At 32.9% G+C, this 60,948-nt stretch overlaps 4 protein-coding genes across 8 annotated transcripts; 2 read left to right on the plus strand and 2 right to left on the minus strand.

Moving 5' to 3' along the window:
- Window positions 1-8,387: 8,387 nt before the first annotated feature.
- LOC128234098 (hemicentin-1-like) lies at window positions 8,388-15,338 on the plus strand. 2 transcript variants are annotated; one of them, XM_052948098.1, is made up of 8 exons: window positions 8,388-8,524; window positions 9,899-10,240; window positions 11,524-11,865; window positions 12,060-12,353; window positions 12,453-12,752; window positions 12,888-13,169; window positions 13,311-13,604; window positions 15,203-15,338. In XM_052948098.1, the coding sequence occupies exons 1-8, from the start codon at window positions 8,476-8,478 to the stop codon at window positions 15,262-15,264; spliced, it is 1,965 nt and encodes a 654-aa protein (XP_052804058.1). In that variant the 5' UTR covers window positions 8,388-8,475; the 3' UTR covers window positions 15,265-15,338. The 2 variants fall into 2 exon arrangements, with proteins under 2 accessions (XP_052804058.1, XP_052804059.1); XM_052948099.1 differs by lacking the exon at window positions 9,899-10,240 and having other exon boundaries at window positions 8,408-8,524.
- LOC128234102 (uncharacterized) lies at window positions 15,304-20,293 on the plus strand. Of its 3 annotated transcripts, none has more exons than XM_052948109.1 (7): window positions 15,304-15,481; window positions 15,764-16,039; window positions 16,593-16,907; window positions 17,251-17,391; window positions 18,896-18,938; window positions 19,157-19,212; window positions 20,060-20,293. In XM_052948109.1, the coding sequence occupies exons 2-7, from the start codon at window positions 15,814-15,816 to the stop codon at window positions 20,170-20,172; spliced, it is 894 nt and encodes a 297-aa protein (XP_052804069.1). In that variant the 5' UTR covers window positions 15,304-15,481; window positions 15,764-15,813; the 3' UTR covers window positions 20,173-20,293. The 3 variants fall into 3 exon arrangements, with proteins under 3 accessions (XP_052804069.1, XP_052804067.1, XP_052804068.1); XM_052948107.1 differs by having other exon boundaries at window positions 15,344-15,488; XM_052948108.1 differs by lacking the exon at window positions 17,251-17,391 and having other exon boundaries at window positions 15,344-15,488.
- A 13,054-nt stretch (window positions 20,294-33,347) lies between these two features.
- On the minus strand, window positions 33,348-43,058 carry LOC128234103 (uncharacterized). 2 transcript variants are annotated; one of them, XM_052948112.1, is made up of 9 exons: window positions 43,013-43,058; window positions 39,794-40,092; window positions 38,575-38,859; window positions 37,984-38,261; window positions 37,400-37,714; window positions 36,017-36,172; window positions 34,940-34,985; window positions 34,767-34,822; window positions 33,348-33,763 (listed from the first exon to the last, which is right to left on the minus strand). In XM_052948112.1, exons 5-9 carry the CDS (start codon window positions 37,704-37,706, stop codon window positions 33,657-33,659), a joined length of 672 nt encoding a protein of 223 aa, XP_052804072.1. In that variant the 5' UTR covers window positions 37,707-37,714; window positions 37,984-38,261; window positions 38,575-38,859; window positions 39,794-40,092; window positions 43,013-43,058; the 3' UTR covers window positions 33,348-33,656. The 2 variants fall into 2 exon arrangements, with proteins under 2 accessions (XP_052804072.1, XP_052804071.1); XM_052948111.1 differs by having other exon boundaries at window positions 42,764-43,031.
- A 78-nt stretch (window positions 43,059-43,136) lies between these two features.
- Window positions 43,137-59,368, minus strand: LOC128235886 (uncharacterized). Its single transcript, XM_052950672.1, has 4 exons — window positions 59,278-59,368; window positions 49,288-49,620; window positions 43,814-44,098; window positions 43,137-43,273 (listed from the first exon to the last, which is right to left on the minus strand). Exons 1-4 carry the CDS (start codon window positions 59,333-59,335, stop codon window positions 43,137-43,139), a joined length of 813 nt encoding a protein of 270 aa, XP_052806632.1. The 5' UTR covers window positions 59,336-59,368.
- Window positions 59,369-60,948: the final 1,580 nt, after the last annotated feature.

Below are 60,948 nucleotides of genomic sequence, written 5' to 3' on the forward strand. Positions count from 1 at the left end.
AATATCTTACACTTCATATGACATTAAAGCAGGAGTTCATTCCAATTAACCAACTGTGATTACCCCAATGTGATTGCAGCCATACTGACTGGCCCTGTTCTAGACGGTTAACAGCGGAGTTAGCTGATATGTTATAATATTGACGTCGCGTCAGTTTGAGATAGGTCTCAGTTCTGTACTATGGAGGATCACGTGATCAAAATGGACCAGCCAACATTATTATTGTAAAATAAAACTATAAAATATGTTTAATAAAAAACCTTTATAAACAAACAATTGTATAAACTGAAAAAGGAAACATCAATATACCAAAAAACACACAACCTTTGTCTTATACCGTTATTTCAAACCTTTGGACACAGTAAATGGGTTTTTAATAATTTGTCCTCGTAGGCTACGGGTTTTTTATATCTGGGTTTACGAACCTAAGGACCCGATCCATCAAAGCTCAGGAAAAACGTTTCGTAGGATGCTTTTCTTATAGAAAATATTCTGAATTATAATAAATGGGTAAACTTTAAACAAACAAACTTGTGGGGAAATGGGTCGGTGGAATAACCGGAACACAGAAAAACCGGAAAACGCAATACTGTTCATAAGTCTATACAATATAGTATGCGAAGGTGGTTTATGGGGCTGGGGTTTACACTGTATTGTGTTGGAGGGTGTACAACATTTAAACATTCTTACTCAGTGGAAGGTGCTTATATTGTCAGAACAGTGGCCGGGCAGAGGTTTGTGTTGTAACCTGTGGGTAGGGATTGACCTAATCATGGGAGAAACAATGCTTTTGTACCATGCTGTAATTCCCGTGTATGTTATGCTACTAACAATTTTGTTATTTAGATGTATTTCCCTCTTGAAAGAATTAACCGGTTTACAGTGATATGTTAACTTGCGGAACCGTGCGCGTATGGATTGCCCGTACAGCAACAGTTAAACAAACTGCATCAAACTTCCACGGTCAACATAAAAGTTGGTTAAACATAAACAAATTGGCCATATAGTACCCACGTTAAGTGTACAAGCCGTCGTAAAGAAATGAATGCAAGAACTAATTAAAAATAGTTTAAATAAGTCCAAGAATGGTACATTATGACTAAAACACAGTTGAATCTCTTCCTTGTTGTTATTAAGACACACAGCGGAAAATCTACCAGCCCGATGACGTTTAACATAGAATTGAATTGGCATGGCCTAATGTAGATATGCTAGTATATTATATGGAAACTAACTATGGGATGTAAACATTCAGCGAAAACTAATTAGCATTAAAATTACGTTCAATAACACTTTGACCGACGTGCGGAAATCAGATAGATGCAGAAGAGTCTAAAAATATATATACAATAAGATGTGTCAAATTCAGATCTTTTCTGATGAAATATATTTGTAGATAAGGTACTACAGATAACAGACAATAGAATAACAATGTTTTATAGAAAGGGAAATTTAATTCGACCAGCATGTCATGCAAAATGACTGGGGCGGTAGTCACGTTGTACCAAACGGAACATTCGATTGAGGCTGTGGGGATCTCTTGTTTGATTTCCATCGGGGACCAATTGCCCCTGGTGACATCTTTTCCGGGCTATGGAGTACGCAAAACGCGCAATGGAGAGTCAGTTTAATTGGATGTCGGGTTTCGTTCGGCGGATCATATTTCCAGCGGCCGCCGCGTCTCTCGGAAGCGGCCGATGAGGCTATTGCTAACCCAGTTTCAAAGGTAAGTTCTGATTTTTAATCAAAACGATGTGATAAATTACGTTATCATTTCTGTTGAGACATTGTGGCCTGCGGGTTGAATATCATGTTTTGCATTGATATTATAAGTATTTTCTTTTGGGATCTTCTTGCATAGTTTTCATGGAATGTCATTCATTGTGGAATATGCGAACTAAAACTGACAGTCGTGTGTCAAAGAAAGAGGTTCGCTAGATTTTTATCTTCAGCATTATCTTGTTATGTTATTTTTATTATTGTAATTCTAGACTAGACTTGATCCCTTACCCTTACACTGACCATGATTCTTTAAATCAAACACATTCGATTTTCTTTTTTACGTTCTTTGTGTTGTCTTCTTTTAAAGCAATATATCAAAGGAGAGGACGTCAATTATGTTCCATTTTTTTCGCAGGAACGTTCTTACGTTTGAAGTGACATTAGTCAAAAACTTCTACCTCTTTGAGCTGGAAGTGCGCCTATCCGGGGACCGTCTCACGATGCACGGGAAACACGAGCAGCGAGATAACGACCGGTCAGCGAAACGAGAAATTCGGGAATTTCTGAAATCCACAGATGTATTAATTACTATAAATACTTTATATTTCTTTTGTCATGGTTAGCCATGGACGGTTGTTGGTTTTGTCATTTTGTTTTATCTGGACAATTATTCGTAATCAATTTAAGATGATATTCGTATGGAATGCTGACTTTGATACAAGTGATATTACGCAAGTGCGAAACAAGGTTTTAATAATTGTGAAGTGATGCCAATGTATCGTCCTGCACGCATGTTTTGCATGTTACCTATGCTTTGTCTACTCATCCTTTTTGCAAAAATTTCATAAATTCTTCATTTTTGGCAGTTTCTCAAACATATTTAATTCGCCTTCTTACGGTAAATTCAAGGCACCATTAGGCTCCTTTATTGACGTCGGGTCCCAGTTTGGGATAGGTCTCAATGTTGTACCATGGAGGTTCACGTGAGCAGAAAAAACTATGTTTAATGGAAAAAACAACTTTATAAACAAACATCGGATAAACTGATAAAAGATTAAGGAACATGAAGATACTAAAAAAAACACCTTTATCTCGTACCGTTATAACACACCGTCGGGCACATGTAATGGGCATTTAATACCTCGTCCTAAAACTCGTAGGCTACGGGTTTTTTAAACCTTGGTTTACGAACCCTAAGACCCGATTCATCAAAGCTCAGGAAAAATGTTTCTAAGTATGTTTGTCTTACTTGAAATAACTGATTTTTAATAAATGGATAAACGTGTCGAGTCAATGACAATTCCTTACATATAACACTATCAATAATATCATGTAGGAACTGTACGTAACCAAACAATTACATAGGCTCACAAGATAAACCGTCAGCCAATCAAATCGCAGGAATTTCATTTAAGATACTTCCGCTTTGAGTTTACCCACAAGAAAAACTTTGTGCAAGGGGCCGGTTGAACTATCGCAAAACAGAATAATTGGAAAACTCTTAAATGTTTAAAAATATATACAAAAGTGTATGTGAAAGGGGATGGTGCGGCTGGGGTTCATACCATATTGCGTTGGATGGTTAGTTACATTCTTACACAGTAGTAGGTGCTGGTATTGTCAGAACAGTGGCCGGGTAGAGGTTTTGGGGCTACATTTGGGCAGGGATTGACCTAATCATGGAAGAAACCATGCTTTTGAACGCTACTGTTTCTGATAATATCAACAAACTCTAGTATTATTTACGTTATATGATAAATACAATACACCTTCAAAGAACCACCTTCCAACGATTTTTCCTATTAAGCTAGATAAGTTTAAACTTATTTAATTTCACAACGATTGTTAAACAAGCTATTGTAACTCATATAAATTACTCTCAGTGCTCAAATCCATCATACGTTTATGTAATTGAATGCATGAAAATAGTAAGAAATACTTGTTCCGATATTATTACCAATGTTTTCTTGTATACCCGACTTTAAATAAAAATGATTGCATCTTGGATATTTGTGGAAAATTGAAGGTAAAAGATTAAAATATCAACAACACATATAGTTTAATCTTTAATTATAAATATACATTACGGTCCAGTGGCAGGTCGTTAGTCCCCCCCCCCTTCAAATTGTCGAAGTGAAGTTTTTATATCAATAAAGTCTGGGACAACTCCCGGAATTTAATATATTGTGGTCATATTCAGGATCAATGTCGTGGTAACCTTAAAATCATCTCAGCTGAAAATCGGTTTCCGATCAATACCTGATAGACACTTAGTCCTAGAGACCTCAAACCTGGTAGAGATCCCTCAAACATGACCAGTACCTTAACTATATAAATCCATTATGTACAATAGCTGAAAAAAATATGCTTTTTACATGTACATAAAACTTGGTTTGCTGATTTAATGCATATGCATCGTTTTAGTCATGTTGTAACATTCGCGAAGTCTTTGACGCTTTGCATCAAAATTAGTCTTGTTCTCTACTTTGTTTTGTGTGGATGCGAACGGACAGTTGCGAGTCATCGATATAAAAAAAGCTTGCTGACTGTCTGCACGAATGTAAAAATGTCTGAACAACCTGTTGGAAAGAAAACTGAGGTTATGACGACGCCTGGAAAACTGGAAGCCTGCGAGGAAAAGTCGTAGAAGTGATTGGATAGTGATGTTCTTTGTTGTGTGACAAAATTTAAAATACTATAAATGATACTATGCTGTCATTTATGTGGTTCGATGTGTATGACAGTCTGTTTCCAAATACATTTTTTCATTAAAAAAGTATAGTGTTTATATAAGCCGAACATCAGATTTAACGCAATGCATGTGTATAATATTCATTGAGTTTTTTTATCACATTTGCAATCTATAATTGTTGACGTTTACCCAAAGCGCCGCTGTCGATAAAATGTCTGTTTTTCATATAGACTTATAGAGCCATTGGATGATGTTTAAATGTAATGATCTGTAAAATATTTCCCAATATTTGGAAAATCAAAACTATGTGAAAATATTTAATATAAAAATAATTTCATATGTCATTATAAACCAAAATGGCAAACGAAAAAAAGACATTGAAGAAAGCACGTGTCGAACCTGCATGTGTCTTATTGGTCTGCAGGCGGGAACAGTGTTACCTATTCCACGCTGCCAGATAATTGGCTATGGTTTAAAAAGTTTTATAGACTTATTTTATGGTTGCAAAATATGACACAACCCGCACTTGTTGGCATAACTGCTGGCGTTCCTGTACTTCTTTTAACGTGTGACCAGTATAAAAGACGAAAAAAGAAACTTGTTCAAAATAGATGTACAATCGGTTGAAATACATAGATCTGTCTAGCGAGAGCCCGTTTATTTTGTAAAATTGACTTAATCTTTGATTACTATTTTTAGAGCTCGCTGTTTATAAAGCCGGAAAAAGGTCAGATTAACCCTAAAGATGTGTTCTCATCTACAGTAATACCCTTGATTCAGTTATACCCATGACCGATTATAGAACACAGACACGTGTAAATCATTTTTTCGCACAGAGCTGGACCAACGATCTCATGAATGGTCCTAATTAATTATTTAGCTGATAGCGTTATATAATATGTTCACTTATACCTAGCTATTTTATCAACCTTGCATTCATAACTTAACTTGTGTGAGTTTCATCATCCTAAACATTCAGCCAACCTCAAGGAAGTAATATAAGTGTAAGTCACGCGAGCATAGCTTTCCCTGTAAAAGTAGTATCATCCTTTAACAGCTATGCGTGCATGACTAGCCCATCAACCTTAGCCCAGTTTGTTCGACTTACTCTACAAGGTCTTCAATAAACCTTAGCCATGTATGTTTGACAAGCAGAGCACTTGTTTTCTCGACCTTACTTGTGCGTGCCCAACTAGCCCAATGACAGTTACAAACCTGGCCACCTGTCGATGAATTTTATAATTTTCCAGCCGACAGCAAGTCAATCTTAAGAAATGGTGTACATGATTATTACACCATTTTAGATTTATCAAAAAGAAATCCGGCTTTTATTTTGTACACAGTTCTAACCAAATCCTGGATATTGAGCATATCAAGTGTCTGAACATTGCGCCTATCAAGTGTCTGAACATTGCGCCTATCTAGTGTCGGAACATTGCGCCTATCAAGTGTTGGAACATTGCGCCTATCAAGTGTCGGAACATTGCGCCTATCAAGTGTCGGAGCATTGCGCATATCAAGTGTCTGAACATTGCGCCTATCAAGTGTCTGAACATTGCGCCTATCAAGTTTCTGAACATTGCGCATATCAAGTGTCGGAGCATTGCGCATATCAAGTGTCGGAACATTGCGCCTATCAAGTATCTGAACATTGCGCATATCAAGTGTCGGAACATTGCGCCTATCAAGTGTCTGAACATTGCGCCTATCAAGTGTCGGAGCATTGCGCATATCAAGTGTCGGAACATTGCGCATATCAAGTGTCGGAACATTGCGCCTATCAAGTTTCTGAACATTGCGCTTATCAAGTGTCGGAGCATTGCGCATATCAAGTGTCGGAACATTGCGCCTATCAAGTGTCTGAACATTGCGCCTATCAAGTGTCTGAACATTGCGCCTATCAAGTGTCTGAACATTGCGCCTATCAAGTGTCGGAGCATTGCGCATATCAAGTGTCGGAGCATTTGTCTGTCAAGTGTCTAAAAATTGTGTCCATCAAGTGTCTGAAGATTGCGCCTATCAACTGTCTTAACAGTGCGCCTAACAAGTGTCTGAACATTGCGCCTATCAAGTGTCAGAACATTGTGACTTACAAATGTCTGAACATTGCGCCTATCAAGTGTCTGAACATTGCGACAATCAAGTGTCTGGACATTGCTCCTTTAAAGTGTCTGAACATTGCGCTTTTCAAGTGTCTGAACATTTTGCCAGTCAAGTGTCTGAACATTGTGAATTCTGAGTGTCTGAATATTGCGACTATCAAGTGTCTGAATATTGCGCCTATCAAGTGTCTGAACATTGTGACTAACAAGTGTCTGAACATTGCGCCTATTAAGTGTCTGAACATTGTGCCTATGAAGTGTCTGAACATTGTGCCTACCAAGTGTCTGAACATTATGACTTTCAATTGTCTGAACATTGCGTCTATCAAGTGTCGGAACATTGCACTTATGAAGTGTCTGAAAATTGTGGCTAACAAGTGTGTGAACATTGCGACTAACAAGTGTCTGAACATTGTGACTAACTAGTGTCTGAACATAATGACTAACAAGTGTCTGAACATTGCGCCTTTGAAGTGTCTGAACATTGCGCCAATCAAGTGTCTGAACATTGTATGTAACAAGTGTCTGAACATTGTGACTAACAAGTGTCTGAATATTGCGCCTATCAAGTGTCTGTACATTGCGCCTATCAAGTGTCCGAACATTGCGACTATCAAGTGTCTGAACATTGCGCCTAACAAGTGTCTAAACATTGCGCCTATCAAGTATCTGTACATTGCGCCTATCAAGTGTCCGAACATTGCGACTATCAAGTGTCTGAACATTGCGCCTAACAAGTGTCTGAACATTTTGACTTAAAAGTGTGTGAACAGTGTGACTAACAAGTGTTTGAACATTGCGCCTATCAAGTGTCTGAACATTGCGCCTATCAAGTGTCTGAACATTGCGCCTATCAAGTGTCTGAACATTGCGCCTATCAAGTGTCTGAACATTGTGACTAACAAGTGTCTGAACATTGTGACTAACAAGTGTCTGAACATTGTGACTAACAAGTGTCTGAACATTGTGACTAACAAGTGTCTGAACATTGTGACTAACAAGTGTCTGAACATTGTGACTATCAAGTGTCTGAACATTGTGACTAACAGGGTCTGAACATTGTGACTATCAAGTGTCTGAACATTGTGCCTATCAAGTGTCTGAACATTGAACCTCACAAGAGTTTGAACATTGTGCCTTGGCAGTGTCTGAACATTGTGCCTTGGCCTTGTGTCTGAACAATTAACTAGGCAGTGTCTAAACATTGGGTCTCGCAAGTATCTGACAAAAGAGACAACTTATCATGCAACAATAATTCCAGATTAATATAGACAACTTATGATGCAGCAATTGAGCCAGAATGAAATTTGTAAGTTATTATTGTCCAAAATATTCCGGAAAACCTTGCGCGTTTTGGTAAATGAAAATACACTATATTTAAAGTCCATATTATCAACCCCCCCCCCTCCCCCAAGATTTTACTACCTCCCTTTTGAAGGAACGGGTTTCAAGTCCTATATCACATATTATTGTATTCAGTTTTTATACAGAAGTTGAGTCGGCCAGCGATGTTTTTTTCCAAAATCATTAGGTTTTGCATTAGTATATCTGGGCTAACGCCTAACCCTGTGTGATTATAATCTGTTTAATACCGCAATAGGGGTGATGTAAGATCAGCCCATGATGAAGTTAATCGACGCGAACTCACAAACATAACCTCACCATGCCAACTATTTAAATGAAGGATTTATCTACAAGGAAGCAATATCTCAATATACAATGCATGTATTTGTGGCTTTCCTTCAATTAGAATTTATCTACCTTGTTAAAGTATATTGAGCGTGTATAATACTACTTTCAACAACGTAAGGCCAACCGAAGCTAATGAATACATGAGGAAGTAAAGTTTGTTTTGTTTGTAACATTCAAGTGACATATACAACTAAATGAACTGTTATGCTCGTGTAATTTTAAAGGTGTTATAAAGATGGATATGAGTATTAAATTATAGAGCCTAATATGACGACCATTGCATTTTGGTGCCTAATAGCAGTTTTAAAGACACTTGGTAAGTTTTCCAATTGTTAGGTAAATTATTAACACATGGGGATGACGCAATGTTCAAACACTTGTTAGTCAAAATGTTCAGACACTTGTTAGGTGCAATAGATGATATTATCTAAACAAACATTAATTATTATATACTTAAACAAACGTATACAAATATCCTACATGAGCGTTAAAAAAGAAGCAAATTGCTTCCAATTTTATCGTGTTACCGGAAGTCTGTCTCGGTTTCTTGTTTTGACGACAAGTTGCAATTTAGAAAACACAGCTGAAAATTGTTTGTATACTCAAGATATGTAAATACAAGTATTTTAAGCACAGAATGGCAAATAAAATAATACATAAACGAATCATGAATACAGTTTATGTAACGAAGTGTATACATGATCAAATGTATAAGATGTATTCTTTATTTCCATAAGATGTTAATCGATTATCATACATTGAATAGCGCAGATAACTCTTCTTCACGCTTGACCAAATGTTCCATAAAAGTGATCAGGTAATAGTAGTAGAAGAAGAAGTAGTAGTAGTAGTAGTAGTAGTAGTAGTAGTGGTAGTGGTAGTGGTAGTGGTAGCGGCAGCGGCAGCGGCAGCAGCATTATTATTATTATTATTATTATTATTACTATGACAGTAAACATTCGATATAAGATACATTCAAACATTGAAATGCTCGGATAGAATATTATCATACGTAAGCTCGGTAATAATTCAATGTTAATTGTATTTGTTATATAATACACAAAAGGTCTTCATTGAAATGACTCGAGATATCACAGAAGTAATGAGACTGATAAGACTTCTTGAATTAAACTATTGCATGTAAGAGGCACGTCCGGGTCTCAAACTCACGAAGTAAAACAATAAATTTGTGTTGTTAAACACAAGTTGATCTAAAAGTGACATAAATGTCGCAAAATACACCGGTCTCACTGTCTGACAAATATTGCTGTGTCCGCGTACATGCCAAACCAGAAAAAAACGTTTTTCGAGTAAAAATATTTCAAGGCCAATATGGGAAAGATTTACATGCAATGACTTCATAATAATTAGAAATACTTATTCAGGCAAAACAACATTTAAACAACATTGTGTTACCTGGGGATTGAAACTACTATCGGTAAAGTTTATACTACTATTGTATTGGCATTAGTTGCAATTCTAATATTGTCATTTGATACCTGCATGAATGTAACCTATACACATTACTAATACTACTACTACTACTACTACTACTACTACTACTACTACTACTACTACTTATAATAATAATAATAATAATAATAATAATAATAATAATAATAATAATAATAATAATAATAATAATAATTTATTTTTCTAGCGCATGCGATAAGGACATTTTATTTTTCAGAATGCACCAATGTCACATTGACCATAGAACCGCAAGTTACTTTCGAAAATAACTCGGTGTTGTATAAATGCACAGCAGGATATGATGCTCCGGTGCTTGAACTCAGCAGCGGGCAATCACCAACAAGTTTGAGTAGGATCTTATATTCAATATATACCGTACCCAACTGTACAGTTAAATTTGCCATCAACAGTACAGTTTTTATCGATAGCTGCAGTTGCGATAAGAACAATCTTGTGTGTATAACTGAATCAATAACAAGAGAGCAAAGTGGATTTTGGAAGTGTCAAGACTTTTTTGCATCAGACAGGTTCAGTAATCTAGTTGAACTGAGAGTATCAGGTTGGTTGAATATTAGCATATAACTATGTTGCTATCTCATTTTACATAAAACATGCCATTCCGATGATTTTATTTTCCTATGAAGACATTATATGTTTTGATAACCTAAAACAATATTCTAACAATAACTTTGTTGATCTAAAGATTGGTAGAAATACAAATCGAAAGGATATGATTGTGTCAATTAAGCCGGCCTGTTAAAAAAAGAGTTATTAAGTTCAACGGTTTTCAAAATGTGTTTTAATAGTAGAATGAGAAAATAAAATCCGAGAGCTGCAGACTCGACTGCAGTCGAGTGTCGTCGTCCACGTTGTCGTCGTCTACGGCGTCACACATAGTTTCACATCGAACAAATTCTATTACACAAATTTTCAGCCCAGGTTACTGAACAGCCAGATCGCACTTTTTTATTGCAGCGTTTAAGCCCTTTCATTTGTCCAAAAACTTTTTTCTGTTTAATTTCTTATCAAACTGTACTAAACTTGATGATGAAACCATACATGAACACAATGTTTAAGCAAAAGTCAAGCGACCTCAAGATTGCACAGTTAGTTTTACAGTTATGACACTTGAATGATCAAATTCGAAAAATTACACATGCTATGTTGCTTAACTTAAGCATGTGTTGTGAAGGACTATTGATAATAGTTTTATGTAACCTTCGCTGGGGGATATAAAAAAAGAGAGTTGTTGACTGCTACAAAATGATGTAACATAAAACAAAACAAAATAAAGTTAAAATTGAAAGAAGTATAGTTTAGTGTTCTTAAAACCCAAAACATGACTAAAACCTCTTCACCCAGGAGAACAGCATGTATTATCTTATCGCCGAAACTTGGTGGGTAAAAATGGTCTTGAGTCTTGAATTGCCACAGGGAGACCAAAAACTCTCCGTATGCTTTGTTTCGGAAACAAACCTAGACAAAAGGTTTAAGAGCATAATATTTCAACCAAAATCGATAAACAACCAGAGGGCATTGTTCATTTAAAGGTTAAGGCCCTTGAATGAATGGTCATGCTTTGACTGGATTCACCTTGATAGTGAATGCATACTTAGACCTTTCCTATGTCATTTACCCGTAATCCTTGATTTTGTTTAAACTTTTTTTTATAAAATTTGACCACATCTCTGAGGGATATTAGTCAGAAAACAGCATGATTAAAAGAGTGCATGTTTCATTCCAGATAAAGACAGTTTATATAACCACAATACTGATAGTTGTTCTATCAATCGACACTAAAGTTTTAATGTATTTGTTTTCATTTTCTTTTCCGTTTTTAAGTGCCCATAACAGAAGCAATTATAGCGTCAGATGAACTGAATGTTATAACAATAAACGATACGGAGCAGCTAACCTTGACATGTGAAGCCCCAGATGGGTTACCGGCTGCTAATATCAGTTGGTTCTTGGACAATAGATTCTCAAATGTGTCAAACGATGATGAAAATATAACTGCCCTTTCTGTAGTCGAGAATTACCCGGCAAACGATGGATTATCAACTGCAGTTAGTAATGTTACATTAAATGCCAGCGCGGGACATAATGGAATGGCGATCTATTGTACTGCAAGTAACATTGCTGGAATAATGGTTGTAAGCAGAAGGATTCACCTTAATGTGAGATGTATGTTTACAGTAATTATTTGTGTCGTTTTTGGCCAACTTTGTGACGCTGTATATTTTTCAAGACATGACGCATCTTCCTCACATGGACTTTGACAATTAGACTTGAAACAGGTTTATGAACTTTTGAAAATGATACTGGTCTTTTAATTGTTTATAATATAAAACATAACACTGATTATGTACATATTTCAGACAAATCACAAACAACAATTTTGGTAAATAATCAAACAAATGATATCAGCTTTTACCTGATGCGAAATTCGAACATAAATCAATCTTTAAAATGCCAAGTTTACGGTGGAAATCCTCTTGCAACTCTGAAATGGTCTTGCTACGATGGTATTCAAAGCGACGAGAATTCACAGTCCAGTGCTATAAGTACCGTCACTTGGATTGCTACTGATTTGACCGAATCAACATGCAACTGCTCTGCATCAAATATTTTTGGATGGACGGATCGGCGTGTTGTGTACATACATGTGTACTGTAAGCAGTTATTTGCATATAGAGAATTGATATACTTTCGAATAAAGAAGCACACAAAAATGAAAATGACTTTTTTTGCATTCCTTTATTCTGTTTTAGATGAACCAACTCCGCCAGTGTGTACACTTGGCAATACCACTTTGCACCAAGACGTTATAAACATTATTTTAAACACAAGTTTAAGCATTACTTGTAACAGTGAAGGGAACCCGTCTCCTGACAATTTTACTTGGATGTGGCCAACAAGCAACATATCTGAAGGAAAAACCCTTTCAATCAGTAATGTTCAAATATCACATGATGGGTTATACACACTTAGTGTTCAGAATCTCATGGAACCTAGCATTGGGCAAGTCGTCAACGGACGTTCAAATGCAACGTTTGACATAAACATTCAATGTAAGCAATTTTATTATACATTTGTTCATTATTTCAAATAATCTAAACCCTCATTTCAATTGGAATTACATATCTGGCGGTAAAATAAACAAAATACAGTTAACGTAATCGTTATTGAAATGAATTCGTTTGTAGATGGTCCGCGAAACCCTAACTTCGTTTTTGGACACAATGGAAAGAACATTCCATCAGGGGTCGTGTCTGTAATTAAAGGCAAAGAAATCAGTATTGTCGCCTTTGCTGATGCTAATCCGACGTCGTCGTACAAGTGGTCGAACAATCAAGTTGGAGAGACAATATCACAAGTGTTCAATTATGACGTAAGCATTTCTTGCAACATTTCAAATGAGCTGAATCCGATTGGTGCTTCTACAATTCAACAAAGTATTACGGAAATACTTCAGTTTGAAGTACTGTGTAAGTAAATATATCATGTATGTGGTGTTTTCATCTTTGATATGACTATATAGAAAAAACTATTAGTTTAGAATTAAGTTAAGTGTTCGATTTGAAAATTCGTTTTTTTTATGTGTACGTTTTTCAATTTCTTTGCTACAGATCCCCCAGAAGTTCCTATTCTTCAGTTTAAAACTTGTAACAGGATCATCGGAATTCAAGATTCGATTTTAAAAGTACTTGTCGATCAACCCTTAAATGTGACATGTTTTGTAAAAGCAAAGCCGGAACCCTCCTTTAAATGGAACAACGCACTTTCCAGTGAATTGGTATTTGCAAACACGTCAAAAATTTACTCAGCGACATACGTTTGCAATGCCCATAATACCATGAATACATCATATGGGGAAATTCTTGAGGGTCAAAAAGAGATATCATTTTACCTCGATGTATTATGTAAGTATAAATTTATTATGAACTTTTTATAGGACCAACACACACACTCTTTCATAATTAAAATGGTGCAGTTTAACCACAAAGTCAGCCTTGGTTAAGCATGCGCAATTTGTCTATACTTTGATGTTTAATGTTCGTTATAAGAGAAAGTGAACTATTTGGAGAGAAGGAAGAGCAAATGTTAAAAAAGCAAATACTTAATTGCACTGGGCATGTTTTATGTGGATCATAGTACTCTTATATAAGAAGAAAATGTTTTTTATCAGAATTTTGTTCAATAACTTAATATACATGTGCATTTTAATAAACGCTGAAACTGAACAATAACTTTGAGATTACCTACAATGCAATGTTTTGCGGTTTTGTGCTGTTTGTTGCATGAGTGTAAGTAATTCTGTTGCAATTTTGCAGCCAGAGAGTGCTTCTTTTTCACCATTTTATAAAATGTATTCCTCAGTAAAAGGACACAAGACATTGCTGTTGGATAATCTGGAAAAGCCTGCCTATATTTATATTGTCCTAATATATTAAATATTCCTTCGTAATTATTTTTACTCCTAATTAAATCAAAACATTCTTGCGATTGAACGTCTAGCATACTAGCTCGACGCACACATCAAGCACCGACAATGTAACCGTTTAAATGACGTTTGTCGGTAGTGGTTGGCGTTCTTATTGACAAAGAAGTTGGCAGGTGTTGTCAGTTTTTGTGTGTGTGTTTTAGCATTACATGTCAATATAACGTCATTCATCTGATTTCGTTAGTCTACCTTGTACTGCATAATGAATTTAAAAACAAAGAAGTTTCGATGTATACAAAAGTAAAAGAAAAAAAATACAAACGTCATTTCCTGTTGCATGCTTAACAGTGTTATAATTGGAAACGATAATGCACTACGAAATGGTACTTATTCCAAAAAGAAAGCGCAAACTGGACACATTTAGTTGACATTTTATTTCTAACTACCAGTAACACATATGGAAAAGGCGTTGGTTGTGGCCAAAACAAATTCAAGTAAGGATAATCCCCGTAGTAAAAAATCAAGTAATTTTAAATAAAGATATAATCTGCCATATCTTCCGACGCTTTCCTGAGGCGTTTACGGATAAAGAGATTAGGGTGCAAATACGAATTCTGGCAATAGTTGTAATCTGCATGAATTTCACAAAATCATTGAAAACACCTAACTTCAATTAGTTTGTATGCAAACCTCAATCACGGATGTTCGTCAGCAATAGATATATGCGTCGGCAAATGTGTATAGTGTACATTCGAATGAAAAACAACAACATAATTTATGAAAATAAATGTTTGGTATACTCCAACCACTTTTTTATTGTTAACAGTAGCATTCGTAAATTAACTAAAATCTATATTGCTAGTGCCAACCTTCTTTTACTTCATGTTCCCAATCAACAAATAGTTTAGAAACATCGGACTTGCACATTATATTATTACGTTTTTTCTGAGTTGAGTTAAAACGATTTTATTCGTAGCTATTTATGTCTGAAAAGCTCAATATATTGTACAAGTCATACAAAATAAGTGCATTAGCCAACGTTATAGAGATAATGACATATTGTGAATGTTCTTTCAGATCCACCAAAAATAACAAATGTTGAAATTGAGTTCGTCGCTTGTCGAAGGTACAACATTTAGTATATATTGCAAAGTGTCGCTAGGAAATCCAAGAGAAACGTTCGTTACATGGAAAAGTACAACCAAAGCTACAGGAGAAATGGTCGGAGAGCTGATCGACATTCTCAACATTTCTCGAAAGGACGAAGGCAATTTTACATGTTTTGCTAGCAACAAAATGACCCCAACTGGCTATGCAGAAAAAGTTGGAGTCGACACACACAACTTTTATGTCGAAGTTCAGTGTAATACTTTCATTATGTTATTTCCATACTTGTCTTATGTATTAACATCTATATTTCAGATTTCGACATTAATAAACGACATTCGCGGAACCTTTTATAAGTCCATTAGTTAAAATAAGCGCTTACCTTTAAAATAACAGATAACCTCTGCATTTGAAAAATGTAAAGGAATATACTTTATTATTATAAAAATAATTTCCCTTTTAAATAGCAATGAGTGTTGCAATTTACAATGATCACTGTGAACCAGCTATATTATTTGTTTAACATTTTAGATAAAGCAACAAGACAGAGATTCGTTGCTTCAAATGCCACTTTGAATCATATGCAAGAATTACAGTTTATATGCGATGTAGATAGCGACCCGCCAGGTAATATTAGTATATTGTCTTCAAATGGCACAACATTGCAATCTACGGCAGGAAATAAACAACTGCGATATAGCAAGACCAGTTCATGCTTGGAAGACAAAGGCAGTTTTACATGTGTAACTGCGAACACGCATAATAGTGGATCACCCGAGAGCAGAACTATCACAGTTGATGTCAGATGTAAGTGTCTTTATCAATTCACTCTCACAGATTGAACGTTTAAACAACTTCTTTTATTTTTTGTCTTTTGAACGAGCAAATGTTTGCGTAAATATCTGCAAACCAGTGATAAAAGACTGCTAACAAAAGATCAGATCCCATTTGTTTTATATTTCCGTCCAAAAAATGATGTTTTTTGCATTTTTCTTAAACCGTTAGGTTTAAGCTATAAAACATTAGCAGATATTTACGCAAAAAAATCTAATTATAAGACAAAAAATAAAAAAAAAGTTGTCAAAACAGTAACTCTGTGAGAGTGCAGCTTTAATATATAAAATCAACAGTTGTCAACGTCAACGGAAATGCCTACTGGAAAGTTTATGTGGTAATTTTGGAGATGCATTTTGAGTGGATGGCCTCCTTGTAACCTTTGCTGAAGTTAATATAACTGAAATATTGTATTTTTGTCAGGTTTTCTGTAAGATAAAAGAAACAGCAAATATAATAAATGACATTCACTAGTTAAAGAACGTGAGGATAGAGATTTGTTTACATGCATTCATCATGTCTATAGGTTCACCCATGTATCGTCTTAACGAATTCCCAATCACGAGTGTCAGGAGTTCTCAAGGTGAAAAGGCAGTTATGAACTTTAGCTTCTATTCTAACCCATTACCAACAAGTATTGTGTGGCGAAACCTTTCAAGCAATTTGAAAAATGCCATACATGCCAATGACAATGACAGAGTAACGATAATTACATCAGAAGACAACATGACTTCAGTTGTCATAGTCAACCCAGTAGAACCCGGAGATTTTTGCAACTACTCCGTCACAGCAGACAATGAGGTTGGATCTAAAATGGAGATATTTCGCATTCTTAAAGATGGTAAGTTATACGCTGATGTACTAGTACTGGCGTTGAAAATTGCTGGACCGGTATTACACCTATGTTTACAAATCGGGGAAGCCGGATAAGCATTTCCATAAATAAATAACACATAACAGTGATAAGAAACACTTTTGGGCAGAAATGCAATTGTGCAGTGAATGTATAAAACGATTTGTTTTAGTAGATCATGCATTAAGGTAGACCATTGTCGTGAGATATAAAACGCGTCTAGGCAAATGGCTGAACAGTACATCCTCTACCATATAGTTAAGAATATATTCTTACATCGTTATGATTTGCGAACATCTTACATTAACAAGTTGAATTTTAACATTTGTAGATGAGTCTCTTGCAACAAAGAGTGCATCAACGAGCTCATTTGCAACAATTATAGGTTCTGTTGGCGCTTCTGTGGTGTTAATATCTATCCTTTTAGTGACATTCTTCTACAGGAAACGAAAGTCTACTAATAAAAACAATGGTACGTTCTAAATTATAATATTTATTGTACTTAAATTAAATCATTTCCATTTAAGATATGTTTGTTTTACCTCTAAAAAAAGGGTGACCCTCCCCCTTTTATGATATAATTTATTCAAAGGGAATCAATGAGTACATGTACAGTGGACAATCGGATGTTTTATGGACTCACCTACGGCGGCAGGGGTCGTCAGTGGGCCTTGCATGCGCACCTACTCAATAAGCTTAAAACCGATAATCACCAAACTTGAACAATATGTCTATTGGTAGAATATCTCTGCCAAGTTTGAAAACGTTGCAAGTCACCCCTTCACTTTATATATATACATTGCCCTTCAATGAAAGAAACTGCTTGCCATATGCGATGCAATTAGATATTATTTTGACAAATTACCACCAAATGTGGATAATATGTGTATGCGCAGATCATCTCGTTCCAGTTTAAACATAAGAAGAAATGTGTCGCCTAAGTCACTTCACAGTTAAGGCCATTGAATCTGTTTCAATTTCAATTTCAAAAATATTTTAAATGTCTGTGCTGTAACACGAAGAGATTTAGACCGATCACCATTGATTTTTAAATAATATATGTATGGATAGAATATCTCGGCCAGAATTGATATGCAGCCATGATGCTCCTGACACTTTAGACCTAAAGCTTTAATAACAAAATTTGATATGTTGTCTGCGCTGTTGAAAACAAACGTTTGCCTAATACTAACCAAACATGGGCATTTTATGTACCCTAGTCACTTATGGAATGCCCTTGAATTGCTTAGAAAACCTCAACATATGTTGTCTGCACTTTAATTCAATAAGCTTTTGACCGATCATCCTCAAACTTGGTCAATATGTTTAAAGGTAGAATCTAAAGTTAGATAATCGACCCATGGCGAACTAGTTACCTCAGAGGTATGCACGTGAATTGCTTAATTTTACAAGATTGATGATGTCCGCGCTGTAAATCGGAAAGCTTTTTCAGATCGTCGCCATACTTGTTCAATTGATGTACAGGAGCCGTAGTCACTTCAGAGTTAGGGCCATTTAATTGCTTAAATACACACACTTAACGAATCCATATCATTTCGATAGTCGTAGATTATGGCAGTTTTTACATTTATCATACAATAGGTAGATGTTTAACGATGAAGCCAAATCGATGTCGACATCCGCTTCGTTCACTGTAAATAAAACATACTAAATACGAAATATAATTTTGCCACAATTACATCATATGTTTTCGGTTTCAAGGTGGTTTATAAAATGTAGAAAGTCTGTTCTTTATTATAACTTTCGTAAATATGTAACGCACAGCATGGCATTGTTAATTAAAACGACAAACAATTGTATTTCAATCGTTGTCGCAAATTTATTACAGTATAAGCAAGCGTTATTTATAGACCATCATAATGCGTTTTTAAATAGCAATAATTTTCTTAAAAAAGGTAAACCAAAAAAGTTGTATATAATTTTTATTTAATTTTTTTTTTGGCAAATTGTTTCAGATCTTGACATCAAGAACGACGATTCCGAGTATGAGGAAATAAGGTTTGATTACAATACTTTAAATACAATAGAATATCTTTAATATCCTAAAAAATCGAATGAGGATTATCCCTCGTATTCATTTTAATAAATCTGTTTGCACTAAGTCCATAGGGCTAATCTGTAAAAAATATCACAATAACATGATTGTATGAATATGTGATTACATGTCTTGACTTATCTAAGTAACGTCGATGATTTTGTTTTTGGGTTTATTTCAGGTATAAAGAGTTAACGACCCTGGGATACACGGGCGTCATGGAATATTCCGAACTCGGTAGGTACAGTGTTTACAATTGAATTGTTTAACTTTTATTTCACCAGCTTAAGGAAGGAGCCCATAATTTCAACAGCGTTCAAGCGTTCGCAGCGCACATATTGATGTTAAAACAGTTTGTATCAACTAACCAACCATGGTATTCTGCGATCGCACATTGTCAACACTTGGTCTTATTTGCTTCTTTGACCGAAATAAAATATGAAGATAAAACTGGATGCCTATTGACCCAAACGAATTTTATTATCTTTCAAACATAATTGTTTATTATTACGACTGTGCAGAGAAAATGAACGAAAGTTCATTACAGAAAAAAGTTATAAGTGCTTTCGCATTTTTTCCCTTATTTCAATCCCATTGGACGCTAAATTTTCACCAGTTATCAACAATCTAAATAACTATACCTTTAATTTAACGATGCATTTGAGTTAAGATTTTTGAACCTCTTCATAATTAAATTTCTTTATTCGCATTTTCAGCGTTTAGTATGTGCATGATTTTGTAAGCATTATAGCTGGAACAAGCATGGTATTTTTTTATTTTTTAGCATAGTCTTTAACATTCCTGGCATTGTAAATATTATAAGATATTGACAATTATTTGAGGATATAATTGACCATGTTTAGGAAAACTCTGTGAGTTTTAAAAAAATGGGGATTCTTTATGTTTAACATTCTTGGAAATGCCAGTTATGGCAATCCCAAATATTGATTTATCTACAAAGCAAACATGGCCATCAAACTTATTGTTACTATACTCCCAGTAACAATTAGAGTAACACTTGCGATTAAAACAATATATGGACCACCTATTGTTAGTAATTTTACTATAAACGTATGTTCTACAGATTTCCAACGAAAACTTGAAGAAACCGAACAGCGAACAACACCGGCTGAATACGAGACATACGAGAACCTACAACTGTTCACATGCAGAACTAAAATCTTATCCACCTCATAAAACTTTTCGACTGAGTGTGCGATGATCTCTTACTTATTTGTTTCATTGGTGATTTGATGAAATCCTCATCATTTAGAATATCTTTGTAAAGTTTAGAAAATAAACAGATTAAAAGTTACAACCGATTTGTTCGTTCAAATGTACATATATATTTTTTATTGTTGAAACGTGAAATGCCTTCGAATAAATCCTGCCTGAACAATAGTGCGAACTCTTCTACGGTTATGGTATGGTCATAAAATGTACAAAGATAGTTGACCGACATTGCTCGCCGGTTTAAGCCATGTGGCATGCAGTCGCATAATCATTTCATCATCGTACAAAGGAGGGTGTTAACTTAAATAAAAAATAGAAACACACTAGAAAATAAATGTATATGCTGTTCAATGTTTGACAGTTCTGAAGCATGAGAACACAAATCACGGAGGCCGGATTTAAGGAATCTCGATGAATCAGCATTTATTCATAAATACATCAGAGACAAATATTTTATTCCTTGTTTATTTTAATATAACTTCTTCAAATAACATAAATTTGTAACGGAAAGTACAAAAATATCCTGCATTACGTTTTTCGCGGAAAAAATACTGTACTCCTCATTGTTAAGGATAATAATTGTAGACTATGGTAGTCCTAGATCATTCGCAATGAAATGTACGAACATACATATAGAGGATTACATACACAATTCCAAGTGTTACAGCTTAAAGTAGAACATAAACAGTTTCGCTGGAAACGGGTAGGGAGAAAAGGCATCGACCATGGACTGTGGTAAAACAGATTTACCCCCAACAAACCAATATACATTTCAAGGGTATGCTCTGTGGACTCTTATTTTACACACACACAAACTCGTCACACGTATGAAGAATTTATGTTTCCAAGAATACAGTTATCACACAGCTAAAGCCCTGACCTTCCTTACCATAATTGTCTAGTAAAACGCTGATATAAATCATTCACGAATCTTTTTCCTTCATATGTTAATTTCAATAGGTCAAGAAGCACTTGCGCTGGTAGGGCTCGAACCAACACCCTTTTGGATGGAAGGCGGATACCTGAACCGCTTTTCAGCTCTTACTCTTAGAACATTATTTATTAAAACTTATTGTATTCGGTTAAGTAATTCCTTGGTTATTGCTACACATTGCAGAAAATATTTGATATGCATTACTTCTTGTCGAAACTGTAAAGTTTTTTTGCTGTTTTATTGTTCTTTTCTCAAAAAATATATATGCAATAGTTTATCAGAAAACCTGTTATCGTAGTAGGTTTCGGATTTCGGATTTTTCTCGATTGATTTTGTTCCATGGAATGTCATCCATCATGATAATGTGAACAAAACGGGTTTTGTGTTTAAGATAAATATGCTTGTACATATGTGTTAAATATACAATGCAGTGTTTCATTTAATACAAGTACAAGTATATATATAGTTTAGACATTTTAATCCATATTAACTTTTACAACCATGTTGTAAGCCTTTGCTATCGCTAGTGCAATCCAAAATCACAGCGCTAAAGGGTGAAATGTGGCAAAATATAGTGTCACACTGAATCGATTCTAAAACTAGGAAATTATTTCTTTAGATAAAGCTCCGGCATTTACCACCATTATGCACTCAATTGAAAACCATGACCGTTGCATGTGTAAACACAACACATGGTTAGAAAGGGCAGTCGTTGTGTGCACATTTTATCATTGCCTGTAAAATATTCAAATGCGTCCAGGAATAATATCAATATAGCAAAACAGACCATATGTGATCGATGCTTCCGCAAAAGCGACAACTGGAATCGCCTGGTCAAAGAAGTTTACGTCCTTAATTTAATGCACCAGTCAATTGTAACCACGCCCCCCCTCCAGGTCCGGAGTAAACCGGGAATAGCCAGGGAAATGGCCCGTGTTTTTACCTTCCAGGTGGCCCCGCAGTGCCGGGTGAATGCGGTGGTTTTGTCTTCACGCCAAATATAGCAGGAAATTGGCCTTATCTAGGGTCCCTTTCGTGCGGGGGCATTTTGCGGGGGTTTTACCATCAGATCGTCCACGCAGGGCGGAGATTTTGCCCGGGTTTGACTGGACCGAAAGTCAAAGTCCCCGCTATTCCCCGGACTTGGGGGGGGGGGGGGGGGTACAAATGACTGGTGCATTACTGAATGCGTTTTCTTTTTCTGTTTTTTTTTGCTTGTTATAAACATGATTTTAAACACAAGTTTAAGCATTACTTGTAACAGTGAAGGGAACCCGTCTCCTGACAATTTAACTTGGATGTAGCCAACAAGCAACATATCTGCAGGTAACACCCTTTCAATCAGTAATGTACAAATATCACATGATGGGTCATACACACTAAGTGTTGAGAATCTCATGGAACCTAGCATTAGGCAAGTCGCCAACGGACGTTCAAATGCAACGTTTGACATAAACATTCAATGTAAGCAATTTTATTAAACATTTGTTCATTATTTTAAATAATCTTAACCCTCATTTTAATAGGTGTTAACCGGAATTCAGTGAGAAAGGTTCTCCGCTAATTTGCATGTAGGTACAAACAAATTAAGCCCAGATTGGTATCTATTCATATTAAAAATCAGCTAATCTATATGTCTTTTGTCCATATTAAATTATTTAGATGACATAAGGTCATAACGGTTAATCAAGTATTTGTACCTACAGATTAATAACATTACGGAGTAAATCTATTGGAATTACATATCTGGCGATGAAAAAAGAAAATACAGTTAACGTAATCGTTATTGATATTTTTTTTCAATTGTAAATGGTCCGCGAAACCCTAACTTCGTTTTTGAACTCAATGGAAAGAACATTCCATTCTTTCGTCGTAAGAATGGTCATGTCTGTAATCAATTACAAAGAAATCAGTATTGTCGCCTTTGCTGATGCTAATCCGCCGTCGTCGTACAAGTGGTCGAACAATCACGTTGGAAAGACAGTATCACAAGTGTTCCATAATGACGTAAGCATTTCTTGCAACATTTCAAATGAGCTGACTCCGACTGGTGCTCCCACAATTCAACAAAGTATTACGGAAATACTTCAGTTTGAAGTCTTGTGTAAGTAAAATTATCATGTTTGTGGTGTTTCCATCTTTGATATGACTATATATAAATAACTATTAATTTAGAATTAAGTTTAGTGTTCGATTTGTAAGTTCGTTTTTTTATGTGTACGTTTTTCATCCCCCAGAAGTTCCTATTCTTCAGCTCAAAACTTGTAACAGGATCATCGACATTCAAGATTCGATTTTAAAAGTACTTGTCGATCAACCCTTAAATGTGACATGTTTTGCAAAAGCAAAGCCGGAACCCTCCTTTAAATGGAACAACACACTTTCCGGTGAATTGGTATTTGCAAACATGTCAAAAATTAACTCAGCTTTATACGTTTGTAATGCCCATAATACTATGAATACATCATATGGGGAAATTCTTGAGGGTCAAAAAGAGACATCATTTTACCTCGATGTATTATGTAAGTATAAATGTAATATGGATGTTTTGAAGAACCAACACACACACACTCTTTTATAATTAAAATGGTGCAGTTTAACCACAAAGTCAGCCCTGGTCAAGCGTGCGCAATTTGTCTATACTTTGACGTTTAATGTTCGTTATAAGAGAAAGTGAACTATTTGGAGAGAAGGGAGAGCAAATGTTAAAAAAGAAAAAAAAAACTTAATTGCACTGGGCATGTTTTATGTGGATCATAGTACTCTTGTATAATTAGTAATTCAAGTCGTAGGTAGTAAGATACCAACCATATGTAAAAAATAATATTAAACTTGATCATCATCATTTCACTCTAGATATAAAAATACGCAAGGAAACGCTCCTTTTTTCCAAATACTCCCCTGAAAAAAATTAATGGCCCAATACTTGCGGTTTTTTTTTATATGTAGGTGATTAAGTAAGACATTTTGAAGAAAATCAATTTTAATCAGAATTTTATTCAATAACCCAATATGCATGTGCATTTTGATAAACGCTGAAACTGAACAATAACTTTGAGATTATCTACATTGCAATGTTTTGTGGTTTTGTGATGTTTGCTGCATGAGTGTAAGTAATTATTTTGCAATTTTGCTGCCAAAAAGTGCTATTAAGAAAAAATAATCCCATTTTATAAAATGTATTACTCAGTAAAAGGACACGAGACATTGCTGTTGGATAATCTGTAAAAGCCTGCCTATATTTATATTGTCCTAATATCTTTTCGTAATAAAAATGTATCAAATCATGGATTAAATATTACTTCGTAATTATTTTTGCTCTTAAATATATCAAAACATGGTTGCATATTGAACGTCTAGCATACTAGCTCAACGCACACATCCAGCACCGACGGTGTAACCGTTTAAATGACGTTTGTCGTTGGTGATTTGCGTTCTTATTGACAAAGAAGTTGGCAGGTGTTGTCAGTTGTCGTTTTTGGTGTTTTGTCATACATGTTGATATAACGTCAATTATCTACCTTGTACTGCATGATGAATTTAAAAACAAAGAAGTTTCGATGTATTCAAAAGCAAAAGAAAAAAATACAAACTTTATTTCCTGTAGCATGCTCAACAATGTTATCATTGGAAACGATAATGCACTACGAAAGGGTACTTGTTCGAAAAAGAAAGCACAAACTGGACACATTAAGTTTACATTTTATTTCTAACTACCAGTAACACATATGGAAAAGGCGTTGGTTGTGGTCAAAAGCACATTCAAGTTAGATAGTAAAATGGTTTGTGTCAATACTACTATGGAAATTACAAGGACAACCCCCGTTGTCAAAAATCAAGTCTTTTTAATTAAAGATATAATTTGCGGACTAAAAAAGCAGAAACAAACAAATTGGACATGCAAGGTGCAAAGTCACAGGCTGCCATACCTTCAGACGTCATCCGGAGGCGTTTTCGGAAAAAAATATAAATTATAATATTGTCATAATTACTGAACATAAATGCATGAAATTTTAATAGAAAAATGTTGGGTACTATATCAACCAAAATGGAAAAAGAATAAAAGAAAAACAATTAATTATAATATAATATTCAGTACGAAATAAGGGCATAAACGACGTCCAAAAACCTGCATTCAGTGCCTAAATATTCGGATTTTTTCAAAGAACAAAGTAAACATTATCAAGTCAATACAAATATTTAAATGCTACTTAAATCAACATCATGTATTAAATGTTTAACCTGTATATAAATTTCATACTTCTCTGAAGTAGTTGTATGTGTATTTTTGGCGAATCCGAACTACTAATTTGTCCGAATTTGCATACTTTTGAAAGTACGAATCTGCTTCATTTTTGCTTTATTTTCATATCAAATGCTGCACAACACAAAACAATGACATCGTCAATTTATTTACTTTATATGTAATTGGCATTGTATTTCGTGATTGACGATAAGTCATAAACATCGTAACGTAGGTCTAGTGTTTAAAGATAACCCCGTCGAACCTCAATATAAAAGCTCGCGCTGTGTGACGTCATCCCCCACGGGACTAAATATTGACATTTAGGAAAGCGAAAGTTTAGAGGTATTTATTTTGGGGTGATACTCGAACAGCTTCATTTTTGTGTTGTTTTTGTTGGTATGGAGGTCAGGTGCTTAGACTGTGATCATTCTATATTGATCACGGTCGCCGAAACGCTTTTTAAACGATTTCCGAATATTTAGGCAAATCCGGAATTAGGTAACTGCCCAGTATAGCCCCTTCAAATGATCTCACAAATGATAAAAATTTACTGAAATAGTCAGAAAGAAAATAATGTAGACAATCCAAAATGACACTAAAAGATAGCTGTATAACTTTTACAGATCTTTATTTGTAATTAAAATTCATTTTTAAAATCCAAGCTAAGATCAAGAGTGTTTTACTTGTTTAAGTTGAATCTTTTGAAAGGATTTCTAAGGCCTAAGAAAGAAATGCATTTGGTTCGGGTTACCCGACCCTACCTACGGAATAGGCGCCGACCCTACCGTTTTTATAGTCAGTTTGAAAAAAAAATGAAAAACTTAAAAAATATGGAGTTTAAAATATTAAATGCTTATACAGGAGATAACTTTAACACTATTCTCCAATGATGAAAATGACATTCTTATCAGGGGTCGACACTAACCATTTTTCCAAGGGATCCCGAAGGGACACCCAACATTTGAAATCAGGTGTCCCTTCCTGAAATTAGGAGTCCAGGGATTTCATTAAGGAAATTTTGAGCAGGCCCAAATATAATTTGAGAAGGCCAAAATATCGAGCATCGAAGGTGCAAAGATAACTTTCTCTTGAATCCTTTTCCCTGTATACTTGTAATATGCTGATATATTAACAACATATGAATAATTACTGTTTAAACCAATTGTGATCCGATTTGTATTTAACCGCAACAAACAAATTATTGAGAAAATATTTACACTTAAAACATAACTTTGCTATTGATTTACTAAATTTTAAAACCAATTATCTAAGTTTAATCCCAAAGGATTTATTTTTTTTCTAAATCGAAGGAATCATGTATTGTACAAAGTTAAAACACAATTTTATTGGGTAAACAATTAACTAGTGTTATTTCAGATCAACTTTGCAAGTTCGTTGTTTATAAAATAAATCAATTTAAATATAATTATAAAAAATAAAAAGAATTCTGGGTCAGCCTCTAGCAACGGTTTTAACATCATTTGCGAATGGATTTGATGAACTCGACGTCGTACTAGATATTGACCTCAACGAAGCCGTTTATCACTATAATTAGTAAGAATCGCTATCAAAAAGACTCCCCCGCAAAATTAAAAAAATAATCGAATTTTGTGTACATGACAAGACATCAAGGTCTGAAAAGCATTGGAAATTACAACATCTTTCTTGTGTAATATTCTAGATCGAGAGAACACGTGCTGTAAAACAGGTTCATATCACATATAATATTACTATAATCCGTGTGTTCATAACAACATACTAACGTTGACAAACAGACGTAAGGGTACATTTTTATTGCCGGATTAGCATTCCATTTTCGGAAACAAAAGTGACAAATGACATGTGTTTATTCAAGCTAGTCTCTTGTTTACTACATCGTTAATCAACCATTTTGACACAATTCTGAAACACGACCTGTGACATCATTCGCACGTGATCAATATAATATTATTATATGATATTTATTATTGGTAGATAAAAATAGGTAGTGACGTGTTTGGGGATTTTCCATAGAAAAATGAGGCAGGAACGCCTTAGAACTTTGAAGGCGTGTTTGACATCTTTCATAGTAACATCGTCTATTTTCGCGAGTTGTATGTTAATTGATGTTTATTCTACACAAAAAATGCATTTCTTGCGAAAAATAAACAACAGCTATGAAATAAAATGACCGTAATAAAACTAATGGCGCATTTGGGCATTTTTAATAATTGTTTGCATAGAACAATGCTTATTTAGAAACCCCAGCTATGTCGCCTTCACATGCGTATGGGCAGATATATCCGTCAAATTTAACATAGTTATGTCGCACTTGTCAGTTAAGGGTTATGACCCTTGCAATGAATGCGTAGAACGTTCATCGGGCCTTTTTTTCTTTCCTTGCCTCAAAAAATATTTGAAAATAATCTCCTGTCGATTTTCCGGGTTTCGTCAGGCCTTGTCGGTTGATTTTCTCCCGCCTGTCCGAAATTATCCGCAGCCTTAACATAGTTTCAACCAACACCCTAGCATTGGCAACATACTGATCTACATACTTTAAAAGGCCATCTATTCATGTGACCGAAAGTATCAAGCAGAATCACGACACATAAATCCCAGTAATGTCCGGAATAACTTTGCAATTCGCTTCCTGCCAATGCAATGCTGATATTAGAAATCAAAGTGCTGAAAGCACTGATGGACTAGGGCTTCATTTAGGGGAATGTTGATAACCATGTTCTAAGCATTAAACACATCGTTTCACATCACAAGGGGTCACTGTTTAATGGGCTAGCTTTAACTTTAGACTAAAACTGCTTGCAAGCTGCAAAGGAAATTTTAAAAGAGTGGGTAGAGGGAGGAGGGGGGGGGGGCTAAAGTGTTTAATCAGATAAAGTCATAGTTCTTTTAAAAAACTCAATGTCGTTAAATCAGACCTAAACAAATTAATTTACGTGGTTGGCGTATGTTAACCAAAGAACACATACTTCTTTAATTTGATTAAGTCATTTTATATCAAAGGTCTGTTATTTGCAGTTTCAGAGAAGATTTTCAATGATGTAATTATATCCTATATAGAAAACCTGTCACCTCTTTTTCAGGGGAGCTTTAAACCACAGGGCCATACTTTGGATAATATTTGTAAAAGACATCAATAAATGCAACAGTTGGCCATTCGTGTATTGTCCTCTGTCTCTGTCCTGATAGCTCACTATCTCAGTAGTTGCAAATGGTTGTAGGTTCATGATTCTCCTGGTCATTGGTCATACAGAAAGATGTTGAATGTAGAATCAAGAAGCTTTCATTTCAGGCACTCCGAATTGAATAGAACTGTAACATTTGGAGTGCCTAGAATTTGTAGGATTCCTAGGCAACATGTATCAGGTGTTGCAGTACATTTACTTTACTACACATACTTTTACCCGTCCTTGTAAATCTAAAAAAGCTTTCATTTCGCAAAAGTAGTTCATATATTAAACTATAATAAGGTTGCTAAATCAGAGTTTGAATAATTCTAATATCTAGATTTGCCTTTAATTGCAGCAATTTAATGTCCAACTCATGATGTCAATTGAGCTGGTTAAGCAATACTACATTTCCTTGGTGTGGGGATTGCTTTATTTACTTGAATAAACAATCAGTTCTTGCGTTGGAAAGTACAATGTATTAACAATGTTACATGCAATTTTCTTGACCTGACTCCATCCAAGCCTTAAATCTTAGATCAACATGTACTTGGGGCTATGTGTTTTATAAATGAGAACTATAAATTATGTTCAATTTAGTGCCACTAATGATATATCATTCCGAATATAAAAACACTAGTATTTTCTTTAAAACCACTAGCATTAATATGCTATGTTATGATAAAACCATTGCCAAGGTGGTAATTTGAAAACACTAGAAATTTTATTTGGTAAGGGTTTTACATAGTCTTTCTAGACAACTGGACTTGTTTTGCAGTTACTTTAAACATATTCAAAAGCTAAACTGATCAAGACTGTAGCAAAAAACTCACAATACCAAAATGGATTTTAAAGACTTAAGAGATCATTCTCATATCACCTATACCATTAGTTTTTATCTACAAACTTAAGTCAACATAAAAATGTTTTACATTAATATTGCAATGAATAAAACATGTTGCAATAACATACCAATCAAGCTTAAACATGAGATTTCAACATTTTCCAGATAAACAATAAATAATTTTACTTAATAATTTTCTCGATACTTACACAAGCTGGAAAATGGTCTCTTTTTGAATACTTTACATATTTCATGGCTTTCATCATTCAAACTAACATTTCGCTTGTTATTTCAATATTCAATGATTTTGTAAACATTCATAAATGATGGTTAAAATAAAGATTCATACTAATCATGCCTACCAAAAACACCTGACTGACCAATTAGAATTCAATTTCGGCAGGGATTATTGGTGGTTCAGTGAAATCAACCATGACCACCCACAATCTGCACTGATCAACAGTAGTAAATGCATTGTTTCCATTGTTCTTATTTTCATAAAGTTAGAAAACAACTGCAGTGAATAAAATTTATTCCTTCTCACTGAGAGAGAGTTTAGAATGAACGAAACCGACGGTTACATTTAGTGGGATATCAAATCCTACAAATGTATTCATCATTTTATGTAACCGTATTCAGTATAAATGTTAAATTTTTGTATATTTTGTGCTTCATTTAATTTCATTCTTTGAAATTTGTTTTTCTTAGTGTTTAATCCCAAACATACTTGTTCACATTCAAGTGCAAGAAAAGTCTCTAAATTATTATCTGAATAAATTGTTATATTAATGTTAGGTCACATAAAAGATAAACAATGTATTGTGCTTTTTAAAAATAACAGTTTTTCATCTGTTTAAAATTATTTCAAATGCTGTGCATTGAAATTTGATTATGAGTTTAAACTATGACAGGAATAATTCAAGGGAATGTTTTTTTGTGATTTCTAGCATTTAAATGGTCTGAATCGCATGAAAATTTATATATTACGTAAGGTACCGGGTATTCTCAAATTGGTCACACTTTCTGAACTTTGTACTGTCTTCCTTTTGCTTGTCTCAAATTTAATACGACATTAGCTTCACTTGTTGTTTTTTTACTGTACACGCAAGCTTATGCATCAGTCAATTGTAACCATGCACCCCCCGGTCCAGGGAATAGCGGGGACTTTTACTTTCGGTTAAGCCAACCCAAGCTAAAATCCCCGCCCTGCAGGGATGATCTGATGGCAAAGTCCCCACCAAATCCCCCCAGCACCCAAGGGACATTAGGTTAAGCCACATCCGCACTGTATTTTCCACGAAGACCCGATACTGCGGGGCCACCTGAAAGGTAAAAACACGGCCCATTTCCCCGGTTTACCCCCGGATGTGGGGGCCCTGGTTACAATTGACTAGTGCATACTGATCCATAGTAATCCAATCTCATGCCAAGACGATTTCTTGTCTGACATCGCCAGGTAAGTTATTCTTAAGCATAAAAAAAGCCTGGACAGCATTTGAGAAAGACTGTTGAGAGGTTAAACCTACATTACTTCACTATGCCACAACATTGGGTGATTACTGATTTTCATTCTTGGCTAGGAAACAAAAAGTGAGCACAAAGCGTCTTCAGAAAAAGAACTTTATGCACCAGTCAAATGTAACCACGCCCGCAACCCCCCTCCTCCAGGTCTTGGGAATACTTTGACTTTCAGTCCAACCAATCCCCTATAAAATCCCTGCCCTACCCTGCGGGAACGAACTGGTGGTAAAATCCCTGCCAAATAACCTCGCACCCCAAGGATCTTAGGTAAGGGTAATTCCCCGCTATATTTTGCGGGAAGACAAAACCACCGCAATCATCAGGCACTGCGAGGACACCTGAAAGGTGAAAACACTGCCTTTTTCCCTAGTATACCCCGAGGGGGGTGGTAACAATTGACTGGTGCATGATAAGAGTAGAAATCAAAAGTGAGCAGGCAAATGCCGATGGTTTATCACACAATGTCATTGAACAAAATGTACTTACACTGAGAATGGCTCCAGGACATTTCTATGCACATAGGTAAACACTCATCATATTCATAAGCCAGATGCTGTGCGCATATTCATAGATTTGGCTTCATTTAGAATGAAACTTCATAAATAAGTATGCGCATATTTGATATTTCTTTATCTCCATTTTGCAAAATTGAAATCACATGATTTTATCAAACGAACTTGTATTGCTTGAAATTCAACGTGTCAAATTAAACATGCTATCCACGGTAAGATGACAATAAATCCGTTTGATGGTGGTAATCATTCAATGGCGACTTTATTGATAAATTTCTTCAATATAACACGTATAAAATTCACATCATCAGCATCCGGAAGTAGTGATAACATGTACATGTGTGAATCATTCGGCCGCTCTGATCAGAGTAAATGAGTCAATACAGTAGACTGGTACTCGAATTTACTTTTCCTCAAAAACACAAGTTATAACGTTATACAGATACGCGGCATATGGTTTTTATTTTACATTAATAGTATTTAAACAATCAATACCAAAAATCATGCTGTGTTTAAAAAGTGCTGAGTGCCATGCAATGATTAGTTAAATAATAAACTTTGTATTTAAAAAGAAAATGTCACGGAAACATGCAAATTATGTCGAAAACAAGAACAGCCCTGTTAATAAATTAATACCAACATTTTATACAAAGGATAACAATACTTTTAAAAAACAACAACAACAAATATCCTGGTTGTTTACTACTTAGACCGCACGCTTGATTCAGTTTACGGACCCACAAGACATTTCGAATGCGCGACGGGCACCGTGGTTAGCTGATACTGGTCGCTTTTCGGATAAAAGAGAAAGCGGCTAGCAGTCTATCAATAAAGAGCTTTGAACGGAAAATGTCGATGCGTACTTTTCCAATATGTTCATATTCTTATTGCATTTAATCTGACCGTATGCAAGAACATTCATGTAGTTAACCCGATTAACTTACTCGCTACGTACCCATTTCTTGTGCTTCATTAAAAGAACATACAATTAGCTTGTCTTGTTAGGAGAACTATTGTTATTGGATATTTTCATTGTAATCAGTTCTGGTACTACTTTGATTATTCAAATTCGCTAACGGCAATCCAATCAAAATCCAGCGTATGAATACATTACGTCAGTGAACCCCCAGATGCGGCTTGAAAATGCAGACATCGCGGTTACGGCTATGAACTAGGCCACAAGTGCCCTAGTCCAAAAATCGCAATATCATGAGAGAATGTCAAGAACGGCTACATGTTGTTTTGGCTGACCATAATGGTCGTCATTGTTTAAAATTGATATATCAGCTGTCTTAAAGTATTTACCAATTTACAAATTAACGTAATAAATGAAGGTCCTTTTTGTATGTCAGTCAAATCTTCTTGAAGTGTTTTATTGAATTGAATGTGCAAATTTGACTTGATTTTGATTTAACTACTGACCATCTAACTTCATTAGTAAAACTACATTATGATAAGTAAAGTTGATATATTTCCAGGTGTATCAGAAATATATGTGACCTGCTCGAAGGGCATTGAAGACCGCTTTATGCAAGGATAAAAAGTAACATTTCTGAGATGTCATTCAGTGATTAAATATGTTGAATATATATGTGATTTATAATATCATTATTTAATGTCATTTAACGTAAATTTGTACGAAATATGTCTTCATTAATACTCTGTGTTTCTAAGTTTTGATATTCATCAATCACAACTATGTACAGTAAGAATGTAACAGCCCTGTTAACTAAAGAACACTTAAGCAGCAAGGTGTCTATTTTGTTTATCTAGAGCCGGTTACATATCCTTCTTCCAAATCGAATATTGTTTTCATTACAACTACATGTACAAACAAAGTTCTACGAAAGGATCTGTTCTTTGAAGATGAAGAATTTATTAAATAAAGTATGATAAAAATTATGTTTGAGTGGTTTAAACAGAATATAGAGTATAGAAAGCAATTTGTAACATAACTTTGTGAGGTACCCTCTTTCATTAAGCCTTTTGTACAGTACATTGTAAATTTAAAATGATAAGTCAAAATATTTTAAAACATTAGGAGTATTATAGTAGGAAGTTTGACAGTCAGGTTTTGCTTTTAAATTAAGAATATCTCAGTTTTCAAATTTCGATAAATGTTTAAATTGCAAAATACATGCTAAAGATCAAACATTGTAACAAAGTCCATGTATACACGTCACAAAAGGAAATGGTATATATTTACAACACCTTCGAAACTTTAAGTTCATGTTAATGCATTGCTTTGTGTTGATGGCAATTTCAAATTTTCATATATAACGCTGTCCTTTAATGGTGTTTGCAACCTGCTTTCTGCAGTTCTTCTCTGAAAGTCTGAAACGAAACAAAACATGACTTAATTTGAGATGGTGAGTCATTTGAGATTATTTGCGTTTGCAGTCGTCAGTTGTTTAGCGGAAGGCAGGTTCAGCAATATGACTTCATATTTGTTAACACGACAAAAGATAGATGAGATACCCAATAATCTCGAATGACTAGGACATAAATAACTTCACTACGGGGAAGTTAATGAGTTTACTGACGCCGCCTGGCAACACTGCGAGCCATTAACACGCAACATGTACAATAAATAACTAGCGTCGGTAAATATTGTATTTTAAATGCTTTTTATAATAATGTACTGAAAATAAATTAAGGACATGGAAAAAGAACCAAACTAAAAGGCTTAATTACTTGCTTAATTGCTTAATTGTTAAACTTTATCCGTCATACTATTGTTCAGACTTGATGTATTGAAATGATATACATATGTTTATCAATTGGGATTAAATATTTGCATGATCATATTTTTCTTGAATGTGTTACTTATCTATTTAATCAAAAGAAAAAGCGTATATGTATTTTATAAATTTGCATGAAAAATAACATCTCCATAAGTGGTCATCTTTACAAGGCGTATGTTCCAGACAGTCGTGAAATTACATTAAACTTAAGATAAGGAACCGTTAAGTAAAATTGAATGGAATAAAGGATTTTGTCTTAATAAAAAATTGATAAACGATGTCGGTCTTTATTTGTACAACTCGATTCCTACTTTATCATTTGAACACGATCGTTGCTGTAAGTTCAGTCAACAAATTTTGTTTTATATAAGAACACGTTTACGTTTTAATAATAATGTACAAAGAAGTCCGACAACCCCAAGTTCGGTTGATACAATTTTGATTTAAGTAAACTATACAATGCATGTTAAAGCATATTTATTCAGTTAAAGGTTGTGTCTCTTAAGATTGAGGTTCCAACCTCCTGAATCATTATGGCAAAACTCCTTACATGAAATTAACCATACCAATTAAAAAAATAAACTCATAAATACCAAGATGTTTGTATTCGGTAACTGTTCTTCTGTGAACCATTGAAATATCGACGTACCTAAAATAAACAACATATCGGTTACAATTTCGAGTTATAAATGTGTATAAAACTGTCTATAAAGACCATGGTAATACACTTTATGATATTTGGTAAGTTTAAAAGGTTTTAATTTACTGTGTATCATCTTTTGAAACACATTCTTCCCTCCGTCTGTCACATTCTGAAATGCAAAAATGACATCTGTAAGACAAAGTACAAAGTATGTTTTCCGTTTGAGATGTATTGGAATAAAGTATTTAAAATACTCTTATATGCCTTATAATATTTGGTTTGTTGTCACAGAGAAGGTACGTTAGCCAATGAATCCAGTTTTTATCGATACGATTATTAGATATTTTATTAGAAATATATTTTTATAGATATATTAGATATGGTGACAATGAACAAGAAGTATCAAAAACAAATGTAGCCGTCAATACGTGGATGTTTCTTGTCAGCATCTAGTGGCCAAGAATAAATTAAAAAAAAAATCGTAGAAAGGTCGGTCATGAACGTAGACGGCAGAGAAAAGGGAGCTTAAATTTACATTATAAATGAATTGTAATAAACCCCATGAGCAATTGTGATCCAAGTAGAAAGAACTGAACACATGCGATATGCTTTATTTTTAACATATGTACCAATCGTTTGCATATCGATGTCACATGGTCAAGGATGATTATAACGTTATTCAAATTAGGAACAATCGAAAGGAGTCCATGGTTAGTGTCATGTCCTAAAATTTTAAGATGAACTCTTACTCCCAGATAAGACTTACCACAATTAATAATATTGTTTTAATATTCCAAAAAGGATGAATATATTTCGGAAACAATGGTTCTTATGAAGGATACCGAGTTCAAATTGAAAGAAATGAGCTCGAAACACGGTAATTCTAACTTGTGAGACTACATTAGACTACAGTAAATTTTTCAGCATTCACCAATCATTTAATATTTTTACGCTTTCTGCTATTAAATATACGGTTACAATATTGTTAGCAGTAAATAATATTTTCCATAAATGCATTATTTAGTAAGAAGTTAAAGGTTCATCAGTCAAAATTGATGTTTGTTATACATGTAAATGTATTGATTTTGAATAAGAGTGGCACTTTAACGTAGATTTATAACTTTTAAGAAGACTTCCTGCTCATAAAAAACAGCAACCGTTTAAGACGTATGAATGTCGTATGCCGTATGATATACTCACCTAAGCCACTTTGCCGTTTTCTATTAACACATTTAACAATTAAAACTGCTATTATCACCACGGAGCACACAGCGGCGACTATGCCTCCTATCACTGGTCCAGTTACATTGTCAAAAATGGTCGAGGTTGATGTCCCACCGTCAGATCCAGCGCTATCTAGAAAACAGTTTGAAAGACCCATATAACATTAGTCTAAACAAACAGCGTTTGCAAATATCATATTTCCGTGAACAATTAATATATATGTATATTTAAACTAAAGAATCCAATCGCATGCTACCTTAAATGCACGATTGAAACCGGAACATATTATAATATGTTGAAGTTGTGAGGGGGAAATGTTGTACCACGTAAGATTGACTATGTGTTGAGATAAGTGCTAAATATCTGTTAATAAAAAAAGAATCTGAAAATCTTGTAATTCTTATCTTGCATGTAGACATAGATATAATTGAGAAGTGTTATCGTTACATAGGATTTAACCATATCCTCAAATATGAGGTGATGTTTTTTGGCAGTACGTGTTACATGATGCTTGATATTGTAATCGGTGTGGTGCCAATGAATAGGGTGCGGTTCCAAGAAATGTCCTCGCAAGATTCAGCACTGGTTCTCCCATTCGATGCACCCGTTGTCATTAATGTGTTTTGTCATGGCGTATTTGAAGTGTATATATTATTTGGTATGATCTTATTATTTTATACTTCATTGGCTCCGAATAGGATTATATGATTATTTTTATATAAAAATGTTCGGACAATAGTGGAGTTAAACGCTCTTAATCCGGTTTAAACGTTACCTGAATTATAAACTACTTCATTCATTGTCATTTTTCATTGCGTATTTAAAAGGTTTATACTAACTGGTATGCTATTTTTACTATATATTTTATTGGCTCCAAAAAGGAATATATGAATATCTTTATTAACAATATTACGGCAAGAGTTGTGTTTAACGCCAGTTACCACGACTAGTCCAGTAGCGAAAAAAAATCGTTTGAGCGTTTAACTTATATATTTATACTGTGTTCCATCAGCATTTTGTTATCCTAGACTTTGCAGACCTTAAACAATAATGTTTTGGGTCCTTGTATCTGTATGTACAGACATGTAGGCTTATTAGCCACCCACAGTAATTTAAGTTGCTCATTGACTCAATGCATTCGTGCATTAAACGCAACACCGCACAGTATGGGTTTATAATAACTCTTTTCACTTAATGTTACTTAGAACGATTCGAGTCTCTAAAATTCTTTGAATTGATTTTAACATTAAAATGCTAGTATATTTCAGAAGCAAACCGTAAGAAGTTGTGCAAAATGGAAATAACTTGCATGTTTTAATGTGTACCTTATAGTTATAATATCATTCAATCTAATCTTACCATTAAGTATTATTCGGAACGTTTCTTTTAAAATCCCGAAATCATTTTCCGCAGTTACTGAGTAATCACTCAAGTCCCACAATCCAACGTTGGTTATTGTGACTACAGATGTTGAGTTGTCTTCCGTTGTATTAATCGTGACTCTGTCCAATCCGTCATGATCAGTTGAGAGTACCATATGATATGTAAGATTTTTCCATATAATAGAGCTTGGGAAAGGGTTCGAAAATACTGAAAAGTATAAAACTGCCTTCCCCCCGGGAGTGGTAGACACGACTGTAGTTGGCCGTTCATTATGCTTATACATTGGTGCACCTGCATGTAAAATATATATTGAATGCATAATTGAACCTTCTGTTCATTAAGAAACTTATTTAAACACATAAGAAACATGTAAGCAGATTAAGTATATAATACTTCATGTATTATTTAGTGAACATTCAACATAATTAGACAATGAAATCATCAAATACGTGTCCATCGATTATTCCTGTTATAAAATCCTTACGAAATAATTGCTTAAACTTATCAATATGAGTTTATCGATGAATGCATATTTTTCATAATCGGTATCAAACACATACATCTGACATCAACTGTGACGTTTCTCCTGTCGGGTTGGTTACGATTGTGCTTGTTTTCAGACACACACGAAAACTGACCGATGTCTTCTAAGCACGAGCTGTTCTTGATATAGTGTAATTGATTATTTTCACGGGTATAGTTTAGGGTGGTTCCAACGGGTGATACAATGCTAATATCATATCAGCAGGTGGATCACTATCCACTTCACAAGTAAGTATAAATTGATCCCCACGATACACAGTAGAATTCTGAACAGTAAACGTAATCAAAGCCATATCTGAAATACAAGGTTGGAAAGTAAGCTAAGGACAGCATACCACAGGTTAGTAATGACAACAAGTTATAATAATAATAAGCCATTCTTTCTAAATAAGGTAATACTCCAATAAAACTATTAAAAGACTGAAACAAAAATGTAATCACAAATGGTACACAAATATGTAGTCTCTTTACGGACTTTTGAAGAACATTTATATTTAATTTACATTTCTTGATATCATGCACCCTTGTTACACCCTTTCTGTAAGTTACAACATTTTTGATTTCATCAGTAAAAATGCAATTTGATGGTACAAAACCAGCAAACATACACTGGACATCCACATATACGTGTTCCATATCGCTTCCTGTTACTTCTTGACATCCAGTTGGGTACATTTTATTTTTAGCCAAACATGTAAATACTCCTTCGTCAGTTCGAGAAATGTTATGAATTTTAAGGTTCTGATCAGATGTATTTCTTTCAGGTTGATGAGTGCTTCTCCAGGAATATGACGTAGCATTTGGCTTTCCCGGTTCCGTGTTACAAATTAAACTAAAGTTAACACCTTCAATGACCTCAACCATTGTGTTGAGGTTAGTTATTTTTGGTGGATCTGAAAGATAAAGCAAATTTATTCAACGCAGTTGTAACACGATGCTTCTGGCATCCAATCATTTAGATACATTCGGTAAAAGAGATTAAAAGTGCAACAGTAAAAATGCCTGCTTCTTCTGGGTTATAAGTTTTTGCATTTTCAGGAAACATTTTTGATGATCCCTGGAGGCAAGAACATATATTTCCTCCATCACGGACCTGGATATCTGGTTATTTGATTATAGAGGATAAACGTTTCTTTATCCACGGGTATGTTTCCCCGAAGGGTCAAGCAGAGTGTCGTTTCACACTGGTAAAGATATAACACATGGATAAAGAAATTCATTAATTTCAAGAGTAACAGGACATATACTAGTAATTAATTATTTAAAAGGACAAGGAAATCTGAAAAATAGACTGAATTACAGCCGTAACAACTTTACAACAAATAACTAACATTCACTTTTTCAAATTTAATTGATGACTTGTTATAATTCAACTGATACAATTAAACACTGATATCGTTTTTGACATGAACATTGTTTGTCTTAAAAGTGTGAGTGCGATTCGTATGGAGCTAGTGTCAGTAAACCTAAAAAAAAGGACGTTTTAATCAACTAACTTCACCTCAATGGTTGAGCAAATGCACATCATATTGGCACATGTCTATAAAAAAGGTCCTATTCTAGTATGAACACATTTTTTATATTGTACTTACGTAAAGAAATAACTGCAACCTTTAGTGTGCAAACAAAGTGCATGACGTAGTAGTATACTTTCGGTGCTTTATAAGAATTAAGCAGTGATATAAATCGACTAACTGTAACCTGACAATGGGTTTTATATAAGTACAATACGTAGTTTGTCAATGGAAGGACGCAATTACCAAATTATTAAGCAGAATTGCATTATTTTGTCACTACTGTTTGGGCATTTTGCACGATGATACTTACACAATATATCAAGATAAAACGATGAATCATTTCGTCCAACCACTGTTATTCCGTATGATGTGTTCATTGTGTTGGAAGCTTGACAAGCATAGGTTCCTATATCTGTTTTAGAGGCCTTCGGGAAATTGAGTGTACTCGATTGTGAATGATTGATCCATTGGCAAGTTGGGTCCGGATTTCCAGCCGCAAAGCACTCCACACTCACCCGATCCAGTTCTAATACTTGAAGGAAGTTGTGGTCTAACATAGAGTTTTCATGCACGTTGAGTTGACTAAAATAACAGGAATATCTGGCGGATCTGAATTTAATAAAAACTGTGTTACAAACATAACTGGTTACAACCAACAACTTCAGTTACAGCGACTAGACCAGTAGCGAAAATAAAATCGTTTAAACGTTTAGCCATACACAGTGTTTCATCAACATTAAGTTATCCTAGACTTTGCAAACCTTAAACAATGACATGCATACACAATACGATTATTTGAAGACTGGCAGTAGCCTGAACAATTGATTTTTTTAAATATTGGAATATTCTAATGAAACTTTTCAAACCTATTATTCAACTTAAGAGATGTTCGGAACAGTTAATATTTTCAAAATTGACCATGAAGTTTTAATGATTTTTAAAAAACCGTTACCAACACTCAAATAAAAAAAAATGTCTCATTGTTCAATCCGAAAACAGGTAAATTGACCTTAAACAGCTGTAGGATGTTGTTAACCAGCTTTAACCTGTTTTCTGTAACTCTATTTGTCATCATGGTGGTATTAATTCTATTTAACCATCTTTGGAGAAAACAATTGAAAGATAATGTCTATGAAATGCCTTAAATGATACCTTTAAAATACAGAATAAAATATGTTCCTATATCTTTAACAAGAGAGATATCAACAAGAAATTGTTATTGGAATCACATAATGTTTGAATTTTCTGCTAATAGTATGAATATAAATTGATATATGTCATTTTGAAATCTTAGCCACAATATTAGTATTACTTTACTAACAAAATACTTCTTTTAAATACGTAAATATGTAGATACTAGAATGATGCAATGAATTACATTTGTTAAAAGTTAAAGCATTAATGTTTAAGTTTCATTAATCTAAAATACTGCCATATTTAATTTTATTTAACTGAATTATAATACCGGTTCTTTAAAAAATCATTATTCATAAACTAAAAACGTCATACATACTTATAGTTTTAATATAAAGCTTTTCATAATTTCACTTACAATTTATTACAAAAACTTATTCAGTATCAAATTCAATTAAAAAAAGTAGATAAATTGAAACACATCCCTTTAAGCAGACTTTTAAATATTCGTCTGGAATTGTTGACGTCCGAAATATATGCACACTTGAATTTTCAGGTATTATTGATATTGAGCATTTTTGCCGTAAATAAATCAAAAAAGTATTTTTCCCAAAAATATGCAAACTATAACACTTTGCATTTTTTGAAAGAATGGGTATGAAACTATACTTCTATTACATTTTTGCATTAATGCAGAATCTTTAACCCATTTTTAACAAAATCTAAAATTCTAAAATCTTGCATATTATTATTATAGAATAGCGTGTACCACAAGATCAAAGTATTAAACTAATGTTTTAACACCTTAAAATAACCTAATTGGAACCCACTAAAATCCCTCAAGTATAAATGAATCTACGGTATAGCTTATGACACCTTACTTTAATGACTTATGATACCTTGCATTAATCAATCATGAAACCTTGTATGCATGTCTCATGATACCTTGCATGAATGACTCATGATATCTTACATTAATGACTTATAATACCTTGCATTAACGACTCGTTATATCTTGCATGCATGTAACATGATACCTTGCATAAATGATTCATGATATCTTGCATGAATGCCTCATGATACCTTGCATTAATGACTCATGATATCTTGCATGAATGTCTCATGATACCTTGCATGAATGTCTCATGATACCTTGCATGAATGTCTCATGATACCTTGCATGAATGACTCATGATACCTTGCATGAATGTCTCATGATATCTTGCATGATTGTCTCATGACATCTTGCATGAATGTCTTATGATACCTTACATGAATGTCTCATGATACCTTGCATGAATGTTTCATGATACCTTGCATGAATGTCTCATGATACCTTGCATGAATGTCTCATGATACCTTACATTAATGTCTCATGATACCTTGCATGAATGTCTCATGATACGTAGCATGAATGTCTCATGATATCTTGCATGAATGTATCATGATACCTTACATGAATGACCCATGATACCTTGCATGAATGCCTCATGATACCTTGCATGAATGTCTCATGATACCTTGCATGAATGTCTCATGATACCTTGCATGAATGCCTCATGATACTTTGCATTAATGTCTCATTATACCTTGCATGAATGTCTCATGATAACTTGCATGAATGACTTATGTTACATATAATCAAAGACTTATGATCCATAGACTGAATGACACTCTTTGTATGAATAATGCATTGTGCTTAGCAGAAATGTCGCATAATATTTAGCATGAATGATACATGCTATCCAGCATACATTACACATGATGTCTAGAATGATAAAAGATAATATCTAAATCAATGATAAATGGTATTTAGCATCAATGACTCACAATAACTAGTATAAATGATTCATGGTACATAGCATAATTGACTCATGATTTATAGCATGAATGATATATGATACCTAGCACAGATGCTAGAAAAGCACGGCGAAAGACTATTCATTTAATGAATGATTGCATTCAAGTGTATGGAAATGAATAATAAAGTAGTCTAAAGATCGTTTGTAAAGATATTACACTATCGCACACTGTTTTTCTTGCGATTTAAATTATATTCAAAATGTCATTAGTTCATACATTAATATAAACACAACGTACTCAACACAGTATACACAGTTTGCATAGTTTGTCTTTAATAACTTACATTGAACATTGATATCAAAAGTTGCATTAGAATATCCTCTGATTTGCGGTCCGATGCTCGGAGTCATGACATTTTCAACCATCAATGTATAGCTTCCGTGATTCCCACGGTGAATATTTACAAAGGATATATCTTTTCCCGTGGATGTATTTCCTGTTGGCCATATCCAGGTGAAATTGGTTGGTTTAGGGTTTCCGTCGCTTGAGCATTGAATTGTAATGTTTGAGTATAATGTAACGTTCAAAATACCTTGGATTAATTCTGCATTGCCGACCTCACACTCTATACGCTCTGGTTTAACTGTAACGGAAATTTGACTACAATATTCGCAATAATGTAGAACAATTTTTTTCAATAACATCAAAACATGTATTCAATCTATCAGATTACTTACATAGGACGTGAACGGACACTGCTTGCGACTGATTCCATCCAAGGGCGTGAGAGGCGTTGCAGGTACACGTCGATTCATTCCATTCACCAGCAAACCAAGACACATTGCTGATTGCACTGGATGGAGTATTCATGTTAGTCTGGGTGCCATTGTAACAGGACCACGACAGGTTTGTGAGGGGATTGCCTCCATGAACTTCGCATTGTAGCGTTTGTTTTGTGCCAGAATTCCGAATCATGTAGAAAGCGTCATAACTTTTGTTTCCATTTATATAGACCTGTTTTTCGGCTAAGTCTAAATGTTAAACGTAGGGCTAAGATATTGGTAAAGCAAACACGCTCAAAAATACTCTTGTATGCACCAGATAATTTAAATAATAATAGTGTTCAACTATAAAATACATCACACACGATCCTGTTAAAGGCACAAAAATCAAGGACAAACAAGACGCAAAGACAAAGAGTTTAAACAAAAATGATTAAAATAGCTCTTTTTACGATATGAAGGCATACTTTTATAACTTTTAAAAATCTTGACGTAGGAAACTAAAGTCGCAACGCAGTAATATTATATAAGCTGTTGAAGTATATTAATAAACTTACAATTGACATTTAAACGAATCGTTTTGCTGGATATTACGCGATCATCTTCATTACTTGCATTGCAATACACTTCCATGCCGTGATCTTTTCTCCCAACACTGTATGTCAGAGTACTTTGTGTTTTTTTTGTTCCATCCTCATTTTCCGTAACGTTTATTATTGACGAATTTGAAATAATGAAACTTCCGTTGAAATCCGTTGTTTTATTGTTCATGAACCACGTTATGTTTGCAGCAGGCATTCCATAAGATGCCTCACAAGTGAGCAACAGTTCGTCCTCTTCGTTTAATGTCATGTACTTGTCCGAGTCTGGACTGATGATTACCGATACGATTGGAACTGTGAAACAAATTATGCATGAACTTGTGATATCTTGACTAACAAAGTATATATGAAACAAGCAAAAACAGATACTATTGCATAAAATGTGTGTGTTTTGGTCTGATATCCTGGTGTGTTAAAACCTAGGACGCTGTCGGTAGAAAGGGTGCATTATTCAGTAAATTCACGTTCCTTTAATGACGATTTGTTTTGTTTAACATAAGATGTCATAAGGGCCCGCATCATAACAATGGAAGCTGAGCGACCTGGTCTCTAACCGAAAGTGGGTCAACGATGCAAACTTTTGCACAAAAACATGTTTACTAGATAGTATTTACATCAGTTGTTTTAATTATTTGTTTGCTTTAAAAACACCAAATTAAGTCTAAAACGTTTAACTCATTCCTACTTGAGTTATATCTTTCTCTTTTATTCAGAAAAAACGACTTTTATGGACATGATTCCGTATGCAATGAAACAGAAGTTTTCAAATAGTGCTTTTCTGATGCTGGAGATGCTGTACATTTTATCCAGAACATTTTAGCATTTTCCGGTTTAAATTAGTTGCCAAAACAAATAAATGTTTAAGTAGGAATATATCGGTAAATACTCGTTAACCCGCAAGGTATTGTGTGTAAACAATCCCAGTAATCCAGTAAAAATACTTTCCAATCGCCGGAACACTAAAAAAATGGCGTCAAAACAAAAATGCCACTGTCGAGTTCTGTTGCGGCCCTTATCGAGCTTAATGTAAAACTTTGTCAATGACATCGCTCAAAGGTACCTGTTTTGGAGGTTATTTTGAACTAACTGTTTTTCATTTTCTTGACGTAAAACAGCTTTTTTTACCACAAAAGTTACTAATGGTCTGTATTTCATGTTTTGCTTTGAAGTAAAGATATTTAACAGAATGTTGCATTTAACATTTTGTATAATTCTATAAGGAATGTAAATGTATTGCTTCTGTTAATGATACTCTCAAGTGACATGGACAATAAGATGTTAAAAATAATGTTTTTCATGTTCAACATTATAGGTTGGCTATTTCACTTTTTTTAATAATATAAATTTTGTGTATGTTGTGCAAAGGGTATTGTATTTACAACAATATGCTGGCAGGACATTAAATGTTTGTATACCACGTGATAAAGTACGTTATTTATGCTACGTCGGAAGGCAATATTTTGCTTAAAATGAACACTTAAATCATAGATAATTTTTCTTTTACAACTCCATTTTAAACTAAACAACAGGCAGTCTATGCCGCTTAAAGAGCCCCGCATTTGTTTTATTATGGAAATTTAATTAAGTCATCAGTTTCATCAAACACTTCGACAAACCTGTTTCCAAAATAATGTTTTAACAGTGCTCCGTCAGACGGCCGTATTCGAAAAAGGTTTGTCGAAGAGTTTAAAGAAACTAAACTCTCAATCGAACTCCGGTAAATACCGAAGGCAGGGCTCAGTTAGCATCGTAGACTGTGCTATTTTTAATTTAAAATGGTAAAGAAATAGTGAAATTATCTTTATTTTAAGTCTTTTTTCAAATCAAAATATTGCCTTTTGACGTAGCATTTATGACGCAATTTATCACATGGTATACACTCACTGACATTTGACATTGAACATTCAAAAACGAATATCGTGCTATTACGACAATGGACATTCAAACACGCCTGTCGTGCTGGCACAACATTTGACACTGGAAATTAAGTCCGGTGTATCATATTGGATGTTCTTCGATTGCTTATTGAGCTAGCATGCGTAAAGAGTCAGATAAATAGGAGGATGTTAGTTTAAAATAAAGATATTTATGAAGTACGAGATGTAAAAATAGACAAAATCCGTTAAAAAGTTATTTGTGTTGATTCTTACAGTATGATTTATAATAAGATTTTGATTGCCTGCTGTTAAACCGTAGTAATTACGTTTTTATAATAAACTTTTACACACTTTTACGCATTTGATGCGATACGGGGAAAATCATAGTACTACTACTAGATAATTGACGACAACATATGCCAAAACTCGCTATACGATTTGAGAAATGGACTATTTTCTTTGGCTGTCAAAAAACACCCTTATATGAGTAATATACTTGAAATTATCTAAAGGCATCCATTTTGTTTTCGGTTTTTCCGACAGTTTTGAAAAGTTTGTGCCTCGTTTAAACATTTTTGGAATTACTAGCCTATTAAATACTTTAACCACTTTGTCCGGTTTGATGTAACAGTGTAATGTATATATCATATTCCTCGATTTTATGAACAAAATGGACGATGAAAATGTTTATCTTTTGGCAAACGATTTACGAAATTTTCACGAAAACATATGCTTTCCTAGACTGTCCGGTGCTTTATTCATAAGTCTGTGCAATGTCACTATAAATGATGCATGTCAAAATCAGAAAAAGTCCAGTCTAGAAAAGCAGAAACCATAAATGAAACAAGAATAAATAAGCTTCAATATCAATTTCAGTTAAGTTATAAGAACGTTTTTTACCAAAATGACGCACCATACGTAATAGTTAATTTATAAATTACTTATTCATTAGTTGATTTCATATTGGCAAAGTTATTTGTCCTCGGTCAGCAATATTGGCGTTCGGCCTTCAGGCTCAGGCCAGTACAGTTAGCATCGGACAAATAACATGGCTAATATGATATCACCTAATTAACAACAGTATAATTTTAGCCAGCGCGAAGCATTTTACAATCCTTTACATTAAGTTATTGGAATGTTTTAACCAAATTGTCTCACCATATGTAATAGTAAATAAATAAAATACTTTTTCTATGAATTAACTCTTACGTATTGTACGACATTTTAGGCTTCGGGCTCAGGCCTATACAGCTTACCTGGGACAAATAACTAGGCCAATATGAACTCACCTTATTAATAGCATTATTAAACTAGCCTGAGCGCGAAACAATTTATACATTTATAATCATTTATATTCTATGGTTGAATCGTGTTTAACATCCATGTCTTTATGAACTCTGGAAAATGTTAGCATTAGGGTAAGGAATGACGTTAGAAATGCTGTTGCGAAATTTGTGTCAGAGTTTATTGTTTGAAGCTCAAATGTTACTTAAAGGAAAAACTTACCATTAAAGGATTGCAATGAATTGTATGGTATGTAATGGCGCAGTACAAAATGGAGTACATTTTGAACAGCCCCATTGCATACCATACCCCAATAAAATGCAACATGTCGAATTTTAATACTTATATTTACATTTATTTAAATCTACATTTCTGCTTAAATAAATTAATTATTCAAGAGCATTTTTTTTCTTTTTTCTTTCTTTGTTCTCAATGGTGGGTAAATTAGAACAGCTATCGTAACCTAATTTTATACGACAATGAGTGCACAGATAAAATTGTTACTTATTTATATGTTTATTTTCTATATTTTCAAGGTCAAGTTTATTATAAATACGTATTATAACTGTATTACAACTAGGAAAATACAACTTGTGTTATGAAAAATTAACAATAACAAGAAAACAACAAAAATATCGCCACCTACAAAATTCTCATTATATCTCGCGATAATACCCAATACTAGCGTTTGTTAAGTCACGAGTTTTAAAATTGGAGAGAAATTCCATTCATTTAACTTGTTAAGCGTTATTTCGAAGAATCAGTTTGTATATGAATCATGTTGGAATACGGTGTTGGACAAATCAGCAATTGCATTGTCATTTCTTTGGAAAAAAAACATTCAATGAGGATGAAACGTCTCTGTGGAAACGACAGTGGCGGTTGGTGGGGTAACGTGAACTTTGGTGGAAGGAGAGCCAGAGGACGCGAACAGACTTAGTGTTGAACTAAGCTCTTTCTTCTGGACGTTGCTGGGTGCACTACAATACGCTATTGTTTCATTTCCTTTTACGTTGATCAATTCTGACGAATGCACTAGTTTCATAGAGTATAATTAATTCAGTCAGTCTTTTTTTACACCAATGCCTACTTGTTTAACTAGTGTCAGCAGTAAAAGGTAGCATAAACGCCTGCTCTATTTTCTGTAGATCAAAATTGAAAATATACGAAGAAGGTAAAGATTATACATTGTATCGGCAGCCATGTTTGTAATTATTTTGTTTGCTGCTGACGTCACAGAATCAGTCACGATCATAAATGGTTCGTTTACATCTGCAGTGGGGCCGAAGCGCAGTGATTTTGAGAAAGAGAGATACTATGACTGTTATGATGATATGTGTTAAGTAGAGAAAAACAGGTAGATTCGGCAGACCTGATAAGCGCTGCAGTTAAGCCACATAGCCGTTCGAAATATACGGCACTTATCTATAGGGAGGTACTTTAAAAACACAGCGCATATACATGAAAAACCCCATGTCCAACTCTATTAATTCCACGCGACTTAAGTTCCATGAATCGATTTGAAACCTACAACTAGGTCATTTTTAATGTTTAAACGTAACCCAGTGTCAAAGTCAAGCATCAACCAACTGACACTTCTAAACAGGATTGAAATAAAACGGCAATTGTAGAATTTAGAAGATTTACTTTTACTCGACTTAACTTAAATGCTCGCTAAATAACACGTGTTATGTCTAGGATTCGAAGAAAACGAAAATTGGCTAATAATTACACAACAATCTACGTGAGTAGACATGGTGTTAATTACTATGCCATCTTATTTACGCCACAATCTACGTAGGTATACATGGTGTTAATCACTATGCCATCTTATTTACGCCACAATCTACGTAGGTATACATGGTGTTAATCACTATGCTATCTTATTTACGCCACAATCTACGTAGGTATACATGGTGTTAATCACTATGCCATCTTATTTACGCCACAATCTACGTAGGTAGACATGGTGTTAATCACTATGCCATCTTATTTACGCCACAATCAACGTAGGTAGCCATGGTGCTTATCAATATGCCGTCTAATTTAGGCCGCTAGCCTCAACTCAATATAAATAGAAGAAGAAAAAGCAACACAAGTTACACAGCACCTTCTGGTCAATATTTAGGTCAGAATAACTATTAAGAATAAATTTATACTACCAATATCGAAAATTATTTCGAAATGAAGTCCACAAAATTGGTCACGTGACCAATTGATCTGACAAACATTATTAATAACGCACCTAGATCTTAGTTCGATTTCAATGCAGGTAACATGAATTAAATGTATTTCTTTTAATTTAAGAACTAAAATGTTCACCTCTAACATCGATAGATACGATATTGCTTTGGAACACCAAACCTTCCACAGTAGCATTGCATGTCCACAAATCAGTGTTGTTTAACCTTGTCATAGGGTCTGTGGTGCACGTGTACGTGTTGAGGTTCACACAGGAGCAGTTGGTCATGGTATTGCTAAAAACTATGATCTTGCATGCACTGTCTTGGTAGCCCATCTTCGAAATGATTGCCTCGTTTTGAATTAAATCGATGTTTATAACACTGTCATTATTCATTGTCGAACATGTGAATGTCATCGTGTAATTTTCCGTCACAAAGGTACGGTCAGTTGATAAGACTACATCGGTGCTTTCTGAAATTTTCAAACCAATAAACATCAGATGTAAACGTCAACTTCCAATCATAACACGGGATATAAAATCAATTTGAGTTGATGCAATATACGGACATGTCCTATGAGAGTAAAATTCTTGGTTTAAATGTTAAAGAAAAAAAACGTTTTGTATATAATTTTGTTTGTTTGGATGTCTTTCCGATATTAAACGTCAAGGTTACCACAGATAAATGATAAATATATGTTGGTCGCAATATTGGGTGAAAACCCGCGTCATACACTTTCCGTATTTCAGAAACTTCAATTCAAAATACATACTTAACTTTTCAGGTTGTAACTAGTAAAAGACCAATGGTGATACAGGTTTGTTTTAAATATAAGTCGATTTATATCCAGAATTGTCAAAGTAATATTGTTTATGCTTAGTATAAACCAAAAACGAGATCTGAATGGTCAAAGAATTGCTTTTAATCGAGAAAAACATCAAAGTATGGACTAGAAAACAAATTAATAGCATTCATAAGTATTTATTTATCTCATGAGTAATATAATGGTATGGTGAGTGGTATTTTACAAGGTGTGAGTTCGAGCCCAAAAACCGCCGGAATTAACCATATTTGTGTTAATACGTGAACTGTGTTAATATGTTTACTGTGTTTATATATGTGTTTGTATTGCGTTTATATGTTTACTGTGTTTATATTTGTATGAGTATTGTGTTTATATGTTTATTGTGTTTATATATGTATGTGTACTGTGTTTATATGTTAACTGTGTTTATATGTTTACTGTGTTTATATTTGTATGTGTATTGCGTTTATATGTTTTCTGTAATTATATATGTGTTTGTATTGTGTTAATATGTTTACTGTGTTTATATTTGTATGTGTATTGTGTTTATATGTTTACTGTGTTTATATTTGTATGTGTACTGTGTTTATATGTTTACTGTGTTTATATTTGTATGTGTATTGTGTTTATATGTTTACTGTGTTAATATGTGTACTGTGTTCATGTGTTTCCTGTGTTTATATTTGTGTTTGTATAGTGTTTATATGTTTACTGTGTTTATATTTTTATGTGTATTGTGTTTATATGTTTACTGTGTTTATATTTGTATGTGTATTGTGTTTATATGTTTACTGTGTTAATATGTGTACTGTGTTCATATGTTTCCTGTATTTATATTTGTGTTTGTCTTGTGTTTATATGTTTACTGTGTTTATATTTGTATGTGTATTGTGTTTATATGTTTACTGTGTTTATATGTTTACTGTGTTTATATCTGTATGTGTATTGTGTTTATATGTTTACTGTGTTTATATTTGTATGTATACTGTGTTTATATGATTATTGTGTTTATACTTGTATGTGTACTGTGTTTATATGTTTACTGTGTTCATATTTGTATGTGTATTGTTTTTATATGTTCACTGTGTTTATATTTGTACGTGTATTGTGTTTATATGTTTACAGTGTTCATATGTGTACTGTGTTCATATGTTTCCTGTGTTTATATTTGTGTTTGTATTGTGTTTACTGTGTTTATATTTGTTTGTGTACTGTGTTTATATGTTTACTGTGTTTATATTTGTATGTGTATTGTGTTTATATGTTTACTGTGTTTATATTTGTATGTGTATTGTGTTTATATGTTTACTGTTTTTATATTTGTAAGTGTATATGTTTACTGTGTTAATATGTATACAGTGTTTATATTAATATGTTTACTGTGTTAATTTGTGTACTTTGTTTATATTTGTATGTGTATTGTGTTTATATGTTTACTGAGTTTATATGTTTACTGTGTTTATTTTTGTATGTGTACTTTGTTTATATGTTTACTATGTTAATATGTGTACTGTGTTCATATGTTTCCTGTGTTTATACTTGTGTTTGTATTGTGTTTATATGTTTACTGTGTTAATATTTGTATGTGTATTGTGTTCATAGGTTTAATGTGTTAATATGAGTACTGTGTTTATATCTGTATGTGTATTGTGTTTATATATTTACTGTGTTTATATTTGTATCTGTATTGTGTTTATATGATTACTGTGTTAATATGTGTACTGTGTTCATATGTTTCCTGTGTTTATATTTGTGTTTGTATTGTGTGTATATGTTTACTGTGTTTATATTTGTATGTGTATTGTGTTTATATGTTTATTGTGTTTATATTTGTATGTGTATTGTGTTTATATGTTTACTGTTTTTATATTTGTAAGTGTATTGTGTTTATTTGCTTACTGTGTTTATATGTTTACTGTGTTTATATTTGTATGTGTATTGTTTTTATATGTTTACTGTGTTAATATGTGTACTGCGTTTATATTGGTATGTGTACTGTGTTTATATGTTTACTGTGTTTATATTTGTATGTGTATTGTGTTAATATGTTTACTGTGTTTATATTTGTATGTGTATTGTGTTTATATGTTTATTGTGTTTATATGTTTACTGTGTTTATATCTGTATGTGTATTATGCTTATATGTTTACTGTGTTTATATTTGTATGTGTACTGTGTTTATATGTTTACTGTGTTTATATTTGTATGTGTATTGTGTTTATATGTTTATTGTGTTTATATGTTTACTGTGTTTATATCTGTATGTGTATTATGTTTATATGTTTACTGTGTTTATTTTTGTATGTGTATTGTGTTTATATGTTTACTGTGTTTATATTTGTATGTGTATTATGTTTAAATGTTTCCTGTGTTTATTTTTGTGTTTGTATTGTGTTTATATGTTTCCTGTGTTTATATTTGTATGTGTATTGTTTTTATATGTTTCCAGTGTTTATATATATGTTTGTATTGTGTTAATATGTTTCCTGTGTTTATATTTGTATGTGTATTGTGTTTATATGTTTATTGTGTTAATATGTGTACTGTGTTTATATTTGTATGTGTATTTTGTTTATATGTTTACTGTGTTTATATTTGTATGTGTATTGTGTTTATATGTTTACTGTGTTTATATTTGTATGTCTATTGTGTTCATATGTTTACTGTGTTAATATGTGTAATGTGTTTATATTTATATGTTTACTGTGTTAATATGTGTACTGTGTTTATATTTGTATGTGTATTGTGTTTACATGTTTACTGCGTTTATACGTTTACTGTGTTTATATTTGTATGTGTATTGTGTTCATATGTTTACTGTGTTAATATGTGTACTGTGATTATATTAATATGTTTACTGTGTTAATATGTTTACTGTGTTAATATGTTTACAGTGTTTATATTTGTATGTGTACTGTGTTTTTATGTTGACTGTGTTTATATTTGTATGTGTATTGTGTTTATATGTTTACTGTGTTAATATGTGTACTGTGTTCATATGTTTTCTGTGTTTATATTTGTGTTTGTATTGTGTTTATATGTTTACTGTGTTTATAATTGTATGTGTATTGTGTTTATATGTTTATTGTGTTTATATTTGTATGTGCATTGTGTTTATATGTTTACTGTTTTTATATTTTTAAGTGTATTGTTTTATATGTTTACTGTATTTATATTTGTATGTGTATTGTGTTCATAGGTTTAATGTGTTAATATGTGTACTGTGTTTATATTTGTATGTGTACTGTGTTTATATGTTTACTGTGTTTATATTTGTGTTTGTATTGTGTTTATATGCTTACTGTATTAATATTTCTATGTGTATTGTGTTTATATGTTTATTGTGTTTATATGTTTACTGTGTTTATATCTGTATGTTTATTGTGTTTATATGTTTACTGTGTTTATATTTGTATGTGTATTGTGTTTAAATGTTTCCTGTGTTTATTTTTGTGTTTCTATTGTGTTTATATGTTTCCTGTGTTTATATTTGTATGTGTATTGTTTTCATATGTTTCCAGTGTTTATATTTGTGTTTTTATTGTGTTTATATATTTCCTGTGTTAATATTTGTATGTGTACAGTGTTCATATGTTTCCTGTGTTTATATTTGTATGTGTATTGTGTTTATATGTTTACTGTGTTTACATGTTTATTGTGTTTATATGTTTATTGTGTTTATATATTTACTGTGTTTATATTTGTATGTGTACTGTGTTTATATGTTTATTGTGTTTATATGTTTACTGTGTTTATATTTGTATGTGTATTGTGTTCATATGTTTACTGTGTTAATATGTGTAATGTGTTTACATTTATATGTTTACTGTGTTAATATGTGTACTGAGTTTATATTTGTATGTGTATTGTGTTTACATGTTTACTGCGTTTATATGTTTACTGTGTTTATATTTGTATGTGTATTGTGTTCATATGTTTACTGTGTTAATATGTGTACTGTGATTATATTAATATGTTTACTGTGTTAATATGTTTACTGTGTTAATATGTTTACTGGGTGTATATTTGTATGTGTACTGTGTTTTTATGTTGACTGTGTTTATATTTGTATGTGTATTGTGTTTATATGTTTACTGTGTTAATATGTGTACTGTGTTCATATGTTTCCTGTGTTTATATTTGTGTTTGTATTGTGTTTATATGTTTACTGTGTTTATATGTGTATGTGTATTGTGTTTATTTGTTTATTGTGTTTATATTTGTATGTGCATTGTGTTTATATGTTTACTGTTTTTATATTTGTAAGTGTATTCTGTTTATATGTTTACTGTGTTTATATTTGTATGTGTATTGTGTTCATAGGTTTAATGTGTTAATATGTGTACTGTGTTTATATTTGTATGTGTACTGTGTTTATATGTTTACTGTGTTTATATTTGTATCTGTATTGTGTTTATATGTTTACTGTGTTAATATGTGTACTGTGTTTATATTTGTGTTTGTATTGTGTTTATATGCTTACTGTATTAATATTTCTATGTGTATTGTGTTTATATGTTTATTGTGTTTATATGTTTACTGTGTTTATATCTGTATGTTTATTGTGTTTATATGTTTACTGTGTTTATATTTGTATGTGTATTGTGTTTAAATGTTTCCTGTGTTTATTTTTGTGTTTCTATTGTGTTTATATGTTTCCTGTGTTTATATTTGTATGTGTATTGTTTTCATATGTTTCCAGTGTTTATATTTGTGTTTTTATTGTGTTTATATATTTCCTGTGTTAATATTTGTATGTGTACAGTGTTCATATGTTTCCTGTGTTTATATTTGTATGTGTATTGTGTTTATATGTTTACTGTGTTTACATGTTTATTGTGTTTATATGTTTATTGTGTTTATATATTTACTGTGTTTATATTTGTATGTGTACTGTGTTTATATGTTTATTGTGTTTATATGTTTACTGTGTTTATATTTGTATGTGTATTGTGTTCATATGTTTACTGTGTTAATATGTGTAATGTGTTTACATTTATATGTTTACTGTGTTAATATGTGTACTGAGTTTATATTTGTATGTGTATTGTGTTACCATGTTTACTGCGTTTATATGTTTACTGTGTTTATATTTGTATGTGTATTGTGTTCATATGTTTACTTTGTTAATATGTGTACTGTGATTATATTAATATGTTTACTGTGTTAATATGTTTACTGTGTTAATATGTTTACTGGGTGTATATTTGTATGTGTACTGTGTTTTTATGTTGACTGTGTTTATATTTGTATGTGTATTGTGTTTATATGTTTACTGTGTTAATATGTGTACTGTGTTCATATGTTTCCTGTGTTTATATTTGTGTTTGTATTGTGTTTATATGTTTACTGTTTTTATATGTGTATGTGTATTGTGTTTATATGTTTATTGTGTTTATATTTGTATGTGCATTGTGTTTATATGTTTACTGTTTTTATATTTGTAAGTGTATTCTGTTTATATGTTTACTGTGTTTATATTTGTATGTGTATTGTGTTCATAGGTTTAATGTGTTAATATGTGTACTGTGTTTATATTTGTATGTGTACTGTGTTTATATGTTTACTGTGTTTATATTTGTATCTGTATTGTGTTTATATGTTTACTGTGTTAATATGTGTACTGTGTTCATATGTTTCCTGTGTTTATATTTGTGTTTGTATTGTGTGTATATGTTTACTGTGTTTATATTTGTATGTGTATTGTGTTTATATGTTTATTGTGTTTATATTTGTAAGTGTATTGTGTTTATATGTTTACTGTGTTTATATTTGTATGTGTATTGTTTTTATATGTTTACTGTGTTAATATGTGTACTGTGTTTATATTGGTATGTGTACTGTGTTTATATGTTTACTGTGTTTATATTTGTATGTGTATTGTGTTAATATATTTACTGTGTTTATATGTTTACTGTGTCTATATTTGTATGTGTATTGTGTTTATATGTTTACTGTGTTAATATGTGTACTGTGTTTATATTAATATGTTTACTGTGTTAATATGTGTACTTTGTTTATATTTGTATGTGTGTTGTGTTTATATGTTTACTTTGTTTATATTTGTATGTGTATTGTGTTAACATGTTTACTGTGTTTATATGTTTACTGTGTTTATATTTGTATGTGTACTGTGTTTATATGTTTACTGTGTTAATATGTGTACTGTGTTCATATGTTTCCTGTGTTTATATTTGTGTTTGTATTATGTTTATATGCTTACTGTGTTTATATTTGTATGTGTATTGTGTTTATATGTTTATTGTGTTTATATGTTAACTGTGTTTATATCTGTATGTGTATTGTGTTTATATGTTAACTGTGTTTATATTTGTATGGGTATTGTGTTTAAATGTTTCCTGTGTTTATTTTTGTGTTTTTATTGTGTTTATATGTTTCCTGTGGTTATATTTGTATGTGTATTGTTTTCATATGTTTCCTGTGTTTATATTTGTGTTTGTATTGTATTTATATATTTGTATGTGCACTGTGTTCATATGTTTCCTGTGTTTATATTTGCATATGTATTGTGTTTATATGTTTACTGTGTTTATATGCTTATTGTGTTTATATGTTTATTGTGTTTATATGTTTACTGTGTTTATATTTGTATGTGTACTGTGTTTATATGTTTATTGTGTTTATATGTTTACTGTGTTTACATTTGTATATGTATTGTGTTTATATGTTTACTGTGTTTATATTTGTATGTGTATTGTGTTCATATGTTTACTGTGTTAATATGTGTACTGTGTATAAATTTATATGTTTACTGTGTTAATATATGTACTGTGTTTATATTTGTATGTGTATTGTGTTTACATGTTTACTGTGTTTATATGTATACTGTGTTTATATTTGTTTGTGTATTGTGTTCATATGTTTACTGTGTTAATATGTGTACTGTGATTATATTTATATGTTTACAGTGTTAATATGTTTACTGTGTTAATATGTTTACTGTGTTTATATTTGTATGTGTACTGTGTTTATATGTTTACTGTGTTTATATTTGTATGTGTATTGTGTTTATATCTTTACTTTGTTAATATGTGTACTGTGTTCATATGTTTCCTGTGTTTATATTTGTGTTTGTATTGTTTTTATATGTTTACTGTGTTTATATTTGTATGTGTATTGTGTTTATATGTTTATTGTGTTTATATGTGTATGTGTATTGTGTTTATATGTTTACTGTGTTTATATTTGTAAGTATATTGTGTTTATATGTTTACTGTGTTTATATTTGTATGTGTACTGTGTTCATAGGTTTACTGTGTTAATATGTGTACTGTATTTATATTTGTATGTGTACTGTGTTTATATGTGTACTGTGTTTATATTTGTATGTGTATTGTGTAATATGTTTACTGTGTTTATATTTGTATGTGTATTGTGTAATATGTTTAATGTGTTTATATTTGTATGTGTATTGTGTTTATATGTTTACTGTGTTTATATGTTTACTGTGTTTATATTTGTATGTGTATTGTGTTCATATGTTTACTGTGTTAATATGTGTACTGTGTTTATATGTTTATATTTGTATGTGTATTGTGTTTATATGTTTACTGTGTTTATATGTTTACTGTGTTTATATTTGTATGTGTATTGTGTTCATATGTTTACTGTGTTAATATGTGTACTGTGTTTATATTTATATGTTTACTGTGTTAATATGTGTACTGTGTTTATATTTGTATTTATATTGTGTTTACATGTTTACTGTGTTTATATGTTTACTGTGTTTATATTTGTACGTGTATTGTGTTCATATGTTTACTGTGTTAATATGTGTACTTTGTTTATATTTATATGTTTACTGTGTTAATATGTGTACTGTTTTTATATGTTTACTGTGTTTATATTTGTATGTGTATTCTGTTTATATGTTTTATTGTTTATATGTTTACTGTGTTTAAATTTGTATGTGTATTGTGTTTATATGTTTACTGTGTTTATTTTTGTATGTGTATTGTGTTTATATGTTTGCTGTTTTTAAACCTTAACTGTGTGTATATGTGCAATGTGTGCATATCTGTACTGTGTTTATATGTGAAATGTGTTCATATGAGTACTGTTTTGGCATGTGTGTTGTGTTTATGTGTGTGCTGTTTATATAAGTTTACTGTGTTTATAAGTGTTCTGTATTTGTATGTTTTCTGTGTTTATATGTGTGCTGTTTATATTAATGTACTGTGTTTATATGTGTTCTGTGTTCGTATGTATACTGCGTTTATATGTGCTCTATGTTTGTTTGTGTTCTGTGTTTATATTTGCATTTTTGATTGTTTAAGTTAAGCAAAACACTCCTTGGAGGTTTGAAGCCACACGATTCGTCTCCATTGACTGAATTACAAGTGCGCGAGCTATACGCTTAGTCGTTTAAAAAAATACTAAGTAGGTTTAACGCGAAATTTAGTCGTTTCACTGAGATAAGGAAGTCGTTTGGAGTTACTAAATTGTTTTAAATTATTACTTAGACGTTTAAACGAGATACGTTAGTCGTTTTCACGAGTTTAAAGAATAACATGTTTGTCACCTCTATGTCACCGTACTTTATCCTAAAATGAAACGGAAGTTTATTTTATTTTGTTCAAAGATTTAGCTTTTTAGACATTACGTTGCATTTGTTAGATATCATTCATTCATCTCCATTGAATACAGTTTTGTGACATAATCAACCATAATTATTGTAACAATACGACTACGTGTCAATCATAATTAACAACAGGAAACTATTTGACAAAACCTTAGAAAGCTTCGCCGGGTTTAACGTTTAGTATTAATACATATTGGGAAAAATATCATTCATTTAAGGTTAATTACATGATACATTCAAGAACACTTTCAGCGTTTTTTCATGATTGTTTTACCATATATAAACAACAATGAAATGCAGTGACGTTCTTCGTATTAAAGCTTTTTTGTTTCTATATTTCAAGTGCATTTTGTACGTAACTTTAAGAAAAAAAGTACAATATGATATATATTTACGTTTTGAGAACAATTTTTTATAAGATGATATGCAAGGCTATTGTATATAATAATTAATCATCAAGCAATGGACGTCACATAATAACGCATGACCCGTGAACGATTTCCCCTTCGATCTGAAAAAAATATATTCCAAACGATTTGTTAAAACTTACTGACATCTGTGGCAGTAAAATACATGCATGATTGTAAGCCTTTGAACATTCGGTGAAATGGATTTTTTTCTGCAGGAGTATCATTTCGGAATTTCAAAAACAAACATTAAAATCGATGTTGTGTACACAATATACATCTTTAATTATTCATTAAGTAAATGAGTTTTCCTACCACAGTATAGAATAAGTTGTAGAAAGCTTATAAACATAAATCCAGCTTTTTCGCCCATTTTTCTGTTTTCCAGTAGTATACAAACCGGCAGTAAAAGGCTTCCTGTTTCTATTTAGACTTACGAAACAATGAGTAACATAAGATAAGGTAGCACGTGCCTTTAAAGTAGTAAGCAAATTATTGTAATTGAAAGAAGGAGCATTGCTATCAAGCGTTTGTTACATTTTCAGAAATACCAATCAATGTCTGAATTGATATGAAACTTACATGATAACACTTGATTTCTTAACATGCCAGGGATGATGTCATTTTTACATGATGATATAGATAAATTAATGAGTTGTAGTTACTTACATTAATTGAAATGATCCAATTATGGGTCGTTGAACGAAATCCGTTACATGGAAGAAACAAAATAAAACGATTTTATTTACCAAATTTTAACGAATTCACATTTTAAACAAGACAATATATTTGAATTTAAATCATAAACTCTAAATAATGTTATTCGTGAATAGTTCACCTAAGATAATAATTCAAAACGTGAAATTAAACATGAAATTAAAACCTGCGTACATGCAATTGATTGTTAAGCTATCATTAGCTATTGATCATGTAAACAGTCAATTTTTCGTCAGGGTTTTGTTTGAAGTGTATTTATCTGGGTAGAATACACCCATTGTGCAATGGACTATTTATTTTAAGTTTATTACATAACCATTGTACATTGCAATGTGTTAAATATCACGTTTTACTGATTGTTTCTTAAACGTGACTTTTCTTACTATTTTCGTGATGTGAATGCCGCAAATGTTTACTTATCTATTATAATATTGCCTGTGTCATGTATGAAATTATCAGACGGTGTAATCGAGAATGCACAAACAGGTGGTAGAGTGCCACCTTAAAGTCGTGTGTTTTATTAATATAATTGATCATTGGCAGCTTTTACTTCCGTGTTTAAACAGTTTACTGCCGAAACGAACCAGGATACCCTGGAAAGTATATATAGTTACAGGTGGGTAAAGATAATAAATCGTCAAAATACGGATTTCAATAATTATACAACTACAACTACACATAATGTATAACCCCAGCAGAGCAACATGTATTGAAAAAATGTCTTCTTACAGTTGTGGGCGGACCGTGCATGATAATTTCGAGTAATCCCACTAGCCGATACACTGTATTTAGAAAGGCCATGATAATAATGTAATGTTTATCCTTCGGAAAATATTTCTATTCATCCATTTATAAATCGGTATTTATTTTTTTATTTTATTTATTTATGAATTTATTTGCTCACTTATATATGCAATACACTTTTCGTGGTATTTATGTCAGATACAGTTACTCGTTTGTTCTTCAAAAATGTCCGCTTACAGACAGACGTAAGAAACCGTTTCGCTAGGACGAACACCAATTCTATCATCGGATTCGCCCAATAAACGTCCCTATATTTTACCGCGGGTGTTCTCAAATTTCATTTAAAACAAATATGTTTTACGCGGCAAGGAGACGTGATTATATGTTTACGTAAAAACGTCGCATTTTTAAAAGACCGTATATCAGTTGGTCAAACTGTTGATTGTCTCGTAAAATATAATTGTATTTTTTTAACCGTATACGCGTTATTTGCGCTCGTTGTCATCAGGATATAAGCAATTTTCC

The sequence above is a fragment of the Mya arenaria genome, chromosome 5 (assembly GCF_026914265.1).
Source record: "Mya arenaria isolate MELC-2E11 chromosome 5, ASM2691426v1".
Taxonomy (NCBI): Eukaryota; Metazoa; Mollusca; class Bivalvia; order Myida; family Myidae; genus Mya; species Mya arenaria.

Bases quoted from the DNA above. Each gene is read 5' to 3' on its own strand.
- LOC128234098 (XM_052948098.1), top strand. From the start codon at position 8,476: ATGACGACCATTGCATTTTGGTGCCTAATAGCAGTTTTAAAGACACTT. The intron at 10,241-11,523 runs GTTGGTTGAATA...TCCGTTTTTAAG, and splicing joins AGTTGAACTGAGAGTATCAG to TGCCCATAACAGAAGCAATT. The intron at 12,354-12,452 runs GTAAGCAGTTAT...ATTCTGTTTTAG, and splicing joins TGTGTACATACATGTGTACT to ATGAACCAACTCCGCCAGTG.
- LOC128234102 (XM_052948107.1), top strand. From the start codon at position 15,344: ATGGTCGGAGAGCTGATCGACATTCTCAACATTTCTCGAAAGGACGAA. The intron at 16,040-16,592 runs GTAAGTGTCTTT...TCATGTCTATAG, and splicing joins TATCACAGTTGATGTCAGAT to GTTCACCCATGTATCGTCTT. The intron at 19,213-20,059 runs GTAGGTACAGTG...TATGTTCTACAG, and splicing joins CATGGAATATTCCGAACTCG to ATTTCCAACGAAAACTTGAA.
- LOC128234103 (XM_052948112.1), bottom strand. From the start codon at position 37,706: ATGTATAAGCATAATGAACGGCCAACTACAGTCGTGTCTACCACTCCC. The intron at 36,173-37,399 runs GTAAGATTAGAT...ACTGTTTTCTAG, and splicing joins GTTCCGAATAATACTTAATG to ATAGCGCTGGATCTGACGGT. The intron at 33,764-34,766 runs GTATTTATGAGT...GTTTCGTTTCAG, and splicing joins TACCGAATACAAACATCTTG to ACTTTCAGAGAAGAACTGCA.
- LOC128235886 (XM_052950672.1), bottom strand. From the start codon at position 59,335: ATGGGCGAAAAAGCTGGATTTATGTTTATAAGCTTTCTACAACTTATT. The intron at 49,621-59,277 runs GTAGGAAAACTC...TGAAAATTTCAG, and splicing joins ACAACTTATTCTATACTGTG to AAAGCACCGATGTAGTCTTA. The intron at 44,099-49,287 runs GTGAACATTTTA...TTTGTTTCACAG, and splicing joins CGTATCTATCGATGTTAGAG to TTCCAATCGTATCGGTAATC.